Here is a 64311-nt window from a genome sequence, read left to right as displayed (position 1 = left end):
TTCCTCCTGCGTCACGGTTTGTTGTTTTGTTCCTCCAGTTTATTTTGTATCGCATTAAGTTTCACTGTCCAATAAATATGTGGAACGAAACTGATGCTGCATTTTGGTCCGATCATTCTGACAGCCGTGACACATCTTCATTTGCCTCCACTCACTCTGGCTTTGAGGCGTCTTGCAAAAGTGTGGTTTTAGTATGAATGGCAACGCAATACAGTTAGCTATTGAAAACGCAGTCCTACTGTGCATACTGTATCATACACAGTGAATGCAGTTGTTTCTGTAGTAGTCGTACTAGCTCAACACGGGTCATTTATTCATTTGACAGAATATGTATCGCTATTGAACTGTGAACTCAACATCACATTATCCAAATAAAAACGGTCACCACATGGTCAAACAAATAAAATTCCTAAAAGTTTAGAGGCTGACTACATGACAAATGTTAATATTTTGAAAGAAAAAGCTTTTTACTTACGATTGACTCTATTGCCCCCATTGAGGAGTAATACAAAAAAAATTGACACAGGTCCAATTGCATCTTTATTTCAGGGCCTATCTACCACTGTTTAGAGTAAAGGGCAATGGCTATATAACTGAGGGCAATATATAGATAAGTGTTCCCTTGCCAGGAAATCAATATCGATGTGGCCAATGATGGTTTTTGAAGGAAAGTGCTTTGTTTTCCTCCTATCAGCTTGAAACAAAGCGACAGCGGCCCTCCATTAACTGTCGTCAGTGAGGCTTGAGAGAGCGGCGGGTGCATTGGGCACCAACGTTGCCAGAGCGTTACAAATAAAACCATTTGGTCCCTGAACGGGAAGGCATCGCAGCTCGAACTAAACAGTAGTCTTTCCCTGGGCAAGGTGAGAGGCAGAGAAAGAGGGCGAAGGAGGGAGTGAGAGATGCAGCAAGAGCATGTGAGTAAGAGAGAAAGAAAGGATAGAGAGGCAGGCAGGCAGGCAGGCAGGCCAGGCAGGCAGGCCAGGCAGGCAGGCCAGGCAGGCAGGCAAGCAGGCAGACTGCAATTATTGAATTCTATCCAGAGGAAGAGAGGCTCATGCAATCCATGAAGGATTCAATGAAATAATAGCCTCCCTTGAATATTTAGAAGTTTCATAATGAATACTCAAATAATTCACTGCCGTTGATTGACTCTCCTCATTGTTAACTCTTCTTATGGGTTGAGGCAGTAGACTGTATTGAGAGGATCCATACAATAAGAGTAATCTCGCCCCAAGGCTTTTGACCTATTGTTCTCTCACAGTTGTCTTACACTTAATCAGAGTTGGAGTGCTTTTTTTTGCCGTGATCTTGAGATAATGGTGGTACATGCTTTCCCTTTTTAGATAATTAAGGCCAGGTGGTATTGCTGTCGCCATTGATTATTGAATATTGACTTTGTAATCAATTTCCACTTTTTTTTGCACTGAGACAAACCCATATCCCACTTGGTGTTTTACAGTACGGTTGAAAAGATATCCTTATTTCCACCAGACAGTTTTTTGGTGAATATAAGGATTTTATTACCAGCAAAGATATACAAGCATTGACACAAATGTAAGTTTTAACAGGTCAATCCAGTCAAATGGAGCATGTGTGTGCTGAACAACAGAATACAGCAAAACTAAATAGAATAGGAAACCAGTTGTTATGAAGTTCCTGAAGAAGATCACAGGTACAGTATAGAAAAGGTCATATGAAAACAAAGAAAAAGCAGTACCTTAACAAGCCTCCACTTTCCTTCTCTACTATTAGTAGTATGTATGTGGTATGCACTAGAATTCACAGATAGTGTATCAGTATTTCTGCATCCCAAATTGCACCCTATTCCATATGTAGTCCACTCCTTTTGAACAGGGCCCATAGGGCTCTGTTCAAAAGTAGAACACTATGTAGGGAATAGGGTGACATTTGGGATGCATTTTTAGCGGTGCACTATGCATCCCATGTCTTTCTCTCTTTTTCTTTTATTCAGACACCCCCAGCATCTCCAATGGAACCTTCCCTTTTCCAGACAAAACAATGTAGTTAAAAACCAGCATCAATCTTATCTGTTACACGATCAATAATAACATTTAGTCTACACTGTCAGTCAAAAGTTTTAGAACACCTACTAATTCAAGGGTTTTTCTTTATTCTTACTATTTTCTACATTGTGGAATAATAGTGAAGACATCAAAACTATGAAATAACACATATGGAATCATGTAGTAACCAAAAAAGTAACCAAATCAAAATAAAAGTATATTTATATTTATATATTTCAAATAGCAACCTTCTGCCTTGATGACAGCTTTGCACACTCTTGGCATTCTCTCAACCAGTTTCATGAGGTAGTCATCTGGAATGCATGTTAATTAACAGGTGTGCTTTCTTAAAAGTTAATTTCTGGAATTTCTTTCCTTCTTAACGTGTTTGAGCCAATCAGTTATGTTGTGACAAGGTAGGGGGGGTATATGGAAAGAACAGCTCAAATAAGCAAAGAGTAATTACAGTCCATCATTACTTTAAGACATGAAGGTCAGTCAATACGGAACATTTCATGAACTTTGAAAGTTTCTTCAAGTGCAGTCGCAAAACCCATTAAGCGCTATGATGAAACTGGCTCTCATGAGGACCTCCGCAGGAAAGGAAGACCCAGAGTTACCTCTGCTGCAGAGGATAAGTTCATTAGGAGTTACCAGCCTCAGAAATTGCATCCCAAATAAATGCTTCACAGAGTTCAAGTAACAGACACATCTCAATGTCAATTGTTCAGAAGAGATTGCGTGAGTCAGGCCTTCATGGTTGAATTGCTGCAAAGAAACCATTACTAAAGGACACCAATAAGAAGAAGAGACTTGCTTGGGCCAAGAAATACAAGCAATTGACATTAGACCGTGGAAATGTGTCCTTTGGTCTGGAGTCCAAATTGGAGATTTTTGGTTCCAACCGCCATGTCTTTGTGAGATGCGGTGTGGGTGAACGGATGATCTCCGCATGTGTATTTCCCACCGTAAAGCATGGAGGAGGAGGTGTTATGGTGTGGGGGTGCTTTGCTGGTGACACTGCCATTAACCAGCATGGCTACCACAACCTTCTGCAGCGATATGCCATCCCATCTGGTTTGGGCTTAGTGGAACAATCATTTATTTTTCAACAGGAAAATGACCCAACACACCTCCAGGTTGTGTAAAGGCTATTTTACCAAGAAGGAGAGTGATGGAGTGCTGCATCAGATGACCTGGCCTCCACAATCCCCCGACTTCAACCAAATTGAGATGGTTTGGTATGAGTCGTACCGCAGAGTGAAGGAGAAGCAGCCAACGATTGCTCTGTATATGTGGGAACTCCTTCAAGACTGTTGGAAAAGTATTCCAGGTGAAGCTGGTCGAGAGAATGCCAAGAGTGTGCAAAGCTGTCATCAAGCCAAAGGGTGGTTATTTGAAGAATCTCAAATATAAAATATTTAGATTAGTTTAACACTTTTTTGGTTACTACATGATTCCATATATGTTATTCCATAGTTTTTATTTCTTCACTGTTATTCTACTATGTAGAAAATCTAGAAAAACCCTTGAATGAGTAGGGGTTCTAAAATGTTTGACTGGTAGTGTATATCAGAAAATTTCAGGTCTAGGACTCAAACGGTATTTGCCTGTAAAAAAATAAATATAGCATCAAAGTCACACAAACTATATGCTGACAAATGCCAGGATGGCTAAACAATGCATTAAAATACAAGCAAAAGATTTACTGGAGTTATTCATAAAATTGACAGAGCTATACATTTGTTCATTGACGTTGATAATATCCTCCACTCTCCTCCTCCAAGCTTATACACAGGTTCTCTGCCTGAACAGTCCATTTTTGGTATGTTCTTTTACTATGTTCTATTTCCCTCTATTTCACTATGCTGCCATTAATGAGTATGCCTAAAGCTCTGAGTGACTCAGAGGTGTGATCGCAATACAATGCATCACTGTACATCGCAGGTACTGTCCAAATCGAATCGGTTGTTGATCATTTATCTTTACCAAAGCAAGCAATCTTTGAATAGGTCACATTGATATCATCACATTGAAGCTGATAGAAAGAAACACCTCTCTAAAACTTTTGAAATGTATTATGGCAACGCAATCTTTGGAAGGCACAAAGCTACACTGAGTACCCTTACACTCAGAGAAGCAACTTTTTAATCAATGATCTTTTTCTTTTCTTTTTTATAAAGCAAGCCTTGATTCAATACATGCATTTTAAATGTGATGTAGCATGGCACATTTTGTCTGATTAAACATTAACACATCTCTTATACAGCAACTAACAAGGAAAGGTGACCATAAACAAATATCCTAGTTGGAACACCAGAAAAATGAAGGATATGCAAATGTTACGGATATAGATTCATTTTCGCCCCACATAGGTCTACCTAAATATAGGCTAGGCAGAGGTTGTGTGACCAGATTGGACAGCCTGTTCAGCCCCAGTCTCGCCCCCCAGGACGCCTCTTCCCCAGGACGCCTCTTCCCCAGGACGCCTCTTCCCCAGGACGCCTCTTCCCCAGGACGCCTCTTCCCCAGGACGCCTCTTCCCCAGACCTAAACAACCGTGTTACCTTATGTGCATGTGTTACTTTAGTTCTGAACAGCTGAAATAAAAACCCTGTGGTGATTTGAACCCCCCCCCCCCACACACTCACACACAAATGTGTTGATGTGTGCCTACAAAATTCTCTGTCTGTTCTAACTAAGCATCTTGCAGTTCCTTAAACATAAGCAGGACACAGAGAATATCCTTATCCTAAATGTGGGGTGAAACCAAAGACATTTAGCCTGCATGAAAACATAACATGTAACATGTAGCTTAGCCCTGTCTTGACATTGCATTGGGGCAAAACAATCGCATTTGAACCATAAATAAGATACAACTGTTATTTCGCTTCTCAGTGATCATGCAATACTACACAATTTGATAAACAGTGCGTCAATGAAATAGCCTTCCACCTCTGGGTAGCCAAACTTTCACCGGGTGTAGGTGTTCTGCGAGTGTCTCACATGAGCAGAAGGTGCTGTTGTTTAGCTATTGGGAAGAGGCATCCAGAGAATCTGGTAATACAGCCACTCCCTAGAGAATACAGGGCTTTTAACTTCAAGGAAAGACAGAATCTTAAGCAACCTAAGGGTTCTCCTAGCCTGGAATCGACACTGAATATCACTCCGTTTCGCTATTGTTTCCCGAACTCAGTCTGGAGAAGCTCCAATAGATGGGAAGTTGGACCGTCCTAGTAGACGATATTCAGTGTGGATTCCAGGCTAACAATCTCCAGGTCCCAGTGTGTGTTTTTGGTTTCTCATTTGGGGGTTGGTTCATTTAATAAGGGTATATGAGTGGGCATGGCCTCAGGTGAGCTGAGGGATGGCAGAGACAGGCTGAGGGTCATCCAGGAAGATGAGGTTGTCGATGGACTTGAGGTGGTTGGCGCCTGTCTTGTTGGTCTCCATGGTAGCCAATCCAAAAGAGCACTCGTACCCTTTGTTGAGTCTGGGAAGAGTCACTACCTCCTCTGACACAAAGCTTTCACCTGTCCAATCAAAGCAAAGCTCGCCTCAATCCAGGGCCCAATAATACAATGTTGTTGTGCTTTATTTCACTATACAGAAATTGGAAGGTACTTACAAAGGAATGACATAGTAAAGCCATAAGTTCATATTAATAACCTATAAATAACATGTTTTATTTGATTGTGATTCTTTAAAACAAGCATGTGTGATGGCACCTGTTTCGGAGGAGCAAGAGGGACAAACAACTCTTCTTGGAGAGCCCATGACGTGAATGACCTTTCCATCGCCACCGTGTTCCAAAACAACATAGAACTAAAACAGAAGGGATAACCATTGGGGAACACAGTATGGTAACATACAGTAGCCTACTAGTAGTTTTGGGACACTGCTCAAAAAATATTCTCGAAACTGTCTGCATGTGACCCACAAGGCCTTTTGTGATTGGTCATTGTTTTTCTGTATGGAAGTCACCATTAACTGGGTTCAGACTTACCCGTGGCGTCTTGGGGACGGTGGTCTCTGACATGGTGTCATCACTGGTGCTTGTCTCGCTCATGTCATCCACAGAGGGGTGTTTCCGAATGAATCTCCTGGACCTGCAATCACATGGTATATCATTGTGTCATATGTCAACATATAGTCTTGTGTGGCTCACTTGGTAGAGCATGGTACTTGCAATGCCAGAGTTGTTGTTTGATTCCCACTGGGGACCCGTATGAAAATGCATGCACTCACTACTGTAAGTTGCTCTGGATAAGAGTGTCTGCTAAACTGTAAAAATGTCACGTGTCAAATCATTCCTGTGGACAAAGAATACAGTAACATGCAATGCATCTGTCCATAATGCATTATTAAAGTGTACATGCATTTATACAGGCTGTCGTTAGCAACCATGAGCCGTTGTTAGCAAGCATTGCACGATAAAAGACACATCCCTTCATGTTATAATGGAAAACATAGGGTATCTCATTCACAGATCTAGAGGGAATGGGGTTTATGTTGTCTTCAGTGCATTACACATGACGACTCCAATGCCAGTGTCACCCCGGATATAGAATACACTGGGAGAGAGTAAGCTGTGTCAATACCGACAAGTAAATATGGTTGCTCATATCTATGTAAATGGTGACCTGGGAGTCCTGACTGGTGGTATCATTTTGACAGACCGTATCAGTTCCACAGTAAAGCATGTCCCCACGGCCTACAGCATGCCTCTAGATAATATCACATGCAAAGAGCCATGAAGTAAAGGATGGCGAAACATCAATTTTACAGTCCACTGTAGTCATATAGAGTAAGTGGCTTTATTACAGTGGTGTATGTTTGATCTCTATGAACTGTCTTTTCACCTGGAGAAGATGTGTATTTGGACGTGAACTACATTTTCGAGAGAGAGAGAGAGAGAGAGAGAGAGAGAGAGAGAGAGAGAGAGAGAGAGAGAGAGAGAGAGAGAGAGAGAGAGAGAGAGAGAGAGAGAGAGAGAGAGTGTGTGTGTGTGTGTCCCCGTACGCTCAAGTGTGTTGGGTGCATCAGCTAGAAAAACTAAACTGCACAAAGGTACATCTGCACCTGCAGCCAAGTGAGAAAGGCAATTTTGGGAAAGAGCTATTGCCTATTGTCACCAGTGTAGCGTTTGAACCGGGATATAGCTCAGTGGGTCCATCTTGGGGCAGAGAAATGACCTATTTTGATGTGCAATTGCTGTAGAACAAGATAAACCAAGCATGTAATTGAAAGCATGCCTCTTTCAGCAGGAAGCCAAAGGAAGAGACCCTGGAAGAGAAAAAGACCCTGCTTTGTGAGTCAAAAGAGCCGCAGAGACACCGTTGTGTCTCTCTAAGCCACCAAAACATCCGTCAAGAGAATCAGCCACTTAACTCAGTTAAGGGAGGGTGTGTGTGCGTGTGGAATCAAAAGGATGGGAATATAGTTTATGTATGCTCATGGCACCTCAGCAAAAGCGGGGCCACACGCCGCCATTTGTTCTATGTGATTAGCTCATTTTGTATTTTCTCCCCTGCTGTTGTGCCGTCACCTATATTACACGGACCACGCCACTCTGCATTTGATAGACACCTCTTTATGTTTCTGCAAAGGGGATTGCATACTTGTCATGGTGTTAGCCCCACGGAAGGCCCATGTCTTTAATCTGTTGGGCCTATGCTCCCGATGCCTCTGCCTAATATAAAATTTTACGCATCACGTTTACATGGACACACACACCAACATCACCTATACAGTAAACACACAGCAAAAGGCCCCAGTCTGATAACAATTTGGACCATTCATTTTGAGCAAAATTGAACGAAGCCTATTTATGTCTGGGGTATTTAATACACTTTATTCTATGGTTCCTAAAGGGAATAGCTTATGTAATTATCTTGAACTTAATATATAAGTACAGGCTGTAACACTGTGTGTACTGCGTACCACAGCTATATCTGTTTTTGACCAAAACGTGGTAAGGACTACAGCAGCCTGTTACAGGTTAAGTACATGATTTATTACACTGAGGGTTACTGTGGTATAAGACCCACCCAACCAACAATCCCAGTCCCCCCACCACCCCAATTCTCTCTCTCACCCGTAGCAGTAGGTGACGCAGGCAGCGATGGAGAGCAGGGTGATGAGGACCACCATGCCCAGGGCGATAGCCACGTTCCTTCTCTTCTCCTGTTCGGCCTGCTGCAGCTCCCACCACTCCAGATCACTGAACTGACAGCGCTCTCCCATGTAGCCCGAGATACAGCTGGGAACACCACACACAATACTCACTGTTAATATAACACACACATACAGTATGACACAACACACATTCTGAAAAACAACAAACTCAAAACTGGTGTTGGCTGATTTATGAGAAAAGTCGACCGAATGCTTATTGAGAACATTTCTGTATATTTTGCAGACCAAAGCAGCGGCAAACTTTAGAATCCTATATCTTACTGTTTCCTTTATCCCACTGTTGATGCAATCCTTTATCTCACTTTGTTACCATTGGTAAAGAAAAGCTGTATATATGGAACAATAGTGCCACCTACTGCCGTTATCAAGACTGACTTACTAGAGTGAAAATCCCTATGAAGAAACAATATTAACCCCGAACTCCCAGCCACTGTATCTGAAAGGATTGGATAAGAGTAATAAAAACAGTATTTTTGCCCCCCTAATGTTGTTGACAAGTCAGTAAATAACGGTGTTGACCCATGTACAAGGAGGGAAATAGAGGTACTTGCTTGCAGGCATAGGACTCCATCTCTGGGAAGTAAAAGCAGACTCCCTCGTAGAGACAGTAAGTGTCATGAGATGAGGGGCAGCTCTCCACTGTGTTAGTGTTCAGCCATTGGCTGGTGACGTCCATAGGCCTACTGGTGGTCACCCACGAGGACGTAGTTGACAACTCTGCAAACATGCAGAGGGAAAGAGGGTGGAGAGAGAGAGGGAGGGAGAGAGATAGAGACAGAGAGACAGAGAGAGAGAGAGAGAGAGGGAGGAGACACAAAGAAAAAAGGAGTTGAGACAAAGGGGATTATGGTGATGTCGTAAAAAACTTTAAGGAGAAGTTGAGCATAATTTTCTTTATAGAGACTGTTGCAGTAGTAATGTTTGTTAAGATACTGTGTGTAGAACTGCACCTTGGCATGTGTGTCCATTACCACTGTAGCCAGCTTGACACTTGCAGCGGTACTTCCCTATAGTATTGATGCATTCCGCTCGCTCATCACATTTGTGTGTTCCCATTTTACACTCGTCAATATCTAAATGGGAAAGAAAACAACATGAAAACGATTGTGAAAATGTAAATGATATGAAAATGAATTTTAAATCATCAAAGTTCATGAGTGAGTGCTCACCGGTACAGTGGTGTTCCTCTCCACTGAAGCCAGGGCGACACTGGCAGTAATATCCTCCAGCGGTGTTGACACACACTGAGCTCTGGATACTACACAGGGTCATCCCCAACATGCACTCATCAAGGTCTAGAAACACAACATTACACATCAAGATACACACCTAATTCCCTTTTTTGTGTTCAGGAATTACATTTAAGTCCCTTTAGCAGATCCTCTTATCCAGAGGAACTTACAGGAGTAATGAGGGTTAAGTGCCTTGCTCAAGGGCACATCAACAGATTTTTCACCTAGTCAGCTCGGGGATTCAAACGACCTTTCGGTCACTTGCCAAATGCTCTTAAAGGCTACCTGCCGGCCCAATTCTCCTAAATAGGAATTTAATTAGAAGTCAAAAAGAGTTCACAGGTACACACGTATGCACACACACGCACTCACCCACACACAGCTCTCCATCCCCAGTGAAACCTTCCAGGCAGTGGCAGGTGGGGTTGCCTCCATCCAGTAGACATTGTGCATTCACATCACAACGGAGAGAGAAACAGTCATCCTGGTCTGGAAGTGCAAGGATGTTGCCGAAAATGTTTCAAAAGACCAAATTTTTTTTGCAGCCATTTTGTGCCAGTATGAAATCTATAGTATTCTTGTTATAGCAGTGTGGCTTTTACCTGACACCATCTTCTCAATGAAGAGTGTGGGCTCACTCCCTTCGTCCAGGTTGTCCTCTGCCTCCTCCCCGTCAGTAGAGAGACCAGGCACAGGGAGAGGCATGCTTTCATCGTTCAAAGTTTTGTTTTTCAGAGAGAACGGGTCTGCAGACTCGCCATCTCCAGAATCTGTAGGAAAAATGATGAGCAGACCAAAGTTGCATCTTTTAAAATCAAACTCAACCTGAATCTTTATGAAAGGTGTCAACTGGGGTTCATATCACCTGTTGATCCGTAGGATGGCAAGCAATCTTTGCCGTCAGCTGATTGGGCAATGTGTGAGTGACAGGAGCAGTGGGCGAATCCTAGCCTGCTCTCGCACACCTGAGCACAGCCCCCATTTTGATAGAGACAAACATTTGCTCCTGAGGACGACAATTAAATGCATTTGGTAAAAGACTGCAATAAAGCAAACATAGGTTTTTAACAATAATATTATGGAGTCTCTCTCTCTCACTCTTCTTGCTACCTGGCTTGGCGAGGGGGTGAACCACAACTATGGATGCCGGTTGGACCATGTTGCCATGTAGACGCTCTGGGTTCATCCCCGTCCGCTTGTCAACACTCAGGAGCAGCTGCTGCTCCCTGTCCGTGATCCACAACCTGTCCTCAAACACTACCAGGTCAAAAGGTCGACCTGGACCAATCAGAAGAGACAATGAAATTACAATAAGAATATGTATCATATTTAGTTAATATAGGCTATAACCTTTTAACTGTGTGTGTGTGTGTGTGTGTGTGTGTGTGTGTGTGTGTGTGTGTGTGTGTGTGTGTGTGTGTGTGTGTGTGTATTCCACAGAAGCCTCACCTACTTCGTTCTCTGTCAGGACTTGTCGGTTGGAGCCATCCAGGGATGCCATCTCCAGTACGCCCCTCTGGCTGTCACACCAGTACAGCCTGTCTTCAGTGAAGTCAATGGTCAGACCGCTAGGAGACACCAAGTCAGTGCTCGCAATGACCGCACGGTCACTTCCTTCCAAAGACGCACTCTCCAACACAGGCCTGGTACCCATATCGGTCCAGAACAACTTCCTCAAGAAACAGAACAGAAATGATAACTCACCCATCTGCAATTAAAAGGCAGAGGACAATGTGTAGCAAAAATTCTGATAAAGAAATATATTTAAAATATCGTACTTGGCTAAAGGATGAACTGCAATTCCCCTTGGTTTCTGTATGCCTTTGCTAATAATGGTCTCTCTGTCGAAGCCATCCAAGGTGCTGCGGTCAATAGTTGAGAGGCTGAAAGACAGAATTCAAAAATCATGTCCAAGGCCTAAGATAAAAAAATACATTAAAAAAGAGTAGATATAATTTGAGGAGAATGAATAGAATAGAAACAAACCATGCATGATATAATTCATTGTTAGAACTTCAAATTGTTCAGTCTGAATGTCAATGTAGGTGTGTGTGTGCTAAATTTAAATGAGGTTCTGACAATAGCATTGGCCCTAGTTCTGAACCCTGGGGTACACCACCCACCCTCGGTCAGTCCAGTAGAGCTTGCGGTTGACCCAGTCCACAGCCAGGCCCTCTGGTGAGTCCAACCCCTCAGTGAGCAAAACCTCCCTGGACCCGCCGTCCAAATCAGCCCTCTCAATCTGCTTCAGTACTGTACTGGCAAAGTACACCTAGGAAAATACACACCTTTTATTATTTTTAATCAATATGCCTCGTAAGCATCATTGCCTGACATGGACCAAACAGTTTCACTTCCCCTTCATTGAGAGTCATGCAGTAACCAGCAATGACCAATAGGTGGCAACAGATCTGAAAGCAGCTGACCCAAAGTGCTCCATAGTAAATTCAGAACAGTCGAGTGATTTTGCGCTGCAGTTTTGAAGTTGTATAACTGACTTCACTGTTAGATCACTTCTACCTTTGAAAACCCAAAGCATTTCCTTACTTTGTTTTGTACAGGATCGTAGTCCAGAGCTATCACTGTTCCCCTCGGCTCCTCCACAAGGCTTTGGTCACCAGTCCCATCCAGATTAACACGTCTGATGTTTACTATGTTGGCAAACAGCAGATAAGGTGGGGGTCCTGGAACATAATAAAATGAAGTGATGACAAATAAAAAAACAAGAGGGCAAACATACCTCTTTTTGCATGTGAATGTGTGTGTGCCTGTGTGTTTATTTATTGTGTGTGTTTACATGTACTTGTATGCGTGACAGCGTATGTGGTGTGTGTGTATCAGTGAGGACTCACCAGTGGCTGTGCAGCGTTTACCGTCTTGGTGGATCTTGTACCCGGGCAGACAGTCACACTCCCACCTACCAGGAGTGATGGGGGAACATTGCTGACTACAGCCCCCTCGGTCGGAAGAGGAGCAGCCTGGGTGAACCCCCCCACACACACACACAAAAAGGGAGAGATTCAGTGACACAGCCTCCACTCAGTGACACTGAGCAATAAAACCTCCCCCTTGTAACACTGATAAAACCGCCACTCCGTAACATTGATAAAACATCCACTCCACATCACTGATAAAACCTCCACTCCGTATCACTGATAAAACCTCCACTCCGTATCACTGATAAAACCTCCACTCCGTATCACTGATAAAACCTCCACTCCGTATCACTGATAAAACCTCCACTCCGTATCACTGATAAAACCTCCACTCCGTATCACTGATAAAACCTCCACTCCGTATCACTGATAAAACCTCCACTCCGTATCACTGATAAAACCTCCACTCCGTATCACTGATAAAACCTCCACTCCGTATCACTGATAAAACCTCCACTCCGTATCACTGATAAAACCTCCACTCCGTAACACTGATAAAACCTCCACTCCGTAACACTGATAAAACCTCCACTCCGTAACACTGATAAAACCTCCACTCCGTAACACTGATAAAACCTCCACTCTGTAACACTGATAAAACCTCCACTCTGTAACACATCTCCAGTGGCTTTAGGAAAACATTTAGTGTAGTAGTACCTCTACAGGTCTGTCCATCCGGCTGTAGTATGGACCCCTCTGGACACACACAGATGGTCCCCTCATCAGTAGCAAGACATCCATTATCGCACTGGGTCATATTGGCCAGACATGGTGAGGTCTCTGTTGATGCAAGGGCAGATAATTAGCAAAGATATAAAGAACCCAGTGGTGTATTGCAGCTTGGCAGACATACAGATGACTTTATCGTCGAAATTCATGATAATATAATGTTGCAAAGCAGCTCTATCTCAGTTGAAGTGGTAATAATCCAATACACATGTTATTCCAGAATCAGATGTCCTGTGACTTTGACTGATTTCATTTTTTTTTTGCCTGAGCTGACCTTATCAATTGTGTCACGCGCAAAGCATTGCATGTTGTGCGTTGAACTTAAACCTCGGGCCACATCCGATGCTCAGGCAATAATATCCTCACTCTCATGCTACAACATCAGTGAACACACTACAGAACCAAAAATCACAAATGATTAAGGGCTATGCACGAAGGGTTGTGAGCGATGAAAACCAGTGGTGGAAAAAATACCCAATTGTCATACTTGAGTAAAAGTAAAGACTAAAAGTGAAAGTCACGCAGAAAAATACTACTTAAGTAAAAGTCTAAAAGTATTTGGTTTTAAATATACTTAGGCATCAAAAGTAAAAGTATAAATCATTTCAAATTGGCACAATTTTCTTGTTTTTTTACATTTACAGACAGCCTGGGTCACACTACAACACGCAGACATAATTTACAAACAAAGCATTTGTGTTTACTGAGTCCTCCATGTAAGAGGCAGTACGGATGACCAGAGATGTTCTCTTGATCAGTGAGTGAATTGGACCACTTTCCTGTCCTGCTAAGCATTGAAAATGTAACGAGTACTTTTGGGTGCCAGGGAAAATGTGTGTAGTAAAAAGTACATTATTTAAAAGTAAAAGTGGTCAAAAATATAAATAGTAAAGTAAAGTACAGATACCTAAAATAACTACTTAAGTAGTACTTTAAAGTGTTTTTACTTAAGTACTTTACACCAGTGATGCTCCTAACACCACCTAAGATAACACTAATAGTGACAACATCTAAATCCAAGGTAGATGTGTATGGAGGCAGGAGCTTGAAGCTGTCACTTGTGCTCCCTCTTTGGCCCCTAGGTCACCAGGCTGCTCGTTATGGCACACACCTGTCACCATCCCCACTCACCTGGACTCCATCACCTCCTTGATTACCTGCGCTATATATGTAACTCCCTTTGGTTCCTTCCCCAGGCGTCATTGTTTCTGTTTCATGTCTGTGCGTTATTCGTGTTTTGTGTTATGTTTAGTTTATTGATTATTCACTCCCTGAACTTGCTTCCTGACTCCCAGCGCACACGTTACAGAAGCAGACACAAAGAAAACCGGAATTGGATTGAGATGGAAAGGACTGCCCAGAACAGTCTAGTGGATTTGTCAATGGCTAACGCTCCCAGAGGAGCTATGGGCCTAAATAAGTAGCGTGCATGACAACTTTACTCTCTTGCCAATTTTTGGCAACAACACAGTTTTCACTGGACAAAGCCAGATGGTTAGTGGGAAAAAAGCCTCTTAACCTCTACGCACTTGAATTAAATCCCTTTAAGATGTCTGCACTAATCCCTTCCAAAAAGGTGAAAGTGTAATGAGAATGCTTTCTAAGTCCAAGTCCCACATTCAACGAACGTGTGTGATGTACCACAGTTACCTGGTAATGCTGAAGTGGAGACTAAATTGAAGCTTTCTAACTTTTTATTTTACCTTTATTTAACTAGGCAAGTCAGTTAAGAACAAATTCTTATTTTCAATGACGGCCTAGGAACAGCGGGTTAACTGCCTTGTTCAGGGGCAGAACGACAGATTTTTTTTTACCTTGTCAGCTCGGGGATTCGATCTTGCAACCTTTCGGTTACTAGTCCAACACTAGTCTCCCTGCCGCCCCAGCTTTCTGCCTTGAAATATGCTGACATAACTTTATTTAGCTTGAAATCACTTATGAACTTATGATTTAAAAAAGTTCAAATCCATCTGGATTACATTGTTTCTCATTGATGACTTCACCTGAACCAATCAAAGTAAGGGGCCTATGTCGGTCTACTCATACATTTCACCATTGTGAAATGGTGACCAGGAATAAGACTTTCCCAAAGCGGATCCTTTGTCTGCACCTCCCAGGGCATACGAACTGATTCCAGAGGCCGACCCAAAACAATGCCGGAGGAGAGAGTGCCGGAGCGGTCTTCGATTGAGGCTTCAGATGCGCACACACCACCCACCGCTCCCGAGTATATTACTCGCTAATGTCCGGTCCCTAGTTAACAAAGTTGATGAAATCTGGGCAAGAGTTGCTTTCCAAAGAGATATCCGGCATTGTAACATACTCTGTTTCACGAAAACATGGCTAGCTGGGGACATGCTGTCGGCGTATGTTTTATTATTAACGACCCATGGTGTAATTGTAACAACATACAGGAACTCAAGTCCTTTTGTTCACCAAACCAAGAATTCCTCACAACGAACATCAAGGAAACCATATATCATGAGTCTGCATTTATTGTAGCTGGGGATTTTAACAAAGCTAATTTGAGAAAAAGGCTACCTAAATTCTATCAGAATATTGATTGCTGTACCCAACTGAGTAACACGCTCGACCATTGCTACTCTAACTTCCGTGATACAAGGCCCTCCCCCACCCTCCTTTTGGCAAATCTGACCATGACCCTCCTTTTGATAAATCTGACCCCTCCTATAGGCAGAAACTTAAACAGGAAGCGCCCATGCTTAGGTGTATCCAAAGCTGGAGTGATCAATTGGATTACATGCTTCAGGATTGCTTCGATCACATGGACTTGGATATGTTCCGGGTAGACTCAGAGAATAACATTGACGTATACTCTGACTCGTTGAGCGAGTTCATAAGGAAGTGTATAGGAGATGTTGTACCGACTGTGACTATTAAAACCTTCCCTAACCAGAAACTGTGGATTGATGGCAGCATTTGCGCAAAGCTGAAAGCACGAACCACCGCATATAATCAGGGCAAGGCGACTGGAAATATAACCGAATACAAACAGTGTAGTTATTCCCTCTGTAAGGCAATTAAACAAGCAAAGTGTCAGTATAGAGACAAAGTGGAGACGCAAAGTGGAGGCTCAAAAACTAGACGTATGTGGCAGGGTCTGAAGACAATCACGGGTTAGAAAAACAAAACCAGTCCGGTCGTGGACATCGAAGTCTTGCTTCCAGACAAATTAAAAACAACTTCTTTGCACGATTTGAGGACAATACAGTGCCACCGACACGACCCGCTACCAAGACTGTGGGCTCTCCTTCTCCGTGGCCGACATGAGTAAAACATTAAAACGTGTTAACCCTCGCAAGGCTGCCGGCCCAGACAGCATCCCAAACTGCATCCTCAGAGCATGCGCAGACCAGCTGGCTGGTGTGTTTACAGACATATTCAATCAATCCCTATCCCAGTCTGCTGTCCCCACATGCTTTAAGAGGGCCACCATTGTTCCTGTTCCCAAGAAAGTTAAGGTGACTGAACTAAATGACTATCGCCATGTAGCACTCACTTCTGTCATCATGAAGTGCTTTGAGAGATTAGTCAAGGGTCATTTCACCTCCACCTTACCTGCCACCCTAGACCCACTTCAATTTGCTTACTGTCCCAATAGGTCCACAGACGATGCAATCGCCATCACACTGCACACTGCCCTATCCCATCTGGACAAGAGGAATACCTATGTAAGAATGCTGTTCATTGACTACAGCTCAGCATTCAACACCATAGTACCCGCCAAACTCATCATTAAGCCTGAGACCCTGGGTCTCGAACCCGCCCTGTGCAACTGGATTCTGGACTTCCTGACGGGCCACTCCCAGGTGGTGAAGATAGGAAACAACACCTCCACTACGCTGACCTTCAACACTGGGGCCTCACAAGGGTGCGTTCTCAGCCCCCTCCTTTACTCGCTGTTCACCCACGACTGTGTGGCCGTGCACGCCTCCAACTCAGGAAAATAACCTCTCACTCAATGTCAGCAAAACAAAGGAGATGATTGTGGACTTCAGGAAACAGCAAAGGGAGCACCCCCCTATCCACATCAACGTCACAGCATTGGAGAAGGTGGAAAGTTTCAAGTTCCACGGTGTTCATATCACCGACAAACTGAAATGGTCCACGCACACAGACAGTGTGGTGAAGAAGGTGCAATAGCGCCTCCTCAACCTCAGGAGGCTGAAAAAATGTGGCTTGTCACCGAAATCCCTCACTAACTTTTACAGGTGCACAATTGAGATTCAGATTGTTAAACAGCCACCACTAGCAAAGAGAGGCGGCTGCCAACCTACAGACTTGATATCGTTGGCCACTTTAAAAAATGGAAGACTAGTCACTTTAATTTTATGTGTCACGCCCTGACCATGGAGAGTCTTTGGTTCCACTTTGTTTTGCATTATGTTTACATATCTCACATTACTCATCTCATATGTATATAATGTATACTGTATCCTTCACTATCTATTCTTTACTATCTATTGCATCTTAGCCGCTCTGTCGCTGCTCATTCATATATTTTATACTGAAATATTCTTATCCCATTCCTTTACTAGATTGTATGTATTAGGTTTTGTTTGATATTCGGTTTTGTTGTGGAATTGTTAGATATTACCTGTTAGATACTGCTGCACTGTCGGATCTAGAAGCATTTCGCTACACTCGCATAACATCTGCTAACTATGTGTATGTGACCAATAACATTTGATTTGATTAGATACATTTATGAAGTTGCTTCTTTCAATTATTGATAAACATGCACCTGTTAAGAAACGTACTGTTAAAACTGATGAGGCTCCATAATGAGGAATTGAAAGGAATTGAACAACTGAGTGGCTAATAAGGCTGTCTGCACATCTGACTCCCTGACCTATTGCAAATTGAGAAATGATGTGACTAAACTCAACAAAAACAATAAGAAACTGTATTATGAAGCCAAGCTCAATGATATAAAGAATGCTGTAAACTTTGGAGTACTTTAAATGAAATTATTTGCATAAAGATAAATTCAACTTCTTCTTTCATCGAATCAGATGGCTTATTCATCACAAAACCATTTGATGTTGCCAATTATTTTAATGATTATTTTATAGACAAAGTGGGCAAACTTAGGCAGGAAATGCCAACAACGAACAGTGAGCCATTGTACTCAAGTATAAAAAAAAATAATAATAATGAAAGAAAGACATTGCACATTTTAACCCTTGTGTTGTCTCCAGGGGCAACCCCCTAAATGATTTTTTTTTTCAACTTGAAATTTGATGACTTTTCCTAGAGTGACCCCAACATTAGAAAAAGTGAAATATCGCATTTGTTCATATTTCCATAAAAGCTGTACACCACCAGGTTACAAAGACTGTCTTAGGGTCATTTTGACCCACCAGTTATAAAATAATTTACACACCACAAAACACACACACACACACACACACACACACACAATGAGAAATTGAGATTGTGTGCTACTGATTAAACTCAGACAAAACTAAAACTGTCTTGTGCATGTGCAGCATCTCCCATCCATGACCCCACACATGACTCAAGTTCACAGACAAAATAAAAACAATTTCAGACAAAATAAACATTTCTTGAAAGCATTGTTTACTAATGGGAAATGCAGTTAGAGGCGATAAAGGTGCTGCAGATGACTGTTCCCCCCAGTACTCTCTTTGCTGAAGCCATGAGTGCACATTTCAGTGCCCAACAGGTCGCAGATCAGATTTTTTCAGATGTCCAGGAGGACAAGAGAACAATGATTTAGAAGAGGAGGAGGTATCTGAAGAAGAAGATAGGGAAGAATGCAACCAGAGCACGATGCGTCATCTTCAGATGAAGAAGAAATCCCCCAAGCTGAAAGATACATTTTTGTCAAAGAACAAAAAAATAACATGGTCCTTCTCACCATATGACAACCAGGGCAGGATGGCAGCACAAAATGTCATAAGTATGACCCCAGGGCCCACAGACATGCAGTTGCCCATGCCCAGGAAATCGCCTCAACATTCTGCATGTTCATCACACTAGCCATCGAAAAAATCATCCCGGAGTTGACAAATTTGGAGGTTTTCTGTAAATTTGGAGACAACAGGAAAGGGATGGATTAGATTGACCTGCATGCCTAGATAGGGCTGCTAATCTTAGCAGGTGTGTATAGGTCCTGAGGTGAGGTTACATGTAGTCTCTGGGATGCAAAGAGTGGAAAGGCGATTTTCTGTGCCCCGATGCAACTGAAGTACTTCACACTTTCTCAAGAATGCTACGATTTGATGACCGTGAGTCAAGACCTGCAAGACGTGTGAGAGACAAACTGGCAACCATAAGAGAGGTTTGGGAGAAGTGAGTGGAGCGTCTGTCATTCCTCTACAACCCTGGGCCTGAAGTAACAGTGAATGAGCAACTGGTTCCATGTCTGTAATGTAAGTGATTTTCACTGTTAATTTTTCTATGTATTGCTGTAATATCATTGATTTATGTGATTGTTTTCTGTGACACTGATACTAATTACTGATAGTAATCTCTTTTGTCAAAAGGTTGCTGTCCTTTCTGGAAGTCCTTAATTTTATTTTAAATCAAATACAAACCTGAAATACAACAAACAAGTAATGACAATATATTATTCAGATATATTATTTAGTATATTATTCAAGTAATATAATAATAATGTAAATAATGAAAATCAAATAAGCCTGCAACGCCATCAAAGATGTGGCAAATCTGGCTTAAACACCACCGACTACATCACCCAGAATGCCCAGCGCCAGAGGAGCATGCACACAGTGACTCTGCTGTCACAGGTTGTTATGGACGCTGTCACAGGACACAGAACCCATGCCACCACATGCCTCGTCCAAAGGATTTACATACGCACAAACGCAACATAATGTGGCACTCCACCATGGATCACCGAACCAAACCACCGCTATCACCACCGCCACCAGAAACCAGCAGAGTGCTCCGAACAATCAGCACAATGCAAAGGGCTGATAATAATATCCTAATGCTATATAGCATTTGGGTCGCTGAGCTACCGCACCCAGCGAGCTACAAGTTACTCCCGGCCAACTAACACCGACACAGTGAGGTAAACGTTCAGTGCACAAACATAAAAGTGACTTAAACATCAATGCTAGACTGAGTAGTTCGCAGTTACATACCAACGGGCTGTGTGCTCCTGATGATTGTCTGCGGTCAAGTGATTACCAGGTGCTGTAATTTAAGTCCTAGTGAAGCTGCGCATGCGCACATAACGTAACATATCTGAGCATCTAAGAAACTTAAAGAAATCACTCGTACCCCATTTAATTCTCTTTTATCTATATCTATCTATCTATCTATCTATCTATATATATATATATATTTTTGTATTTTTTTTAATTTTATTTTTTTAATTTTTTTCCTGAGTGAGCTAGAAGTCTCAACACCTCCCACATGGCCGACTGATCGAAGATCCAAGGAGGGCACAGTCTCTTGAGTCTCTCAGTGAGAATTTCAAACTAAAGTCCAGTCTTTGTAGGCATTTACAAACAACATGTATTAACTAAGGAGGTAGGCTCCACCACCTTTCCTCCTACTGAGTGTAGGTTTGCCCTCGAAGCACTCAGTTGCCTCCCAGGGTTACCCGCTAGCTAAGCAAAGAACACAGAGTCACAGTCTTTGGGTACCCATGGCGAGGATTTATCTTACCTCCTCTTGGTCTTCAGCAGGAATCAAGATCCCCAACCTCCGCACATCCCTGCGAATGACGATTTTGTGTGCATGGTAGAGTCCTTTCTCCGGGCCCTGGGAACCATGGGAGCTGGAAGACCCATGCAGGTTGTTATGTCCGCATCCCAGACAACCCCCTTCTCGTCTGGATATGTTGTAGCAATCCGACCTTTCTTTTAGTGTGCAGCAGTGTGGCAGCCACCCCTTCATGATTCGCTTCGTGAGCTTCCCTCGCAAGCAAGGCCCCCAGCCACGACCGAAACGGGATTAAAGGTACAGCGGTTCCGTCTTCATTCCAAGACTGGACTCTACCACCACAAAGTAAGAGTCCATTGTTGTCATCTTTCATCACAACAAGGTGGTTTAAGGTCGTATCCTGAAAGTTCACGCCGTCTTGGGCTGCAAGGGCTAGGTCTTGGAAAGCCGCTGTTCTCTCTCCCACAGACAGCCTGGGCCCCCTCACCTCCCAGTTTGCTGAGCTCGAGGCTTGGTAGCTTGTCCTCAGCCAGGATTCTGCCGCTCTTCGAACCCAGGCGATTGTTCCACACAATTTAGACAAGCTACTGAATCGTTCGTGCCCGACAAGGCGCACTAGAGCTACACCCCAGGGCTTCCTCCTTGGCCTCTCTACTGCTGGAGTTGGACCTTGGTCTTTCATCTGCGGTCGCGGTGCGGAGTCTTGCAAGTCTGCCCCAACATCAGTATTGCTGGGGCCTGAGAACTTTTCTGCCTGAGACCTGGTGACTACAGCTGAGAACGCTCTTCTCTGCAACCTTTTAACATCATCAGCTACGCTGGTCACTATCTCACTGGCTGTCTTCACAGGCCACTCAGCCTCAGGCCAACTCAGGAACTCTGGGCCTTGTTGCCACTCTGACCCTTCATCGAGTTCCTCAGGAGTTGCTCCCCTTGTGATGATGTCTGCTATGTTCAGGTTGCCCTCAATCCACCTCCAGTCTTCCACTGGTCCAGCCTTCTGGATCTCTCCGATGCGGTTAGCGAAGAAAGTTTGGTAGCCATAGCTATCCTTGTGAATTGCTCCCAGGATTGTTTGGCTATCCACGAAGTGGACCCAGCGTGCGACCTTGATGCGGCAGTGCTTTACAAGGTATTTTCTCAGGCGGATCGAAAAGACAGCACCACATACCTCTGCCTTAATCACGTCTCCTTTCTGGTTGAGAGGGGTAAGCTTTGCTTTTGACTCAACCAGCCTCACTACGACCCCATTCTGCGTCTCCCAACGGAGATAGAGCACCACGCCGTAGGAAGCCTCACTCCCATCTGAAAACGTGACTCCCATTGGATGACCTATGGCTCCAGTTGGTGTGAGGCTTCTTTCGAACCTGATCTGGGCAAGTCTCACATATTCTTCGAGGAGTCTTATGGAAGCCGCGGCCCGGGTTCGATTCCTGGTCAGGGAACCACGAGTGATTTCTTTAAGTTTCTTAGATGCTCAGATATGTTACGTTATGTGCGCATGCGCAGCTTCACTATTATGACAGGTGTGTTGTAATTAAAATGAGTGGTGTCCACTGATTAAATTCAGTCTTTCTGCATTGTGAAGAGGGAAAACCCAGATATTCACAAAGTTTGTGATGAATGACAGGTTGTTTCTTCATGCAAAATAGATATGGGGTTTAAAATTCAATTAAGCTGCTTTATTTTAGGGGTTTAGTGAAGGCAGGTCATTTTTGACCCTCAGGACAAGGGGAGTATACAGAATGTTACGACTACATAAGGGTTCATTTTATAAAGTTAGTGTGGGGAGGTGGAAAATGTATTGTCATCGATCAATAATGACAAATCTCCTGGCATTGACAACTTAGATGGAAATCTACTGAGGATGGTACTGTAGCTGACTCTATAGCCATTCATATCTGTCATATCTTTATTCTGAGCCTAGAGGAAAGTCTTTGTCCTCAAGCCTGGAGGGAAGCCAAAGTAATTCCGCTACCCAAGAGTGGTAAAGGGGCCATTACTGGTTCTAACAGCAGACCTGTCAGCTTGCTGCCAGCTCTTCGCAAACTGTTGGAAAAAATGGTGCTTGACCAAATACAATGTTACTTCTCTGTTAGCAAATTAACAACAGACTTTGAGCGTGCTTATAGAGAAGGGCACTCAACATGTACTGCACTGACACAAATGACTGATGATTGGTTGAAAGAAATTGAAAATAAGAAGATTGTGGGTGCTGTACTGTTAGATTTCAGTGCAGCCTTTGATATTATTTTCCATAACCTGTTGTTGAAAAAACATATTTGTTATGACTTTTCAACTTCTGCCATATCGTGGATTCAGAGCAATCTATCTAATATAACTCAGAGGGTTTTCTTTAATGGAAGCTTCTCTAACTTAAAGTGTGGTGTACTGCAGGGCAGCTCTCTAGGCCCTCTACTCTTTTCTAGTTTTACCAATGACTTGCCACTGTCATTAAACAAAGCATGTGTGTCCATGTATGCTGATGATTCAACCATATAAGCATCAGCAACCACAGCTAATGAAATCACTGAAACCCTTAACAAAGAGTTGCAGTCTGTTTTGAAATGGGTGAACAGGAATACACTGGTCCTGATCATCTCTGAAACTAAGAGCATTGTATTTGGTACAATTCATTCCCTAAGTTCTAGACCTCAGCTGATTCTGGGAATGAAAGGTGTGGCTGTTGAACATGTTGAGGAGACTAAATTACTTGGTGTTACCTTAGATTGTAAACTGTCATGGTCAACACATATAGATTCAGTGGTTGTAAAGATGAGGAGAGGTCTGTCCGTAATAAAGAGATTAACTGCTTTTTTGACACCACATTCCACAAAGCAGGTCCTGCAGGCTCTAGTTGTATCTTATCTTAATCATTGTCCAGTCATATGGTCAAGTGCTGCACAGAAGTTAAACTGCAACTGGTCAAGAACAGAGCGGCACATCTTGCCTTTCATTGTATTCAGAGGGCTAACATTAATACTATGTATGCCAGCCTCTCTTGGCTAAGAGTTGAGGAAAGACTGACTGCGTTACATCTTGTTTTATAAGAAACATCAATGTGTTGGAAATTCCACATTTTTGTATAGTCAATTTACACACAGGGGTCTTTTCACAGTCCCCAGGTCCAGAACAAATTCAAGGAAATGTGTAGTATTATACAGAGCCTTGAGTGCATGGAACTAATTTCCATCTTATATAGCGCAATTGAACAGCAAACCTGCTTTCAAAAAACAAATAAAGCAACACCTCACGGCACAACGACTCTCCCTCATGTGACCTACTTGTTGTGTGTATGTACTGACATGTATGTGTAACTGACACACGCACACACACACACACACACACACACACACACACACACACACACACACACACACACACACACACACACACACACACACACACACACACACACACACACACTATATGTTAATGTTTTTAAATGTATGTAAGTTTTTGTCTGTAATGTATTTTTCGTTATATGTCAGACCCCAGTAAGACTGGCTGTTGGCATTGGCTAATAGGGATCCTAATTAATCAAAATCAAAATAAACATTTGCTGTAACTAGTGTTCAATACTGAACACAAGATTAGCTGGCATTGCACACAATCTCAAAGTCTAAACACACAACATGTACAACAAAGCGCTGTTCTCTTATAGTATTATTGTCAAGAGAAACATTCAGAAGTAAATAACCATACTTTCCAAATCAACAAGACAATACCATTTTTGGTCAAGGATCAGCAAAGACCTTGAAGGAGAATTGCTTTCTTGCAGAAGTGCTGTCTTACCTTGGCAGGTTTTCCTATCAGGAAGCAGAGCGTAACCCTTGGGGCAGGTGCAGAAGTAGGAGCCTGGAATGTTCTCACAGCCCAGGGAACAGCCGTGGTCCCACAGGCCACACTCATTGACATCTAGGATTACATTTTTGTATGTTTAGTCTAATTATTTCTTAGTAATCCTTGTAGGTAATCCTCCATTCCACACTCAACAATTAATACAATAAATTGCTAATACTGCAATTTCATAACATCACATAGTATATCAAAGCATAGTAAAGCATAACATAACCCAGCATTGGTGCTAAATGAATGAATACCATACCTTCACAGTAGTTCCCATGTTTGCTAAGAGCAAAGCCTTTAGTGCACTGGCAGATCCCCTGCTCAGCTGGGTTGGAGCACACATTCACACACACTCCTGTACGACCATCACACGCTGCATTAAAAATGTTATGGAATAAGTTTAGAACAGAGTTCAAGGTTTTGGAACAGAGTTGGACCAAACTTATTGAAGAAACAGCTAAAATGCACTGAACTCTGACCTGGAAAGACAGGCATGGAGTCTTCAATTGGCTGGCTGAGGGGATGTACCACCTTGACAGCAGTAGAGGGGTGTGTCATTCGCTTTAGGTTGATGTTCTCTGCCTCAACCCCTGAGTACTTATTGACTTGCCGTATGGTCCGTGAACTCATATCAGTGTAGTAGACTTGCTCCAGGAACACAGACATCCCCAAAGACTGAGACCTGGTGGGAAGAATATTCAGAAGTTAGCAATAATATAAACCGATCTACAAGTGATGTATCTAATTTTACAGTATACTGCTCTAGTGCTAAATACAGATAGCTGCCCATTTGCAACACTGTCTCATTACAATATGTCAAAACAGTGATATTTAACCACTGGAGTTATATGTCACCTGTGCTGACAAATGAGTGACATAACTATAATGACATCTGCTTACAGTAGTGGCTGGTCAATGACATTGACAACATTCCCGTTGTAGTCACACGACCCAATGGCACTTTCTCCCTCCAGACTGAACTGGACCCAGAACAGTCTCTTGTCCGTCCGGTCGACCGACAGCCCTCCCAGTCTCTCCGGAATCTTCAGCACTGTAGTAATCATCTCTCCCGCTACATCCGACCTCTGAATACTGGGTGTGATCCCGTCGGACAGCCAGAATATAAATCTGAGGAAAGGTATAGTGGTTTTAGGGATAAGGAAGTGTCCCACATTGAAGACTTGAAATCAGGTAAGAGGACATGCCCAGACATGCCTCAGCAAGTACACATGCAATTTCTGGGTATTGGTGATTACACCAAATTTATCCATCCACATTAACACAAGGTTAGATTGAATGTACACAACACTGAGTGTACAAAACATTAGGAACACCTGCTCTTTCCATGACACAGACTGACCAGGTGAATCCAGGTGAAAGCTATGATCCCTTATTGATGTCACTTGTTAAATGCATTTAAATCAGTGTACAGTAGATGAAGGGCAGGATACAGGTTAAATAAGGATTTCTAAGCTTTGAGACATTTGAGACATGGTTTGTGTATGTGTGCCATTCAGAGGGTGAATGGGCAAGACAAACGATTGACGTGCCTTTGAACGAGGTATGGCTGTTCTGAAGGCAAAAGCGGGAGCAACTCAATATTAGTAAGGTGTTCCTAATGTTTTGTACACTCAGTGTTATACACATTGGTGAACAGGAGAGAATTTCACGTAGGAAAAATACAGATAATCAAAAAAATATGTATCTGTGTTTTGGTGTACTTCACTTATACTTGTCTGGCATGAAGCAATCGCCTCTGAAGTTCAAAATGGCTCCCTTTTTCTCTGACCAGAGAGTGGAGGTAAGTGAGTGGCAATCTGCCAGATTACACCTACAGGTATGTGCCAGCCGTGTTAAAAGAGGCAAGGACCCTTTAAAGGCCAAGCATTATAGTAACCCACAAACAAGATGGTGGGTAACTTTAAGGAACTGCATTGGAATGTTTGTCACCGGTGCTCTAATCTTACTCATAGTTACTTGAAAACATACAGAGATACATGTTGAGATAATGTATTGCGTTACCTGTCATTTGGGGCGACTGCTATGGAGATTGGCTGAGATAAATGTCTTAGAAGAGTCCTCTCGTTTTTACCATCTGTATCCACTCTTTTGATACTTCCCACTTCTCCACTGGTCCAGATGACAAAATTGTGAACCCAGTCGACCGCAAGGCCTGAGATCCCTTTCTCAGATGAGTGCAGCTTCTGAAAAGGATGCAGTACAGTTGTGGATCTATAACCATTCATGTCGTTGACTCAACCTTGTATACAATAGGTATTAGCATATTGACCAGCGACAAATAGGAGGTAATACTTTGTCCATGGGATACGGTGGCCATATTAGGAAAGCCTCAGAGTCACAGTGTCCATATTAGGACAGAATTTTACATTACATTTTACATTTTAGTAATTTAGCAGACACTCTTATCCAGTGCGACTTACAGTGCATTCATCTTATGTAGCTAAGAGAGACAACTGCAAATCACGGTCCATAGTAAGCACATTAATCTTCCTCAATAAGTAGCGATCAGCAAATGCAATGATAATAAGAAAAGTGCAAGTGTTAGTTCAAGAAAAGAAAAGGTTGTTTATTTGCGGTGGGGAGAGGGGGAGGCGGGGTGTTGTGGCATTAATCAAGAGACTCTTTTCAAGAGGTAGGTGACTGTGACTCTTGTGACTCCAACTCCGACTCTGTCCTTATATGGACACCGTAATATTACATTCTGTTTCATTTTTTAAGGTGATTCATTGTTTAAGGTGAACTAGTAGTATGGGGATGCACCTGTCTCTGTGTTCCATCCATCGCTGCTTTGTAGATGACCCCTGTCTTTTTATCGGCCCAGTAAACTCTCCCCTCTGTGTAGTGGAAGTCCAGTAGAATAGAGTTTCCAACACCGGTCACAACCCTTTTTTGATTCCCTCCGTCAAGGTCCATTCGGTATATAGCCTTACCATGGCCGAAGATCAGATAGGGCTCTGGAGCTTTCCAAAAGGAACATAGATTCTAAATCATAGATGGTAGATAGTGTATGATAACGGTCGTTATCACATCAGACAACCAAAATACTGTATAAACCTGGAGGACTGTGATGTTAGGGATTTCAGAAGTGACACACACTGGACCCACATTTTGGACCGGAAGTAACCTAAGATTTGAAATCAGGTACTAGACGGGACCAACTGAGTCATACTCTGCAGTACTGCCAGAGCGCTTTCAATGTGAGAATACACGGAGCTACTAAAAATATTTCTGGGAAAATGTTCTGAAGCTGAATCAATGTAATATAATATAATACCATAGCATAGGAAGCCTACAATGTTACTGTTACACCTCAAATACCTCATTTCTAGTGAGATTTTAGGAGCTGAAGCTGAATAGTCACATTTCTTGTGTCATGCGGCCAAAACTCAACGGCCCGTCTAACTAGGCAGAATATATGCATTGATACAGTAACTGAAGAAAATCTAAATGCATATTCCCATTAAACCGCTTGAGATCAAATGAGTGGCATGCAGACGCAGTTTGGACATTTCAAGGTGAGTAAACGGTGCACAGTGTGCAGTACTATAGTGTGGCAGTTTGTAATCCATAGCTGTCCATTTTCTCCTTACTGTCACATAGTTTCCTGACACAAAGACGTCCAGGGCTGCACAAGTCACGATTGCTATAGAATTTGCAACTTTACTGGCAGTCCCTTTTCAATGTGTGCTGTTCTGTGCTGATACCTTTATTGAATGAGTTGAATCAATGTTGCTGTCTAAAATCCTATTGATGGCGTTTAATGGGGCAGAGTTCAAGGCAGCTCTGGCTGCTTCCCAATAAAACAGTCGTCTCTTAGCGACATGTGCTTTCATACTCTCCTTTCACATGGTGAACATCCTCATATGTCAGTAAAGACTGTCTTGGACATTCCAGTCATTGGAAGTTTAAAATCATATTAGCGCGTAACGTACCAAATAATGTTATATTTCACTCAAATATAATTATTTCATGCTGTTTGGAAGAGAAACTGTTAACAGCGTGAATCCAAAATCTTATTGTTAAGTGGAAACAGAACATCTGAGACAACCATTGCCTTGCGACACGTTGAAAAGGATAACAACATGAATGCTAGACGTGTTGTGTTCGATAGCTCTTCCTTTGACCTTGACCCAAAACAACATGCTAATCTAGTCTAACATGCCCATGTCAACACATGGGTGAAGCATCATTATCATGTGCATCCATGGACACCAGTCACTGGTGTTGAGGAATGAAGACAACAATGAATCTCCATAGGCCAGGGGCAGAAAAACAATGAATCATCTGTCTGTGTGGTGGTTCGTGAGGTCAATGATGCCCGATGGAGAACTTTAAAAACAGGTCATTACTAAGTTGCTAGGATACACAATGCAGACCATTCAGGGCCATCCTTGGGGGCCATCTTCGTTTCTGATTTTAAAAAATCCCCTTAAACAATGTGTAAATCATGCATTGATGTAAATGGGAGATATTTGTGTAACAAGTGACATATGTTCACATCAAATTGGAATTTCCCCCTATAATCTAGTACACCTGCCATGGAAGTGACCCAGTCTAGGGGATAACCTCTTGACCATGGAGAATGCATTCCACAAGTCTCCACTGCGTCCACTACACTTGTCATGATGACGATGGGAGTGGCATGACCCGGTCATAGGGGATAACCTCTCCGGGTGTGAGGGGATAACCCTGACTTAAGCCTCCACTGACACCACTAAAGGCAGGCGCTCGTCCAACTGACCAGAGACCAGTACTGTCTACGGCCAGCTAGGACCGGCCCTACCCAGATCACACACTCTGCCCAGCCAGCTCGCTGTGACGCATGAGGAGTCCGTCTGTTACTTTCCCACTCACTGTTTTCCCTCAGGGATAAAGGTAACCCTTGTGTAAGGGTCACTATTTACCAACTTGCCACAGCCAAAAACGAAATAGTGTCAGACGCCTTCGGTTACATGTACTGTAATGTATAGTGGTGTGGAGACTGACTGAAAATAATGTAAGGCTAATGTAAGGAGAGTACTACCAATACAATGTATCTTGTAATTTGAATATTAGACAGAACGTCAATGCTTGATAATGGAGCTCAATATCATTTATGTACTGGTACTGGTTATCGTTTACATGTGTCAAAGTGTAAGACTTTAGGATCAAGTTACATTTATTAAGGTCCAATTTGTTAATCTTCGATTTTTCACAAAATCTAAAAATAAGTAAATAGACTATATGTCTATAAGTAAATAGACATAACACTATGCTCCTTAGTCCATACAACCAGTTTGTCTCTGTTCTAGAGTGAACAAAAATGTTACTGTACCAACAAGTGCACACTTTGCTAAAGTACAGATGTGAACCCAACTCACCCACACAGCTCCCATTACCCACACCTGATGGGTCTACGAGCCAACATGCCTTCCCAGGGGCCGCTGAGGCTCCGTCGTTTTGCACTGAGAAATAGACCAGCACTGCTGCGACCGTCACGACCAACATAATCCTGCGCTCCGTCTCAATCCGGGGAGCCGCACTTTACTCACGCCAGCCAGGCATTCCTTATCTTGGTCAGACCGTGCGTGCGAGAATTCCACCAAAACTCTGCGACGGTCGCTGACGGCCGTTGGGCATCCTTCTCCAAGGCCCCGGCGTGGAGAGAAAGGAGAAGCCAGTTTCACATCCCAAAAGAGGTGGAAAACGAGATGGAGGCTGTGGACACAAAAAGGAGGGTCAATGAGTTAGCCAGTGGATTCTCTGCCCCAAACCAGGCTGTGTGGGATCTTTTGGGCTCCTCACTCTGGCTCCCAGGTTGCTTAGCTGTTTTGGAAGCAAAGTATGAAATTCCGGACACCCCCGTGGTAAATTTTACACATCCCGGGCCCGGCTGGAGAAGGATTTTCCTCGAACAGGAGTCGGTGTCTGAAGCAGAATGCAGAATATGCAAGTAATGAGACAAAGGCTGCAGCAAAGTCCCAGAAAACAACAGCAGCTCCTAGTCCTCACCCCACCCCCTACCCCTTTGTGTGTGTGTGTGTGTGTGTGTGTGTGTGTGTGTGTGTGTGTGTGTGTGTGTGTGTGTGTGTGTGTGTGTGTGTGTGTGTGTGTGTGTGTGTGCGTGGAACCATTAGCATAGATATCTGACTCTTTTGTGGATTCTTTTCAGAAGAGAATTAAGGTGACCTCTGACACCCTTAACCTTCCGCACACATCTGCACACACACATAGGGTAACAGACAAACAGACACACACTGTCAAACACACCTATTGACACGCACCACACACACACACACACCACTGTTATCCCCTTTCCCCCATTTTCTTCACCAGGGACAGTCATGTCAGGAAGACTCTCTGTGCTCAATTGTACACTGTTGTACAGATTGTACAGATATCGTGTGTATTCGGATTAGTACGTGTACCTTATACATGCGTATCTGTCTTTCCTGTATGACCGTCTCCCTGAGTGAATCAGGCTGGATGAGTAAGCGAAAGAACTCGGAGGAGTGGAGGAGACTTGTCAGTGGCCTGCTTGTTTTCTGTTTACTCAGGAGAGCAATCGTCAGACTCCACCAACCAAACCCCTATTCATACCCAGGATGACTAGCATATTGTTAACAGCAGTGTCACACGTGGCCGTTGACGTAGCTGTAGGAGGGCTAACGAAGCTGGAAAGGGCTCAGTGTCCACAGCTATAGTTGAGTTGGAAACGTGCCTAAACAATGGCCTTTGTCTTGTGATTTCACCTCTGTTGACAACATTTGAAATTTTACTTTGGACTCTCATTGTCATCTAAACACTATGATGTATTTGGAAATGTCTTTGAATGCACCTTAGAATACTGTGTCACTCTTAACTCTTTTGTTGTATTTTGAGGGACATGGTAACACAATAACTCGTGTTTTTATTACTGTGTTAGCTACTATAATGATTGTATGTTACACTGAAGAATAACGACACAATAGTAAGAACACAGTAAAGTGTTACCAAAGAGGCAAGGGGATGTGCTCAGGACTAGCAGGTTTCTGGCCCACTAACCAATCCCATCACCACACCATCCCATCTGTTTGTCAAACACCTTGGCCATTGTCACGTTAACAGAACAGCTGGCATGACGGGCAGAACCCAGACACATGCAGCTGGGGGCATAGGACAGGGTATCCATGGGAATGTCTTTCCGGCTCCACCCATGTTATCGGGATTTACGGCCATGCCTGTTCAGGCACCCAGAAGGCCGTGACCCATTGATTACGGTCCCGCTTTCTCACTGTGCTCGCCAGCCAGTGGGATAGGAAAGGAACACACATGGGTGACAGTGGATATATTTTGACATTTACATGCTCATATACACAGTCACACACATGGTTGGTGTATGTACAGACATCCACATACTCAATACCTAACATCTGTGAGACAGTGGAAGTGGAGCTCACTGTGGGATCGACAGAGAGGACAGAGGAAGGGTTGTAACATTGAGAAATATATGCACCTGTTGCTCAAGTGAGGAAAGGGCACAGAATCCCATTATTCATGGACAAAGACCAGAGATTATCACATTGGGAAAGACCACACCTAATAGACAATAGTGGAGTTGTTGTACAGATAGCCTATGACAGCACTGTAAGTGGTGCATCACACTGACCAACACTGCCATGTATACCCAAATGCTTATATGAAATATGAAGAAATGAAATGCATAAAGATTTGTTTTATTAAAAATAAGAATACAATACAATTGTATGTACAAATATATGCAACAGGTCACACAGAAACTGTGGCATTTGTTTGTTGGGCAGGTCAAATCTTTTAATATACTAGGGAGCGAGAAAATGTTTTAGGAACGTAAGGCATCGATTAGCTTGAAGGTTTGACCTTAAGTGAATAATTCTTGTCACCATTGCCAGCAGTATAAATAAATGTGTTGTTGGACTTACATGGAATAGGATAGCAGGTATGTCTGTTGATACCATATTGAGATCAATGAATGTCATATCTGTTTAAACCTGGTACGGTGTAGTGTATAGTGACAAAGAAGTAGGCCATAATGAACACTGAGACATACTATTTGATTACAGTATTATGGAAAATTGCATTCAACTGACTTTAATTTAAGCTCTGAGCTGTAAAGACAGCAATATCAAAATTGAGTTGTTACGATACCAGTATCATGAGCCCACTGAGCACACACTGGTTGAATCAACGTTGTTTTCATGTAATTTCAATGAACCAACCTAGAATAGACGTTGAATTGACATCTGTGCGCAGTAGAATACGATGATGATACTATGACAATATAATGCTGTTTGTTTGCCAATAGGGCTGTTTTCCTCAAGAAATTGAAACATGGTTTGTTTACTTGCCACGATACTTCTGAATATCGCGGTATTGGTGTTGTCACAAACCTACAGTGAGCTCCAAAAGAATTGTGACAGTGGACTATCAGGACTATCCGTAGCCATGGTAGCATCCACATTAATGTAGAAGTGTTTAGAAACATACTCTACTCTTATTTACAATTGAAGTGATTCCAAAATGACACAATACATTATTTACCATTAATTTCTATTGGGCACAAAATAATCTGAAATACAACCAAAACAAACAGCAAATGCATCCAACATATAATTATTGCGTGCTAGGAATATGGGACCATATAATATCCTTTTGACTACTTTAATACACATATAAGTGAATTTGTCCCAATATACTATATTTGGAGGGACTATGTACAAAAAGTGCTGTAATTTTTGAACATTTCACCCTCAAATGAAAGCTGACAGTCTGCACTTTAACCTCATAGTCATTGTATCATTTCAAATCCAAATTGATGGAGTACAAAACAACAAAACATTTGTCACTGTCCCAATACTTTTGGAGCTCACTGTATCTCAAAGTTCGTTTTTTTTGTTACAAAGAAATTAAGGCTGTAACAAACAGTGATTCATCTGGCAATTATTGTCATAAAGCTTTGAACATGCAAAACCTTGTAGTTTTCCTCAAAAAGATCTCCAGAGTTTGTATTAACTTTCGAGTCATGAAAAGTCTTAATCGAACGCTAGCACAAAAATTCTGATCTGGAACTGTCACTCTTGTATGTCATTTGTGAGTCAATACTTGACCTGGAACAGAGGAGCATCCTCTCTTGGGATTCCTTGGTCTGCCTGTAGGTCCACAATTCAGCGGAATTAGCGTTCAAGGTCCTCTGCTTCATTGATATCGTCTCAAACTTCACATACGTGTCTTTAGATAGCTCCTCGTCCGAAGAAGGCACATTGCTCCTGCAATAGAGTGAGAGGATCTTGTAGACCAGCAAACCAATGACAGGTAAAGCCACGGCGCAGGCAAAGCTGCTGATTATCATCAGCAGCTTGTTCGCAGCATTGTCCTCAACAAGGTCCAGGGTGAAGAAGTTGATACAGGGGTCTTTTCCCGCTGCACTTCCCTTGGAAACCAGACAAACCTGGTATCTCATTCCAGAAGTCAAGCCTTCGAGTAGAACTTTGCCACTCCCGGCATCGGTATCCATTGTCCTTTTGGAGTTGTCCTCCTCATCATAAGTGGAATAAACAACGGTGAGAGGTGCATTGCTCGGCAAACCTTCGGTCGTCCAGAGTAGAACCGCGCTATCCGGCGTTTCCTCCACGATCTCGAGATCTTGGACAGACTTGGAATCATCTTTCTTTTCACTCTGATCTGCCGCTAGCTTCCTGTCGCTGCCTTGTGTGATCTCGGATGGTTTGGATGGTGCTATCTGCTGCACGTTGCTGGGCGTGGGTTTCTTCTTGGTGAGGATGGGTGGCAAGATGGCTGGGTGCGTGGTCGTGGGTGGGGCGGTAGTGGTAGACGGCGCACTAGGGGAGTTTGAGAAGCCAGTTTCCGGAGCAGAGGACGTTGTGGATAGGCTATTCCCTGCAGCCTCTATGTTGGGCCTCTCTGGAGGCATGTTTGTAGTGACATAACCTGCCACAGACAGGGTGATGGCAGCCTCTGCGTTGCCGGCGAAGTTCTTAGCCTTGCAGCTGTACTCCCCGTTGTCTTTGTACGAGACCCCATTCAGGCTGATGATGGACCATCGGACACCCTCTCCTGGAGACTCCTGGACAACTATAGGTAGATCATGTAAATGCAAATACTTAATCATTGCCAAGATGTAGACTTTATTTTATTGAATCACAAAGATTATTTTATTGAATGATAACTGTAGAACATAAGTAAATCTTAACAAAGGAATTTGTTAATTTTTATTTTTTTTGATAAACATGTTGAATAATACACTGTATGCATTTTCTTATAATAAAATGTTTCACTGTTGATACCTGTGTTGTTGACACGTGAGCCATCTGAAGTAGTCCAGATGAGGGTAGGCGTGGGGTAACCCGTGGTATCACAGCGCAGGAGCACGTTGCTGCCCACCGAGGCTGTGATCTTGGTGGCTGACATCATGACGGATGGCTTGAGACATTGGTCCAGTTCCACCCTTTGGAACATAACACCAGCCAGGTTTTCAGGCCCGCTGCAAGACAGGAACTGGTCCATTAGTACCACTGACGTGTCAGACATTTTGGAAAGCTCGATCAGCTTGGAGATCCTGCAGTCGCAGACCCACGGGTTGTCCTGAAGACCTGCAGAGGACAAAAGTGGAAATGTTTGTGAATGTTATGTTAAATTCAACTTACATTTATGTTTGTGAAAAGGTTAGGGAACATGGCAGTGGATCCGAGATTAAGAACATGCAAGCAATGCTGTGATCCATGCTTATGCTAATGTGGCTATTAACGTAAATTGGAGTTTCTCCTAGCTCATACACAAATTATACACAATTTGTATTTTAGTTGAAGTATACCTCTAACATGATATGTTCCCATCTCTGTTTAACTTGTACATATCTAAGTTCAACAAAAACATTCACTGCATAATATGCCATGATTTCCATGTTCATAAATATTTCCACCCAAATTATAGAACAAAAACTATACATAGTTACTTTTTTGAACAGCTAGAATTATAATTCAGTGTTCTGATTCTAGGTATGCATACAGTAGTGTCACAACTGAGCCATCCTTCTGCAATGATCAGATTTACCAAACCGCTTACCCCTTCAAAGTATGACGATACAAATGCAAATAAAAAATGATTGATCATTGGTCAAAAATCAGATCAGATTGTGATGTCATGTTGTGGGCCAAAAAACTCCATTCCACCAGAACATCATGAAATTCTAGGACACTATCATAATTTTCACAATTTCAGTGTTATTTCGACCACACGCCAGGGTAGGCTGTCATTGTAAATAAGAATTTGTTCTTAATGCCTAGCTAAATAAAAAAAATATATGAAAAAAATTGGAGGTAGAACCACAGTGTTGCAGCATGCTGTGTTTGCCTCTCTGCCTCTGTCATGAAGAGCGGTGATTGTAGAAATCGATGGTCTCATCGTTGAACGTCAATTTGTCTGACAGTTTTGATATCCGTTCATCATGATCCATTACACCTCATGGCACAGCAGGCTGCTTAATACTAAAATACAAATATCAATTTTCTTTCTTCAAACATGCTTAAAACATTATGTAAAATTTTCATCAAGACTAAACATTTTGAATTACCCACAATCCTCTAAAAACGGAGCCCCGTGGCACATTCGGAGCCCCGTGGCACATTGTTGCAAGAACTTAAACTTATTAAGTTTATATGAGTAAATAAATCACTCAATGTTCTCTCTCTTTGGTTACCCGCATCAGGATACTTACATTTGGAGCACCATATTAACTTGGATTTGTTGTTAAAGGTAGACTCACACACTCACACAAAGTATCTGCGCATGTGCACAGGTTTGCTTCACGTTGTGTACAGTGTAGTAGCCAGGGCACCAGAACAGCGGAGAAGTTGAGCGTCAAGCTTCAGTGCTCTTACTTGTGGGAGAAATGTACCCACTCTGCAGTTTACTTTCTGCATCTACGTCATATCATTGAGTCTAAGTTTACATTTTTGTGGAAAATGAAATTAACAAATCATCTAAATGACATATGTTGTTTCTTTTTTTGTCAATTTCAATTCACCCCAGAATATTGTTTTTCAGTGTACAGTTCAGTGTACTCAAACACACATGAACACATATACACAAACTCTCTATCTCTCTCCCTCCTTCTCTCTCTCTCTCTCTCTCTCTCTCTCTCCCTCCTTCTCTCTCTCTCTCTCTCTCTCTCTCTCTCTCTCTCTCTCTCTCTCCACATGCACACATGCACGTTCACACACACACACACACACACACACACACACACACACACACACACACACACACACACACACACACACACACACACACACACACGCACGTGTAAGTGCATGTGTGTTGCAGAAACCCTGTAGCCTTTCTTGCAGTCAAATAACCAAATCTCCCTCTAGTGGCCTCATGGGTGGAATGTTATTAATATTTTTAATAATTTCATAATTAATTAACATTATTTATTTTCAAACGCCGAAAATTCAGTTTTTCTATGTCAAACGGTTTTGTTATATTACTGTCTTTTGTGATGTACAGTGCATTCGGAAACTATTTAGACCCCTTGACTTTTTCCACATTTTATTACGTTACACCCTTATTCTAAAATTGATTAAAAAAAAGTTGTTCCTCATCACATACAATACCCCATAATGACAAAGTGAAAACAGGTGTTTAGTGGCTTTCATCATTCTTAAGTGGAAGAAGTTTGGAACCACAAAGACTCTTCCTAGAACTGGCCGTCCGGCCAACCTGAGCAATCGGCGGAAAGGGCCTTAGTCAGGGAGGTGACTAAGAACCCAATGTTCGCTCTGACAGAGCTCCAGAGTTTCTCTGTGGAGATGGAAGAAACTTCCAGAAGGACAATCATCTCTGCAGCACTCCACCAATTAGGCCTTTATGGTAGAGTGACCAGACGGAAGCCAATCCTCAGTAAAATGCATATGACAGCCTGCTTGGAGTTTGCCAAAAGGCACCTAAAGGACTCAGACCATAAGGAACAACATTCTCTGGTCTGATGAAACCAAGATTGAACTCTTTGGCCTGAATGTCAAGCGTCACGTCTTAAGGAAACCTGGCACCATCCCTACGGTGAAGCAAGGTGGTGGCAGCATCATGCTTTGGGGATTATTTCGGCTTTAGGGACTGGGAGACTAGTCAGGATTGAGGGAAAGATGAACGGAGCAAAGTACAGAGAGATCCTGAAAACCTGCTGCAGAGCGCTCAGGACCTGAGACTGGGGATAGTTTCACCTTCCAACAGGACAATGAACCTAAGCACACAGCCAAAACAACACAGGAGGGGCTTTGGGACAAGTCTCTGAATGTCCTTTAATGGCCCAGCCAGAGCCCAGACGTGAACCTGGTCGAACATCTCTGGAGAGACATGAAAAGATACCTGAAAATAGCTGTGCTGTGATGCTCCCCATCCAACCTTACAGAGCTTGAGAAAATCTGCAGAGAAGAATTTGAGAAACTCCCCAAATACAGGTGTTTCAAGCTTGTAGCGTCATACCCAAGAAGACTCAAGGCTGTAAACGCTGCCAAAGGTGCTTCAACAAAGTACTGAGTAAAGGGTCTGAATACTTAAGTACATGTCATATTTCATTTTTTTTTTTTGAATACAATTGCAAACAAAAATTCTAAAAACCTGTTTTTTCTTTGTCATTATGGAGTATTGTGTGTAGATTGATGAGGGGGAAAACAATTTAATACATTTTAGAATAAGGCTGCAATGTAACAAAATGTGAAAAAAGTAAATGTGTCTGAATACTTTCCGAATGCATTATATATGCTGTTAAGTGTAATATTGGGATGCAAACTCAAAATTGAATACATTTCAACTCTATATCTAACATGGTACTGGTGTTACTTTTTTTTAGCCCATAACCATGTGTGTGAGGTGTATACTTTTGTTTCAAAGTAGATGTGTCACGTCCTGACCAGTTTAAAGGTTATTTGTTATGGTAGTTTGGTCAGGACGTGGCAGAGGATATTTGTTTTATGTGGTTTGGGGTGGTGGTTTTGTAGAAGGGTATTTGATTTATGTATTCCGGGGTTTTTGGGCACTGTTCTATGTTAATGTATTTCTATGTTTAGTCTAGTTAGTTGTATTTCTATGTTTAGGTTAATGGGGGTTGGACTCTCAATTGGAGGCAGGTGCTTTCTCGTTGCCTCTGATTGGGAGTCCTATATATGGGTAATTGTTTGGTGTAGTGTTTGTGGGAGATTGTTTCTTGTTTTGCCTGTGTGAGCCTTACAAGACTGTTTTGTTGTTCGTGAGTTTGTTATTTTGGTGTTCATTTTGATTTCAAATAAATATCAAGATGAGCATCCACATTCCTGCTGCGTTTTGGTCCTTCATTCCAGACGACAAGCGTGAAAAGATGTGTTTAAGACTACCAAGAAACCCTGATTTAGCCCACTGTAGTAAAATTAACCAGATTAGTGGGACTTAACTGCGGCCAACCCAACAGCAAACTCTAAATCTGGTGTTAGCTTTTTTCCCAGCCCTACCTGTTTTTTTAAAGGTACAATCTGCAGTTGTTACATTTTTGGCTATTAAATTAATTATATACTGTATACCCATTGATTATTGAAGATTATAAACTGGGTGGTTCGAGCCCTGAATGCTGATTGGCTGACAGCTGTGGTATATCAGACCGTATACCACGGGTAGGAAAAACATTTTTTTTTACAGCACTCCGTGATGCGTCGGGCCTAAGAACATCCCTTATCCGTGGTGTATTGGCCATATACCACACCCCTTGTGCCTTATTGCTTAAATATAACGTAGACATATCCCATGAGTTTAGTACAAATGTACTACCCCATCAAAACCCCAAATATAAGCTTTTTTTTACTCCAATGTATGTAAACACTGTAATTGTAAACAAACACTGTGAAGCCTCAAAATATGGTTAAAACTATATTTTGATGTCATGGATAGTCAGTCCTTCTATCCATAGCTCTATCTATGAATTTCTGAGTGGTTACATTTCTCGAGCCCCATTCCTTAGCTTTAACCAAACTAGTGGTGGGGTGCCGCTTTGTTATTGTTTGAACTGCTGATTTCCCCTTTACAGTTGTTCTCAAGCTATTTTTGAATATGTGTTGAAACGTATCTATAGCAGAACAGCAATGATCAAATGCTCTAATACATTTACAGAACTTCTGATCATTTTCTCTCCGTTGTACCTGACTTGCATATCTTAGACCATCTTTTGCAAAACTTTAAATACAAATGTCAAAAGTGAATACAAAATTGACTCTTAAGTGTTTTGTTCACTGAATATCAACACATTGTTTTCATCAGAAGATACATTTTCCATCAATCAGTGAATACTACTGCACAAAATACTAAATCACCCCATCAGTGTCATAACATGTCTAATATAGGGAAAGATCTAGGCAATGGGGACTGTCAAATTTTGTATGATTTTTTACGATATTGCAGACATGCAGAGAACTTCTAAGTCCCTTTGGGTTACTACTAAGTCATCCCCTCTCCAACATTGTGACCTTCAATTATAGAGCTTTGCCTGGGTGTGTACTGAAGCCTATATATACATATACGTTGTGTTCCTCCATTGTATTCAGCTTTCCTTACTTCAATTGTGGATTGTGTTTCTGTGCGCCAATGGAAAGTCTACAAAACTATGCAAACCAGCCTATGTATTGAATACATGGAATTGTATTGTTATGATAGTGATTAATGAATCCTGCTCACTGTGTGCTTTTTATTTAAAATCAGGAATAATATTTGATTTGATGTGCATTCAATTGTTCGGTGAAATATGCATAAAAGGAGAGTATTTGTCCATAATTCTGCATCTTTGGATAGTTGTAAATGCAAATTTTGATCGTCTTTGACTGCAAAGAAAATGTATTGATCTACTGGGAATTTTAAAAGACAGACTGACTTTCTGTTTTGCAAAAGGACACAGAGTTCTGCGTCTTGTTATCTTTGTTTTGAAAATCGACCACATTGTTCCAAAAAATGTTTGTATGCAATTGACAAAAATTGTAATAGACCTATTGGAAAAAATAACATTAACCACTAAGCATTTGTTTAATTTCTAACTCTTTAAATCAGACTTAGGGTAACATTAAAAACTTAAGTTTAGAAAATTGTAGTACTAAAGACTAGATCAAATATTGCTCTGTGATAGCCTCTTGATGCAGCCTTTCAGTATTGAAGTGGGCCAACCTCTGAACAGTGCTGAAATGGGTATTCTATCATGTGATGGTACAGGAGGTGTCTATATTCTGTACATGGGACATTGTGTGTTTTCCTTAGGGAAAAGCTAATCTTGTTTCTCCTTCAAGTCCGCCAGGGCATACAGTACAACAAGCTTTTTCGTCAGGGATAAAATAGCCTGTCCTTAAACAGGAAACCTGGCACCATCCCTACGGTGAAGAATGGTGGTGGCAGCATCATGCTTTGGGGATTATTTCAGCTTCAGGGACTGGGAGACTAGTCAGGATTGAGGGAAAGATGAACGGAGCAAAGTACAGAGAGATCCTGAAAACCTGCTGCAGAGCGCTCAGGACCTGAGACTGTGGAAAGTTTCACCTTCCCATTAGGGCATTATGGGCTGTGCCCCACTTATGATTGGTAAAAAAAAAAAAAAAAATGCAATTGGTGTAAAAAAAATAAGTACAAATATTTTTATAAAAACTATTATATAGAAATTATATAATTTTATAATTAATGGATTATGTGTTAAATGCTCATAAAAGTGTGGTAAATTTACAAATGTTTCTGTTTCAAAAATATATTGTTGAAAACAAGCTATTCAGTTACGTAATAATTTGTCCCTCAGTGACAGCCAGCAGCAGCAGCTCTGCCTCTGTGGGGAGCATAGGTTGTGCAAACATTGCTTGGATTGTTTTGCCAGCTATTTGCTGTGAGGGGGAACTGCCCCAGTGAAATAGTAGGATTTCATAGCATAAATTATAACAGCTCAAAGTAAACAGCACAAAGACCATCCTGGGGCGCTCAAACGTGCATCCGTTCAGTCAGAACTTCAGGGTCTGCTCTGGTGTCCATCCCAATGAGTCTCTCATGCCAGACGGCTTACTTCCACACTTGAGACTAGATCTGCTCTATCAGGTACAGATGACCCTAAAGCAAAAAGCAAATTGTAATTAACTTGTAAATAAATAATCATAACAGTCATGGGATCCTAGGACCTGATAAACCGGACAACTACATCCAACCAGAGTCAAAGGACAGAGGGATAGACTAGCTAGAACCATCTCATCACGGACCTGGTTAGCTCCCATGCCAATGTCTAATCTTTTTAAACTAATATCTGACTAACTGTGAAATATGAAGTTATTTCAGAATGAAATGTAACTGTCTAGCGCATAATGTTTTGTGACATTATGTTAGTTAGCGATCTCCAGTTAGACAATGTGTTTCCACTTATTGCATCTGCATGCATGTTGCATTCTCGCTGGTTTCCAGTAGTTACCACAGCCACAGCCAAGTCAAAACAGTCTAGGGCCTATATTGTAAAAATTCATGAAAACAAGAATGACCTATTTGGTCTTCATTTAAGTTTAGGGTTAGGCATAAGGTTAGTAGTGTGGTTAGTGTTAGGGTTAAGGTTAGGTTTAAAATCACATTTTAAGAAGAGAAATTGTAGAAATAGGCAGACTTTATGACTTTGTAGCTGTGGTAACTAGTGACAACCATTCTCCCCGGTGGACTCTTTGTTCGTGAGCTTGCTGCTTATTCTATATACACTGAACAAAAATATAAACACAACATGCAACAATTTAAAAGATTTTACTGAGTCACAGTTCATATAAGGAAATCAGTAAATTTAAATAAATTCATTAAGCACTATTGTATGAATTTCACAGGGCACAGGGCAAGGGTGCAGCCATGTATTTTATTTTTTTTATTTCACCTGTATTTAACCAGGTAGGCCAGCTGAGAACAAGTTCTCATTTACAACTGCGACCTGGCCAAGATAAAGCAAAGCAGTGCGACAAAAACAACGACACAGAGTTGCACACGGGATAAACAAACGTACAGTCAATAACACAATAGAAAAAAAAATCTGTATACAGTGTGTGCAAATGAAGTATGGAGGTAAGGCAATAAATAGGCCAATAGTGGCGAAGTAATTACAATTTAGCAAGTTACACTGGAGTGATATATGTGCAGATGAGGATGTGCAAGTAGAAATACTAGTGTGCAAAAGAGCAGAAAAACAAAAACACATATGGGGATGAGGTAGGTAGCTGGTTGGATGGGCTATTTACAGATGGGCTGTGCACAGCTGCAGCGATCGGTGAGCTGCTCTGACAGCTGACGCTTAAAGTTAGTGAGGAAGATATGTCTCCAACTTCAGTGATTTTTGCAATTTGTTCCAGTAATTGGCAGCAGAGAACTGTAAGGAAAGGCGGCCAAAGGAGGTGATGGCTTTGGGGATGACCAGTGAAATATACATGCTGGAGCGCGTGCTGCAGGTGGGTATTGCTATGGTGACCAGTGAGCTGAGATAAGGCGGAGCTATACCTAGCAAAAACTTATAGATGACCTGGAGCCAGTGGGTTTGGCGACGAACATGTAGTGAGCACCAGCCAATGAGAGCATACAGGTCGCAGTGGTTGGTAGTATATGGGGCTTTGGTGACAAAATGGATGGCACTGTGATAGACTGCATCCTATTTGCTTTCTCCCACTGGGGAGAAATGCTCACTAACAAGGATGTAAACAACTTTGTGCAAAACATTTGAGGCAAATACGTTTTTTGTGCGTTTGAAAAATGTTGGGGATTTTTTATTTCAGCTCATGAAACATGGTACCAACACTTTACATATTGCGTTTATATTTTTGTTCAGTGTGGTATAATCTAATCTCTAATCTCTTAAAAACAGTTGCATTATGTGCAGCAGTGATAATTCCGTTTTTGACATGCGAAAGTGAAATGCTGTTGTTCAAATGCACAGATCACGATCACTTTATATACATAATCTTCTTACAGAAACACTCCGGTAGTTCAAAAACTTGGCATCATATCTCTGTCATGCTGCTTTGTTGACAAATCCAACCACCTCGTGCCCTGGGTATTCAGCCAATCAGTGGCCGCCGCTGTACCCCACTCTTCAAGCTAGTTCTCAGACAGAGAGTGGAAGAGGGAGTGTTTTCTTTAAGCTGGACAATCTTCAGTCATAACAGTCTACATTTTTCTTCAGTCATAATGAAGTCCATATTTTGCAGCTAGCTTAGTTGATAGGTGTCTATTGTACATGTTGTGATCTGAAGAGTATATCACAAAGAGTATAGTATATTATAAACTGGTTACATTGGTAACCAATTTATAATAGCAATAAGGCATATCAGGTATTTTTGGTATATTGCCAATATACCAAGGCTAAGGGCTGTATCCAGGCACTCCACGTTGCGTCGTGCTTAAGAACAGCCCTTAGCCATGGTACAGTTAATAGGCCATATATACCACACCCCCTTGAGCATTATTGCTTAATTATCAATAATTCATTTTTTAAATAAAAAAAAAAATGTCCCATTGTAACTGTAAGTCCCTAACCAAGTCCCCATTTATTTATTTTTTTTGTTTTAATGAATCCGAATGCTCTTAAAGATGGATACATCAGTGGATACATCAGTTGGTACATCAGCTTTCTATTCAGAGTTTGACATGTCAATTAAAAGTTGAGTACATCTGAGGGCCTGCTTACACCTTCAGACACCTTCACAATCTGTGAGATTTAGTGTAAAGCCCAAAATACATGGCATGCTTGTGCAAATCAAAGCATGGAAAAATAGCAAATTAGATTTGTCAAAGCCAGTGGTCAGAAAGGGAGTATCATTGCATGATAACTTTAACTCCCCACTTCTTTTGAGGTGGATCTAAAATAAGTTGACAAGAGGCGCATTCAACAAGCAATGCATTTGCAAACATTTGCTGTGAACTGTGTTTGTTAAAAACATAATTTGTAACGTTTTTTTTCTCACAAACATTGCATTCCGTTAGTTCTAGCTATTCTTGCTGATAACATAATGGACCGACCATGCAAAATGTTGGATTTAGCTATGGCTTCTGCCATAATGGATTACTTTTCAGATCCTATTCCCAATGTCACGGAGTGGCTGCAGATTTTAGTGGGTGTATCAACACCGAAAAGTGAGTCAAGGTTCATGTGCATAGAGAAAAATAATGAATAGAATGGGCTTGGAAGCTCTAACACTGGCAATTTAACTGGTAAACTCATGATACAATAATTTCCATGGTAACGTAGAATGTTTATTCAAATTATGTTAACTGATGTGGCAATGAAATAGAATTTTTGTAATGTCAGTTGAGTTGAATCAACAAATCACAGCACATGTTGATGGGTTCACTTCCTGCTTTTGCGTCTTGCTTTTGCTTCTTGCTGTGCTCCTATGGGTACAATCTCAATAACCGCCAGTCCCCCCATTATGCCATCATGGACTTAAATGGGGACGCCCATTCTATTCATAAAATGTATATGGTTATGGAGAAAGTCATCCCTCGCTACAACGACTTCGCCTTTCGGTCTCATTTTCGGACGAGCCGACAGAGATGGTCACCTTGTTTTTTTATGTATTATTTCTTACATTGTGAGCCTAGAAAATTGGATATAAAAGCGATGTCAAATTACCAACATTACGACCAGGAATACGTCTTTCCTAAAGCGGATCCTTAGTTCGGACCTTCACCCTGGACATGGGATCTTATCCCAGAGGCCGATGTCACGTCCTGACCATAGTAAGATTTTATTTTCTATGGTAGAGTAGGTCAGGGCGTGACAGGGTGTGTTTTGTGTTTTTCTATGTTTTCTATTTCTATGTTTAGTTCTAGTTTTCTATTTCTATGTTTTTTTGGGGGGGATGATCTCCAATTAGAGGCAGCTGGAGATCATACTTAAGTATTTTAATTTTTTTCACCTGCATTTCTGGGTAGTCGTGTTCTGTTTAGTCTATGTACCTGACAGAACTGTGAGCTGATCGTTTTCGCTTTTGTTATTTTCTTTAGTGTTCTGTGTTAAAATACATTTCATCATGAGCACTCAATACACTGCGCTTTGGTCCCCTCTCTACGACAGTCGTTACAGCCAGCCCAAAACAACGCGGTCACCGCAGGAGAGGCAGACGGAGTGGCCTACTGGTCAGACTCAGAAGGTGAGCACACCATCCACCGCTTCCAGAACATATTACTCGCCAATGTAATGGACAAAATAAGGGTATGAGTTGCCTTCCAGAGAGACATCAGAGATTGTAACATTCTCTATTTCACGGAAACATGGCTCACTCGGGATATGTTGTCAGAGTCGCCTTCTGGATCATTGCTACTCTAACTTCCGCGATACATACAAAGCCCTCCCGGCCCTGCCTTCGGCATATCTGACCGTGCTCAGGTCTATTCAAAGCTGGTCTGACCAATTGGATTCCACGCTTCAAGATTGCTTCGATCATGTGGGCTGGGATATGTTCCGGATAGCCTCAGACAACAACATTGATGTATACGCTGACTGGGTGAGCGAGTTTATTAGCAAGTGCATCGGAGATGCCGAATGCACAGTGACAATTAAAGCCTTTCCTAACCAGAAACCGTGGATTGACGGCAGCATTCACGCAAAACTGAAAGCGCTAACCATCGCGTTTAATCAAGGCAAGGTGACTGGAAGCAGCTATTCCAACCCAGGGCAATCAAACAAGCAAAGAGTCAGTATAGAGACAAAAGAGTCGCAATTCAATGGCTCAAACACGAGATGTATGTGGCAGGGTCTGCAGTCAATCACAGATTACAAAAAGAAAACAAGCCCCGTCACGGACATCGACGTCTTGCTACCACGCACCCTTATGGGGCCCCAGTGTTGAGGATCAGCAGGGTGGAGATGTTGTTTCCTACCTTCACCACTTGGTGGAGACCCTGGGTCTCGACCCCGCCCTGTGCAACTGGGTCCTGGACTTTCTGACGGGCCACCCCCAGGTGGTGAAAGTAAGAAACAACATCTCCACCCTGCTGATCATCAACACTGGGGCCCCACAAGGGTGCGTTCTCAGCCCTCTCCTGTACTCCCTGTTCACCCATGACTGTGTGGCCATGCACGGTTCCAACTCAATCATCAAGTTTGCAGACGACACTACAGTGGTAGGCTTGATTACCAACAACAACGAGATGGCCTACAGGGAGGAGGTGAGGGCCCTCGGAGTGTGGTGTCAGGAAAAAAACCTCTCACTCAACGTCAACAAAACAAAGGAGATGATAGTGAACTTCAGGAAACAGCAGAGGGAGCACATCGATGGGACAGTAGCGGAGAAGGTGGGACGTTTTAAGTACCTCGACATACACATCACAGACAAACTGAAATGGTCCACTCACACAGACAGCGTGGTGAAGAAGGCGCAACAGCGACCTCTTCAAACTCAGCAGGCTGAAGAAATGTGGCTTGCCCACCTAAAACACTCACTAACTTTTACAGATGCACAATCAAGAGCATCCTGTTGGGCTGTATCACCACCTGGTACGGTAACTGCACCGCCCTCAACCTCCTCATCCTCCAGGACACCTACAGCGCTGATGTCACAGGAAGGCCAAAAAGATCATCAAGGACAACAACCACCCGAGCCACTGCTTGTTCACTCCACTATCATCAAGAAGGCGAGGTCAGTACAGGTACATCAAAGCTGGGTCCGAGAGACTGAAAAACAGCTTCTATCGCAAGGCTATCAGACTGCTAAACAGCAATCACTAACTCAGAGAGGCTGCTGCCTACATTGAGACCCAATCACTCGCCACTTTAATAAATGGATCACTAGTCACTTTATACAATGCACTCTAAATAATGCCACTTTAATAACGTTTACATATCTTACATTACTCATATCCCATGTATATGATGTATTTTATACCATCTATTGCTCATCCATATACTTACATGTACATATTCTCATTCACCCCTTTAGATTTGTGTGTATTAGGTAGTTGTTGGGGAATTGTTAGATTACTTGTTAGATATTACTGCATTGTCGGAACTAGAAGCACAAGCTTTTCCCTACACTCGTATTAACATCTGCTAACCATGTGTATGTGACAAATATCATTTGATTTGATTTGCAATATCTTAGGTCAATAAGTATTCAACCCCTTTGGAATGGCAAGCCTAAATAATTTCAAGAGTAAAAAATGTGCTTATCAAGTCACATAATAAATTGCATGGAATCACTCCGTGTGCAATAATAGTGTTAAACATGATTTTTTGAATGACTACCTTACAGTATCTCTGTGCCCCACACAAACATTATCTGTAAGGTCCCTCAGTCGCGCAGTGAACTTCAAACACAGATTCAACCACAAACACTAGTGAGTTTTTCCAATGCCTCTCAAAGAAGGGCACCTTTTGGTAGATGAGTAAAAATAAAAATAGCAGACATTGAATTTCCCTTTGAGCATGGTGAAATTATTAATTACACTTTTGGATGGTGTATCACTAACATAGAGAGGCTGCTGCCAACATACAGACTGAAATCTCTGGCCACTTTAATTAATGGACTTAATAAAGGTATCACTAGTCACTTTAAATAACGTCACTTTAATAATGTTTAAATATCCTACATTACTAATCTCATATGTATATACTGTGTTCTATACCATCTACTGCATCTTGCCTATGCCGCGCGGCCATCGCTCATCCATGTTTGTAATGAGCACAATGTGAGACAGAGCTGGTTTAAAGTGCAGGGTGCAGCAGGTGTTTATTTGTAAAGGACCACAGGAGGAGGCAGGTAGCTGGGTCCAGAGGCAGGCAGGTCATACACAGGGGGTCCAAAAAGGCAACAATACGGTCAGGGAAAAAGACTAGTAACGTCGTACGGAAGATCAGGCAATAGGTTGATAACAAGAAATCCGCTAGGCTAAAGTACAGGCAGGGAATAGGCAAAAGGCATCGTTAGTGAGGCAGGAAAAAACTATTATACACGGGAGGATCAAAACAACGGGGAAAAACAATACCTCACAATGATGGGGTGCAAAGAACGGAACTAAATAGTGTGTGATAATGACATACAGGTGTGGGAACAGGTGATCAGAATTCAGGTGATTGGGATCTAGAGCGTGAGCTGCGTTCAGGGGATCTATGTGTTTGAGATTGTGGGCTGGAAAGTGAGCAGCGTTCAGGGGATCTACGTATTTGAGAGTGTGTTGGAAGCAGACGTTACAACGTTATACAGTAAGTACTGTATATTATTTATAAGGCCCCTTACCTATCAACACTTGCCACAAAGGGCACATAATTCAAATGTAGCCTACATTGTGAACAGTAAGACTATAATGAACAATAGAAAATTGATTCGTTAATAATTGCCTCTGTGTTACAGTGGTGAAGGACAAAACACTAACATGACAGAATCCAATTTTGTTTTGTTTTTCAGATATTGTGTCTCCTCCATACAGAGGAGAAGCCTGTAGGATCGCATGTTGGCCTTTCTGTGGCTGTTGGCCAAACAGCAGAGTTTTTGTGGTGTTTCCGACCTCTTTGCAAAGGGAGGTCGGAAACACCAGTAACTGCTCCAAATAGTAGATGGCCTGAACCAGCTGATGACCACCTACATAAAGTGACAAACACCCACCCAGTTTCTAGTTCTGGAGGCTCAGAGGGTTCCCTGGTGTGATTGGGTGCATACATGTTGATGGCACTCACATTCCCATCAGGGGACCTTCCGAAATACGGGATGCCTACATAAATCGTGAAGGCCAGCCCAGCTTCCAGCTGCAAGCTGTGTGCGGCATGGCTATGCGGGCAACGCTGGTTCTGTGCATGATGCATGCTTGTATAGAACCAGTGACGTAAAGGCCCACCCTCTGCCAGAGCATTTACATTTACATTTAAGTCATTTTGCAGACACTCTTATCCAGAGCGACTTACAAATTGGTGCATTCACCTTATGATATCCAGTTGAACAACCACTTTACAAAAGTGCATCTAAATCTTTTAAGGGGGGGGGTTAGAAGGATTACTTTATCCTATCCTAGGTATTCCTTAAAGAGGTGGGGTTTCAGGTGTCTCCGGAAGGTGGTGATTGACTCCGCTGTCCTGGCGTCGTGAGGGAGCTTATTCCACCATTGGGGTGCCAGAGCAGCGAACATTTTTGACTGGGCTGAGCGGGAACTGTGCTTCCTCAGAGGTAGGGGGGCCAGCAGGCCAGAGGTGGATGAACGCAGTGCCCTTGTTTGGGTGTAGGGCCTGATCAGAGCCTGAAGGTATGGAGGTGCCGTTCCCTTCACAGCTCCGTAGGCAATCACCATGGTCTTGTAGCGGATGCGAGCTTCAACTGGAAGCCAGTGGAGAGAGCGGAGGAGCGGGGTGACGTGAGAGAACTTGGGAAGGTTGAACACCAGACGGGCTGCGGCGTTCTGGATGAGTTGTAGCGGTTTAATGGCACAGGCAGGGAGCCCAGCCAACAGCGAGTTGCAGTAATCCAGACGGGAGATGACAAGTGCCTGGATTAGGACCTGCGCCGCTTCCTGTGTGAGGAAGGGTCGTACTCTGCGAATGTTGTAGAGCATGAACCTACAGGATTGGGTCACCGCCTTGATGTTAGTGGAGAACGACAGGGTGTTGTCCAGGATCACGCCAAGGTTCTTAGCACTCTGGGAGGAGGACACAAGGGAGTTGTCAACCGTGATGGCGAGATCATGGAACGGGCAGTCCTTCCCCGGGAGGAAGAGCAGCTCCGTCTTGCCAAGGTTCAGCTTGAGGTGGTGATCCGTCATCCACACTGATATGTCTGACAGACATGCAGAGATGCGATTCGCCGCCTGGTTATCAGAAGGGGGAAAGGAGAAGATTAATTGCGTGTCGTCTGCATCGCAATGATAGGAGAGACCATGTGAGGATATGACAGAGCCAAGTGACTTGGTGTATAGCGAGAATAGGAGAGGGCCTAGAACAGAGCCCTGGGGGACACCAGTGGTGAGAGCGCATGGTGTGGAGACAGATTCTCGCCACGCCACCTGGTAGGAGCGACCTGTCAGGTAGGACGCAATCCAAGCGTTTGCCGCGCCGGAGATGCCCAACTCGGAGACGGTGGAGAGGAGGATCTGATGGTTCACAGTATCAAAGGCAGCAGATAGGTCTAGAAGGATGAGAGCAGAGGAGAGAGAGTTAGCTTTAGCAGTGCGGAGAGCCTCCGTGACACAGAGAAGAGCAGTCTCAGTTGAATGCCCAGTCTTGAAACCTGACTGATTAGGATCAAGAAGGTCATTCTGAGAGAGATAGCAGGAGAGCTGGCCAAGGACGGCACGTTCAAGAGTTTTGGAGAGAAAAGAAAGAAGGGATACAGAGCAGTACTACCTCTTGGGCTACTGCTTATCCCCAAAGCCTGGATCTAAATGTGCCATTCAGGGACAATGGTCAACTATTGGACGAGCATAAGAGATTGAAGCAGATCCACAGCTCCACCCGAGTTCAAATTGAGACGTCCTTTGGGCTCTTAAAGTGCAAATGGAGGAGGCTCCAACTTCTGAACACGCTGCTGCTGGAGAAAATCACAGATACCATCGCCAATGCTTGAGTACTCCACAACATTTTTAAATGTATTTATTTAGCCTTTATTTAACTGGTTCTCATTCAACATGGTCCTCATCCATTAGGGCAGTACCAGTCTTACAGTACCAGTCAAAAGTTTGGACACACCTACTCATTCAAGTGTTTTTCTCTATTTTTACAATTTCCGACATTGTAGAATAATAATGAAGACGTCAAAACTATGCAATAACACCAAAAGAAGTGTTAAACAATTCAAAATATATTTTAGATTCTTCAAGGTACTGTAGCCACCCTTTGCCTTAATGACAACTTTGCACATGCTTGGCATTCTCTCAACCAGCATCACCTGGAATGCTTTTCCAACAGTCTTGAAGGAGTTCCCACATATGTTGAGCACTTGTTGGCTGCTTTTCCTTCACTCTGCAGTCCAACTCATCCAAAACCATCTATTTGGGTTGAGGTCATCTGATGCAGCACTCCATCCCACATCTTCTTGGTCAAATAGCCCTTACACCGTCTGGAAGTGTGTTGGGTTATTGTCCTGTTGAAAAACAATTGATAGTCCCACTAAGCGCAAACTAGATGGGAGGGTGTATCGCTGCAGAACACTGTGGTAGCCATGCTGGTTAAGTGTGCCTTGAATTCTAAATAAATCACTGACAGTGTCACCTGCAAAGCACCCCCACAACTTCGCACCTCCTCCTCCATGCTTCATGCTGGGTACCACACATGCAGAGATCATCCATTCACCTACTCTGCATCTCACAAAGACACAGCGGTTGAAACCAAAAATCTCAAATATGGACTCATCAGACCAAAGGACAGATTTCCACCGGTCTAATGTCCATTGCTCGTGTTTCTTGGCCCAAGCAAGTCTCGTCTTCTTATTGGTGTGGTTTCTTTGCTGCAATTTGACCACAAAGGGCTGATTCACGCAGTCTCCTCTGAACAGTTGATGTTGATGTGTCTGTTACTTGAACTCTGTGAAGCATTTATTTGGGCTGCAATTTCTGAGGCTGGTAACTCTAATGAACTTATCCTCTGCAGCAGAGGTAACTCTGGGTCTTCCTTTCCTGTGGCAGTCTTCATGAGAGTCAGTTTCAATATAGCTCTTGATGGTTTTTGCGACTGCACTTGAAGAAACTTTCAAAGTTCTTGAAATGTTCCGCATTGACTGACCTTCATATCTTAAAGTAATGACAGAATGTCATTTCTCTTTGCTTATTTGAGCTGTTCTTACGGACTTGGTGTTTTACCAAATAGGGCTATCTTCTGTATACCACCCCTACCTTGTCACAACACAACTGATTGGCTCAAACGCATTAAGAAGGAAAGAAATTCCACAAATTAACTTTTAACAAGGCTCACCTGTTAATTAAAATTCATTACTGGTGACTACCTCATGAAGCTGTTTGAGAGAAAGCCAAGAGTGTGCACCGCTGTCATCAAGACAAAGGGTGGCTACTTTGAAGAATCTAAAATATACTTAGATTTGTTTAACCCGTTTTTGGTTACTACATGATTACATATGTGTTATTTCATAGTTTTTGATGTCTTCACTATTATTCTATAACGTGGAAAATAGTAAAAATAATAGGTGTGTCCAAACTTTTACTGGTTCTGTAGACGAAGACCATGTTGTGGCATATAACATTCAGCCAGTCCCTGATCCTGCAGACAACAGAGTGGCCCTCCGGAACCAGGCTGTCCAGAAGAGGGATAACATAAAGCACCTGCTCTACAAAAATGTATAATTGTTGTTACATTTTTTCTGGTGTCCATGTTTAAAGAAATAGCACTTTCAATGGTTGAGGTGCTTGACATCCTGTAGAATGTAATGGAATATAATAACTTTTACAGAAATAACTTTATTTTGCAGAGGGAGCAAGATAAGAACTGACAGGGAAAACAGACAAACATTTTCTATGAGATTGCATACATAAAATTTAAAAACTATAAAATTGAAAAACATAAAATAATTGATTTAATTGACTATAAAATTGAGAAACAATGATCGACTTCAATTAACAATCACTGCTCATGAAAAAATAAATAAGTATTTACTTCAATTTCACAATCACTGTTTCAGGCCTACAATAGATACTTCTATAATCTAACAATATAATGCTTATCTTTATACAAAATATTTGGATAGAAAATTTACAAATTAGCCTCCTTCTGTACATCTATATCTGTATGACAGATGCAGTAGCCATCTGACATAAATAAATGCATGTCGGTGTCGTAGCATGCCACCAGCATATCTCTCTCTCTTTCCCTATCTCTCTGGGGTTAGGCCTAAGCTTCTCTTCCTTTATATAGGCTATATATAATACATGACCAAAAGTATGTTGACACCTGCTCGTCAAACATCTAATTTTAAAATCATGGACAGTAATATGGAGTTGGTCCCCCCTTAACCTCCACTCTTCTGGGAATACTTTCCACTAGATGTTGGAACATTGCTGCAGGGACTTGCTTCCATTCAGCCACAAGAACATTAGTGACGTCAGGCACTGATTTTGAGCGATAAGGCCTGGCTCGCAGTCGGCGGTCCAATTCCTCCTAAAGGTGTTCTATGGGGTTCAAGGTCAGGGCTCTGTGCAGGTGTCACGTCCTGACCAGTAATAGTTTTTTTTGGTTATTATAGTTTGGTCAGGATGTGGCAGGGGGTGTTTGTTTCATGTGGTTTGGGCTATGTATTTAGGTAGAGGGGTATTTGTTTTATATGGTTCGGGGTGTGTGTGTATGTAGAGGGGTGTTGGATTTATGTGTTCCGGGGTTTTTGATTTATGTTCTTGTTTTGTATTCTAGGGTTTCTATGTTGTGTATTTCTTTGTTGGCCTGGTGTGGCTCTCAATCAGGAACAGCTGTACATCGTTGTTTCTAATTGAGAGTCATACTTAGGGAGCCTGTTTTCCACCTGTCCCTTTGTGGGAGATTGTTTTTGCACTGCTGTGTATAGCTTGCGAAACTGTCGTTCTTTGTTTATTGTTTTTTCGTGTTCACCTATAAATAAAATAATGACGAGCACGCAACCCGCTGCGCCTTGGTCTTTACCCTACAACAACCGTGACAGAATCTCCCACCACAAATGGACCAAGCAGCGGGGTAAGGAGCACGAGGAAGAAGGACGGACATGGGCGGAGATGAGGATGAGCATTTCCAGGGCTATGGAGGAGTTAAGGGAAGCCGAGAGGCAGCCCCAATAAAACATTTTGGGGGGGCACACGGGTAGTTTGGCTGGGCGAGGATTAAGCCCCAAGCCAAATCCTCGTGCTTTTTTTAGGCAACATATGACTGGACAGGTCCCGTGCTTAGGGGTAATGCGTACTATGGCGAGGCCAAGTATTTTCAGGCCGGTGTGCGCAGTGCCAGCGCCCCGCATTTGCCAGTGGGAAGTGGGCACTCAGCCAATACGGGCGGTGCCAGTCCTGCGCGCGAGACCGCCAGTGCGCCTCTACGGTCCAGTGTTTCCCGCTCCTCGCACTAGCCTTGAAGTGCGTGTCTCCAGTCTGATACCTCCACTACCAGCCCCACGCATTAGGCTTCCAGTGCGTCAACCCAGTCCAACTCGTCCTGTTCCTGCTCCCCGCACTAGCCCTGAGGTGCGTGTCCCCAGTCTGGTACCTCCACTACCAGCCCCACGCATTAGGCTTCCAGTGCGTCAGCCCAGTCCAGAGTGTCCGGCAACAGTACCTCGTCCAGAGTGTCCGGCAACAGTACCTCGTCCAGAGTGTCCGGCAACAGTACCTCGTCCAGAGTGTCCGGCAACAGTACCTCGTCCAGAGTGTCCGGCAACAGTACCTCGTCCAGAGTGTCCGGCAACAATACCTCGTCCAGAGTGTCCGGCAACAGTTCCTCGTCCGGCACCGAGTGAGACGGCCTACAGTCCGGAACCGAGTAAGTCGGCCTACAGTCCAGAGCTCCTAGAGTCGCCCTACAATCCAGAGCTCCCAGAGCCCAGTCCAGGGTCTTCAGTGACAGACCTCAGGCAGAGGTATGCAGTGGGGGTGGTTTGGTCCGGTAGGGGATTAAGGCCTGAGCCTAAGCCACCTACACTGTAGGAGGTTTGGGGAGGGGGGGTGTAGCACAGGAGCCGTCGGTGACGGCAGCCACCCTCCCTTCCCTCCCTTCAGATTTGGGATTTATTTTTGGGGGGGTTATTTTTGGTTATTTGTGTGAGGTGCTCCGGGGTCTGCACCTTTGGGGGGGGTACTGCCACGTCCTGACCAGTAATAGTTTTTTTTTGTTATTATAGTTTGGTCAGGACGTGGCAGGGGGTGTTTGTTTCATGTGGTTTGGGCTATGTATTTAGGTAGAGGGGTATTTGTTTTATATGGTTCGGGGTGTGTGTGTATGTAGAGGGGTGTTGGATTTATGTGTTCCGGGGTTTTTGGTTTATGTTCTTGTTTTGTATTCTAGGGTTTCTATGTTGTGTTTCTTTGTTGGCCTGGTGTGGCTCTCAATCAGGAACAGCTGTACATCATTGTTTCTGAGAGTCATACTTAGGGAGCCTGTTTTCCACCTGTCCCTTTGTGGGAGATTGTTTTTGCACTGCTGTGTATAGCCTGCGACACTGTCGTACTGTCGTTCTTTGTTTATTGTTTTTGTGTGTTCACCTATAAATAAAATAATGATGAGCACGCAACCCGCTGCGACTTGGTCTTTAACCTACGACAACCGTGACAGCAGGCCCGTTATCCCACACCAATCTCGACAAACCATTTCTGTATGGACCTCACTTTGTACAGCCAATTTTTATGCGCTATGCTCTTCAGCACTGGGAGGTCCCGTTCTGTGAGCTTGTGTAGCCTACCACTTCGCGGCTGAGCCGTTGTTGCTCCTAGACGTTTCCACTTCACAATAACAGCACTTAGATTTGACTGGGGCAGCTCTAGTAGGGCAGAAATTTGACGAACTGACTTGTTGGAAAGGTGGCATCGAATGCCATCATTGTAAATGAGATTTTGTTTTTAACTGACTTGCCTAGTTAAATAAAGGTTAAATTACAATAAAAATGACGGTGCCACGTTGAAAGTCACTGAGCGCTTCAGTACGGGCCATTCGAATGACAATGTTTGTCTATAGAGATTGCATGGCTGTGTGCTTGATTTTATACACTTTTGACTGAAACAGCCAATACACCAATTTTAAGGGGTGTCCACATACTTTTGTATATACACTGCTCAAAAAAATAAAGGGAACACTTAAACAACACAATGTAACTCCAAGTCAATCACACTTCTGTGAAATCAAACTGTCCACTTAGGAAGCAACACTGATTGACAATAAATTTCACATGCTGTTGTGCAAATGGAATAGACAACAGGTGGAAATTATAGGCAATTTGCAAGACACCCCCAATAAAGGAGTGATTCTGCAGGTGGGGACCACAGACCACTTCTCAGTTCCTATGCTTCCTGGCTGATGTTTTGGTCACTTTTGAATGCTGGCGGTGCTTTCACTCTAGTGGTAGCATGAGACGAAGTCTACAACCCACACAAGTGGCTCAGGTAGTGCAGCTCATCCAGGATGGCACATCAATGGGAGCTGTGGCAAGAAGGTTTGCTGTGTCTGTCAGCGTAGTGTCCAGAGCATGGAGGCGCTACCAGGAGACAGGCCAGTACATCAGGAGACATGGAGGAGGCCGTAGGAGGGCAACAACCCAGCAGCAGGACCGCTACCCCCGCCTTTGTGCAAGGAGGAGCAGGAGGAGCACTGCCAGAGCCCTGCAAAATGACCTCCAGCAGGCCACAAATGTGCATGTGTCTGCTCAAACGGTCAGAAACAGACTCCATGAGGGTGGTATGAGGGCTCGACGTCCACAGGTGGGGGTTGTGCTTACAGCCCAACACCGTGCAGGACGTTTGGCATTTGCCAGAGAACACCAAGATTGGCAAATTCGCCACTGGCGCCCTGTGCTCTTCACAGATGAAAGCAGTTTCACACTGAACACGTGACAGACGTGACAGAGTCTGGAGAGGCCGTGGAGAATGTTCTGCTGCCTGCAACATCCTCCAGCATGACCGGTTTGGCGGTGGGTCAGTCATGGTGTGGGGTGGCATTTCTTTGGGGGGCCGCACAGCCCTCCATGTGCTCGCCAGAGGTAGCCTGACTGCCATTAGGTACCGAGATGAGATCCTCAGACCCCGTGTGAGACCATATGCTGGTACGGTTGGCCCTGGGTTCCTCCTAATGCAAGACAATGCTAGACCTCATGTGGCTGGAGTGTGTCAGCAGTTCCTGCAAGAGGAAGGCATTGATGCTATGGACTGGCCCTTCCCGTTCCCCAGACCTGAATCCAATTGAGCACATCTGGGACATCATGTCTCGCTCCATCCACCAACGCCACGTTGCACCACAGACTGTCCAGGAGTTGGCGGATGCTTTAGTCCAGGTCTGGGAGGAGATCCCTCAGGAGACCATCCGCCACCTCATTAGGAACATGCCCAGGCATTGTAGGGAGGTCATACAGGCACGTGGAGGCCACACCCACTACTGAGCCTCATTTTGACTTGTTTTAAGGACATTACATCAAAGTTGGATCAGCCTGTAGTGTGGTTTTCCACTTTAATTTTGAGTGTGACTCCAAATCCAGACCTCCATGGGTTGATAAATTGGATTTCCATTGATTATTTTTGTGTGATTTTGTTGTCAGCACATTCAACTATGTAAAGAAAAAAGTATTTAATAAGATTATTTCATTCATTCAGATCTAGGATGTGTTGTTTAGGTGTTCCCTTTATTTTTTTGAGCAGTATATATTATTTAAATGTAACACTCCACTTGAGCCCCCCCCCCCAATACTTAACTAAATACAAATCTATAAATGGTATAGTTAACACTGCCCAATAATAATTGTGGGATGTGTTCCTGTTATTAGTGGTCTGTGTTGGACATAGGGACTGGTCTGAGACCTGTGTGCCTGGACAGATTCAGACCTGAGGAGGTCCAAGTCTCCCCTAACCACTGATACAGGATCAAATTTATTCAACTTTCTAATGGTTAACCTTAGGCTTGTGTGAATGTTTATAATAATTGTGGGACTGGTTACATGTGTCCTTACGAAACAAGATTGCAATTCGAGTGCAGTATAACTGCGGTATGGTGCAAATACTGTGTCCAAAATAACATTAAAAAAATAATTTAAAAAAATAAAGTTTTTTACTGCAGTAATTTTGCTGTGTAACTGAAGTTGGAGTGCAGTATAACTTATTCCACAATTACTGCATCCAAAATGCCAAAGTCTACTGCAGTTAATGCACTTGTACTGTAGTTTCAAAACTTCTATTTTTTTGAAAGGGATCCTCCTCCGTAAAGGGGTGCAAGGTAACTGAGATGATAAATACTGTGTTGAAGACAGATAGTCATTCATGTTTCCTACTAGCTAACTATGGTGTCTGTGTCTCCTCACTTCATAACTTAACAATAATAACTATGATTATCTTGTAACACCTAACCACAGATTAAATGGGAAACCATTAGCTAGCTAGGTTAACTTTTACTGTTAGTTAGCTAGCGTTAGCTAGATCACATAACGTTGAATGGCTAACTTTATCTTCAGCTAGGCTATTTCATTACCAATATCCATATTTGTTGATCAACTAGAAAATGAACAGATGGGTATCTAGATAGCTAGCTAAGTAATTACACACTATACTGTTACTGTTTTGTGATAGTTAGCTACAAGTTGGCTTACCTTTTTCTCCAGTAGCCCCAAAACCTTGTTGTACATCTCTCTCACCTGTAACGTTACAACAAGTCAAGAGGGTCAAAAACGATGTAAAACCTAAACAAAATAATATGAAAGATCAATAGACGCAAAGTAGAAAAGCCATACATGTTGAATATAATGTCTATAACATTTAGTTCTTTAATAGATATGTAAATAATATCGACTTACTTGAATCCATCTCGGCAAAGTCCATTTTCTCTTCGTCGCCCGCTACCTTTTTGAGCTTCATTTCCACAAACTGTATATATTCATTTTACGTCCGAAAGCATTTGCTAACGTTAGCGAATATTCGCAAACTATTCTCCTTGTTGAACATGCCTCCGGTAACCTGTAGGTACTGGACATTAAAGTCCACTTCCAAAAGTTGTAGACATGATATTGATAGTCTGTTGATACTCAAAAAACTGTCTATAGTAGGACTTTCCAAATAAAGAGTTACCCAAATAGGTATTGGAACCTCAATGTGAAGATTGAAATATGCCTTTGGGTTAAAGTTAGGAGTCACTAAGTATACACAATGCATTTATGGGCTACGTAACGACCAAAAACTCTACACACTCCTATGCAGGTAAATCCCATCTTCTGTTATCTCTGAATACCTGCTTTGCTGTAGGGTTGGCCAACCCACCTCCTGGAGAACCACTGGAAGTGCAGGGTTTTGCTCCAGCCCTGCTCTAATACAACTGAGTCAGCTAATCAAAGTCTTCCTGAAGAGCAGCTGATCAGTAGAAGCAAGTTTTCTAGAGATGGGCAAAAGCATGCACAACCAGTAGCTAGTGAGGGTGTGTTAAGTCCTAACCTTAAACCCTCATCTCCATGTCACCCATTCACACCCTATTCTCAGTTATCTTACCTAGCACCACTTTCTGGGACAAGTTGGAGGAGACGGGCATTCCGTTGAAAGGCGGCCAGATATCCACGAAGTCCGAAGACAGAGTGGTCAGCTTGTTGCTGGAGATATCCAGATAGGTGATGTTGACCAGGTATGGGGTAGCCTCCACGGCCACAGTGGTCAAGCGGTTGTTGTGAAGATCCAGCGTCCTCAGACTGGGCATCTCCTTCAGGGACTTCCAGGGGAAGATGGAAATCAGGTTCCCGTCCAGACGCAGTTCGTGAAGGACCTTGAGGTTGTAGAAGGCGGCGGCGTCCACAGAGGAGATAGAGTTATAGGTGATCCACAGGTAGCGCAGGTCGTTCAGATAGTAGAAGGCCTCGGTGGGGATGCGCCGCACAGCCGTCTTCTCCACCCGCAGTTTGACCGTATCCACGGGGACGTTGACGGGGATGTCGGACATGTCTGGGTCATTGCAGAGCACCGATCTGAGAGGAACAGAAAACATGGACTTGGTTACATATGTTTGTTTATGTGTAACTCTGTGTTGTTTTTGTTGCACTGCTTTGCTTTATCTTGGCCAGGTCGCAGTTGAAAATGAGATCTTGTTCTCAACTGGCCTACCTGGTTATATAAAGGTGAAATAAATAAAATACTAAAATTATGCATACAAAAGAATGTGGACAACCCTTTTAAATTTGTGGATTCAGCTATTTCAGCCACACACATTGCTGACAGGTGTATGAAATCGAGAACATAGCCATGCAATCTTCATAGACAAACATTGGCAGTAGAATGGCCTTACTGAATAATTCAGTGACTTTCAACAGAGTGGAGGCTGTTATAGCATCAAAAGGGGGGACCAACTCCATATTAATGCCCATGATTTTGGAATGAGATGTTTGACGAGCAGCAGTCCACATACTTTTGGTCATGTAGTTTGCATCACAAATCTTTCCTCTCTCCGTTCCATGGAGTTATCATTTTTCTGGATTGGTCAAATCTATGGATCCATTACATAGCTTCGGCCTATCCAGTCTAGTCAGATAAGTGATTACAATCCGGGGGGTTCAGTCTGTGCCCTTGAGAACCACAGGGTGTGCAGGATTTTGTTTCAGCCCAGTAGCCTACTAAACTACCTGATTCATCTGATAATCTGGCACTTAATATGTTGAGTCATGTGTGTTAGTGCTGGGCTGGAACAAAAGCCCAGACAACGGACCAGGATTATAGACCTCTGAGCTGGATGGCGTGTAGGCTTATACTTTGTGCTTCCACCTGCACAGTTAATTTCTTACATACTTGTGGAACTTTAGAAAAGTTGTTCTATCATCCTTTTCCTTTATCTACTTGCAAACAGACTGTTTTTCAAGACTCCAAAAATGTTCCGAACTCTTGAATTCCGGTCATCCTAAACATGTGATAGGTATTGAGAGAAAAAAAAGTGCTCCTCTATTGAACTCCTCTATTGAACTAAGTCTAAGAGGGGCATTATGTGAATTATTAGAGAGCTTTGGATCATATGTTCTAATACTGTATATCTGTGTATTCAATCAAACCTACAATTCAGTTTCCAGGGGAAAACAAACAGCAAACCTCCTACACGTCTGCTAGAATGAATGAATGAATTTGATAAAAATTTAAATAAATACTGAGAAGGACCCACTGTCTTGACATAATAATTAATCAAAATGTAAATGTTTCGTAGTTGCCAGATGGCAAAACAGGTAAAATAATCATGATAAAACTCAATATGAATTATGATCATTATTATACATACATGGACCATTTTAAAAAGATAGTGATGCTGTATATCTGTGGAAAAGGGCCCAGATTACACTATAATAAAATATCTATAGACACCGTCCTCTAAGAAACAATTGTAAATACCTGGTCCCCGTTCCATCACTCCGTCCGTGGTAAACACAAGTGCACTGGGAAGGACAGAAGGAATGGGCCACACTGAAGCAGCACAGGAAGACATGGGCGTAGAGAAGACGATGCATGGTTCACCAAATCAACCCAAAGTGCTCACATCACAAAGTCAGGAGAAAGAGGAGAGGAAAACACATCCGAATTCATTTCGAAAGGTCAAAAATAACTCATCTTAGAAAGGAAAAAATATGAATAGTCACGGAGTCCTGAACACATAAGAAGTGCTTACAGGTGATCCATTATTAGGATGGGAGAAGGGGGAGGGGGAGGACAGTGAGACCAGATTAGCGTAGGATTTTACGGGGCCAACTAGGTCACGCAAGCCAGGACAGGGAGGATGGAAATTAGCCTTGGGGTCACGAGCGCTAATCGGCTACCACACTTCTGCCAGGGGAGGTCCCCCCACACACACACACACACACACACACACACACACACACACACACACACACACACACACACACACACACACACACACACACACACACACACACACACACAGCCTTTGTCGCCCCAGTCTATCCAGCCCTGGCCTGCCGCTATGCCTTTACACTGCTGACTCCTCCCTTACAGCTCTTCTAACCTACACTGTTACGGCACTAGCCGTGCTCGTGCTGACACTGGGCTGGGCCTTTTCCTAAAGGTTGCGTGAGGGAGCTCCAAGTGACACAAAGGTGCAAGCTGTAGTCTGGGGAGTGATTTATATCCCTGGAGGGGATGATGGGGGTGGCTTGGGAGGCCAGACTGTACTGGACATGGACTGACAGCTCAACAACATGGCCTCCAAGAGCACACACACACACACACACACACACACACACACACACACACACACAGGAAACTATGACATAAGTAGTGCTTGAGGTTCCATATTCAAATCAGTCTAGACTTAATTTCACACTGTTAAGTAATGTAGTTGATGGACCACAGGAGAAAATATAAGTTTGTATTTGATGTAATTGCATGTAAGATGCATGGTGGAATAGCAGTTGGTTGGGTAGTACTTTTGCCTGTGTGGGTAATACATACATACATACATACATACATACATACATACATACATACATACATACATACATACATACATACATACATACATACATACATACATACATACATACATACATACATACATACATACAGTGCATTCGGAAAGTATTCAGACCCCTTGACTTTTTCCACATTTTGTTACTTTACAGCCTTATTATAAAACTGATTAAATAATTGATTTATTTCATCAATCTACGCACAATACCCCATAATGATAAAGTAAAAACATTAATTGTTTTATAAAAAAAATGAAATGAAATATCATATTTACATAAGTATTCAGACCCTTTACACAGTACTTTGTGGAAGAACCTTTGGCAGTGATTACAGCCTCAAGTCGTCTTGGGTATGACGCTACAAGCTTGGCACACCTATATTTGGGGAGTTTCTCCCATTCTTCTCTACAGATCCTCTCAAACTCTGTCAGGTTGGATGGAGTGTCGCTGCACAGCTATTTTCAGGTCTCTCCAGAGATGATAGATCGGGTTGAAGTCCGGGCTCTGGCTGGGCCACTCAAGGACATTCAGAAACCTGTCCCGAAGCCACTTGTCATAATCGTGTATGTAGGTGGCAGGGAAGTCAGGCGCAGGAGAAACCAAATTGGTTAGACTGGAGTATTTAATGACAAAATAAACTCCAAATCCAAAGTACAAAATAACATGGATAAACATAACCCGTCGCACACCGATACAAAAAACACACGTAACATAACATCACAAACAATCACCGACAAGGACATGAGGGGAAACAGAGGGTTAAATACACAACATGTAATTAATGGGATTGGAAACAGGTGTGTAGGAAGACAAGAAAAAAACCAATGGAAAATGAAAAACTGATCAATGATGGCTAGAAGACCGGTGATGTCGACCGCCGAGTACCGCCCGAGCAAGGAGGGGCATCAACTTCGGCAGAAGTCGTGACACCACTCCTATGTTTTCTTGGCTGTGTGCTTAGGGTCGTTGTCCTTCACACTAGTCTGAGGTCCTGAGCACTCAGGAGCAGGTTTTAATCAAGGATCTCTCTGTACTTTGCTCCGATAATCTTTCCCTCGATCCTGACTAGTCTCCCAGTCCCTGCCACTGAAAAACATACCCACAGCATGATGCTGCCACCACCTTGCTTCACCGTAGGGATGGTGCCAGGTTTCCTTAAGACGTAAAGCTTGGCATTCAGGCCAAAGAGTTCAATCTTGGTTTCATCAGATCAGAGAATCTTGTTTCTCATGGTCTCAGTACTTTAGGTGCCTTTTGGCAAACTGCAAGCAGGCTGTCATGTGCCTTTTGCTGAGGAGTGGCATCCGTCTGCCTACTCTACCATAAAGGCCTAATTGGTGGAGTGCTACAGAGATGGTTGTCCTTCTGGAAGGTGCTCCCATCTACACAGAGGAACTCTGGAGCTCTGTCAGAGTGACCATCACGTTCTTGGCCACCTCCCTGACCAAGGCCCTTCTCCGCCTATTGCTCAGTTTGGCTGGGTGGCCAGCTCTAGGAAAAATCTTGGTGGTTCCAAACTTTTTCCACTTAAAAATGATGGAGGTCACTCTGT

General features: G+C 42.9%; 2 protein-coding genes across 4 annotated transcripts; both read right to left on the bottom strand.

The window, feature by feature from the left end:
- Positions 1-4185: 4185 nt before the first annotated feature.
- egf (epidermal growth factor) lies at positions 4186-30617 on the bottom strand. Of its 3 annotated transcripts, none has more exons than XM_014211953.2 (24): positions 30036-30617; positions 27436-27657; positions 26677-26858; positions 25555-25782; positions 25134-25336; positions 24914-25027; positions 24601-24723; positions 13051-13173; positions 12310-12435; positions 12005-12141; positions 11581-11729; positions 11236-11340; positions 10907-11130; positions 10568-10735; positions 10323-10463; positions 10060-10227; positions 9830-9946; positions 9395-9520; positions 9176-9298; positions 8777-8942; positions 8125-8289; positions 6034-6136; positions 5756-5852; positions 4186-5560 (listed from the first exon to the last, which is right to left on the bottom strand). In XM_014211953.2, the coding sequence occupies exons 1-24, from the start codon at positions 30048-30050 to the stop codon at positions 5379-5381; spliced, it is 3507 nt and encodes a 1168-aa protein (XP_014067428.1). In that variant the 5' UTR covers positions 30051-30617; the 3' UTR covers positions 4186-5378. The 3 variants fall into 3 exon arrangements, with proteins under 3 accessions (XP_014067428.1, XP_014067426.1, XP_014067427.1); XM_014211951.2 differs by having other exon boundaries at positions 27436-27635; XM_014211952.2 differs by having other exon boundaries at positions 27436-27629.
- A 2810-nt stretch (positions 30618-33427) lies between these two features.
- On the bottom strand, positions 33428-61949 carry LOC106611600 (leucine-rich repeat, immunoglobulin-like domain and transmembrane domain-containing protein 3). Its single transcript, XM_014211989.2, has 4 exons — positions 61669-61949; positions 59800-60266; positions 34977-35282; positions 33428-34764 (listed from the first exon to the last, which is right to left on the bottom strand). Exons 1-4 carry the CDS (start codon positions 61782-61784, stop codon positions 33716-33718), a joined length of 1938 nt encoding a protein of 645 aa, XP_014067464.1. The 5' UTR covers positions 61785-61949; the 3' UTR covers positions 33428-33715.
- Positions 61950-64311: the final 2362 nt, after the last annotated feature.

This window comes from Salmo salar, chromosome ssa09, assembly GCF_905237065.1.
Source record: "Salmo salar chromosome ssa09, Ssal_v3.1, whole genome shotgun sequence".
NCBI classification, from domain to species: Eukaryota; Metazoa; Chordata; class Actinopteri; order Salmoniformes; family Salmonidae; genus Salmo; species Salmo salar.
This window is presented reverse-complemented; position numbering and strand designations above follow the sequence as displayed.

Bases quoted from the DNA above. Each gene is read 5' to 3' on its own strand.
- LOC106611600 (XM_014211989.2), bottom strand. From the start codon at position 61,784: ATGCATCGTCTTCTCTACGCCCATGTCTTCCTGTGCTGCTTCAGTGTG. The intron at 60,267-61,668 runs GTATTTACAATT...TGTTCCTCTCAG, and splicing joins AGTGATGGAACGGGGACCAG to ATCGGTGCTCTGCAATGACC. The intron at 35,283-59,799 runs GTAAGATAACTG...TGTCCTCTGCAG, and splicing joins GTCCCAGAAAGTGGTGCTAG to GTCTTCAGGACAACCCGTGG.
- egf (XM_014211951.2), bottom strand. From the start codon at position 30,162: ATGTTGGTCGTGACGGTCGCAGCAGTGCTGGTCTATTTCTCAGTGCAA. The intron at 11,341-11,580 runs GTGGGTGGTGTA...TCTGTCTTTCAG, and splicing joins CTCTACTGGACTGACCGAGG to CCTCTCAACTATTGACCGCA. The intron at 8,943-9,175 runs GTGCAGTTCTAC...GCATGTTTGCAG, and splicing joins TAATGGACACACATGCCAAG to AGTTGTCAACTACGTCCTCG.